The sequence below is a fragment of the Podarcis melisellensis genome (genome assembly GCF_964234715.1).
Source record: "Podarcis melisellensis genome assembly, chromosome: 2".
NCBI classification, from domain to species: Eukaryota; Metazoa; Chordata; class Lepidosauria; order Squamata; family Lacertidae; genus Podarcis; species Podarcis melisellensis.
Genome location: NC_138529.1, coordinates 57,219,984 through 57,291,593, shown reverse-complemented (window position 1 = coordinate 57,291,593; position 71,610 = coordinate 57,219,984). Strand labels below are relative to the sequence as shown.

Below are 71,610 nucleotides of genomic sequence, written 5' to 3'. Positions count from 1 at the left end.
TTGCAGCTGTTGTAGCATACATAAATAAATTCTTTGTTTTTCTTGGCAGGTCTTGTCCTAAAACTCCTAACTAAAATGTTTCTGGTTTTCTTACAAATGTCATTTTGAACATTTTTTTCAATTCATTGCATATCTTCTCCCAATTTTTTTAAACTTCTCTACATTCCCACCACATATGATACAAAGTACCTTCTTTTTCTTTACATTTCCAACATATATTTAAGGTATGTGCTTTCTCTAACGTGCAGACTGATTTATTTCATGTGGAAATTACGATTAAATTTACAAACTGAATTTCCTTTCAGGCAATATAAAATGAAATTCCCAAGTCAAACCAGAAGCTGGACAGTGTTTCTAGCACTAGACCCTATGGAAACAGCAAGTCCAAAGTGTGCCATGTACTAATAATGACATCATCAGTGTGCACCTTATTCTAAGGGACACTAAAGGAAATAGTAAAAAAAAAAAAAAGGAGACTTGGGAATGGCCAAGTAACGAACTGTTTAAAAAAGTCTTTAAGGAACACAACAGTCCTAGTATAGGCTTAGAATAGGCATTCTCAGTCAGGGGACTGAGCTTCCTCAGGCCTTAACATGCCAACAAAATTGTGTGTCCAGAGAAGGAAGTTTGAATAAGAGATCCAGGTCTTGGGAGGCAGATGGCTATGCAAGAAAACTTTTTCTTCTTGATTTTTGCATCATTTCCTCCCAGAATAACACAGCATTGCTATGCTGTTGATTACTGCAGTTCATTCTGGTGGAGAATTTTGCTCATTACATTGCACTGTATTATTACACTGCATTAAAAGTGGGAAATGAGTAAGTCCACGTGTCATTATATTTCGGTCATTTTTATAATCTCCATCTTTGTATGTTAAGCATTTCTTGAAAAGAGCTTAACCAAAATGATTTTGCAAGTAGGCTCTTTTCATTCAGAAAATGGCAACAGTTGCTGTAAACACCCTTTTGTTTCTGTTTCTCAAACCTGCATCTTCAGATGAAATTGCAAGAAAATAATTTTAGTTTTAATTTTAATTTTAATTATACCCCACCCACCTGGCTGGGTTTCCCCAGACATTCTGGGCAGCTCCCAGCAGAATAGTAAAAACATGGTAAATACATGGCATTCCATATTCAAAAGGTGCTCTTTGTTAGGAATGGCACTAACAGAATAAAATTGCCAAAGTATTGGTCTTGGAAAATGTTGTTTCGCCTTCAAAATACTTGTATTTTGCCAAAGGGTTTGTTTGCTAGGCATAGCTTTTCTGCTTGTGGTGCTGAATTGAGAGCAAAATCTTCACAGTACTTATTTAAAATTTCTCTGCTACATATCTATTGTAAGATTAAGGCTACTAGTTAGTAATCTAATGGGTGCGGATGATGCTATCCCCAACTTTGTGACAGTCTTCCAGAATGACCTTGGGTAAATTACCTAATCCAGTGACTGCTCTCATTATTTTGAAGCAAACCATTAATTGACAGTGTGTGTTTTTTCCCCACCCACTAATTATATCACCCTTTGGGCTACCATGAGTGCCTATCCAATAATAATTCTTCAAAGTTTTTCCTCTGTCTTTTATAAGCAAGATATTCAGATTTTCAATCTTTGTGGGTGCAATTAAATTAATTAAAAACTTAAAACACTACACTTCTCCTAGAAGTAGCTTATTCTTCAGTCAGTAAATAAATACCAGTTTAAGCATGACCACAGGAGCTTTATCCTGTTTAAATAAAATAAAATGGGCACAATTCAGTGAAAGTTTTAACACTTTTGAAGTCCCATTGATGTCAGTGTGTAACATAGAAGATACTGCATTCTCCCACTGAAATTAACAGAGTTTAAACATGCTTAAATTGGACTAGAGTGTGACCAAAATGTTTAAAAGCAATCTGAAATATTCCATTAAAACACTGTGCGTTGATCAGCTCTTACAGTTTAGCTGTGGGCATTTCCAGCTTGCAGGTTTGAAACTTCCAAACTTCCAGGTTTGAAAACAGCAATTTGTATTGTTATAGAAAGGCTTATCCGTGTGAAGACAAAAAGTATTATGTAACAACTAGAGTGATTATTACATATCTCATTGGTAAAGTGTCTCTAAAAATCTTAAATTTTGGTTAAACGTTCTTGAGGTTTTTCCTTTTACTGTATTGTATTTTACTGCAGCTGTATCCACCAAAAGAGAAATTACCAAACTAGAAGCAACAAAAGAATGGCTAACACTAACTCTGCTTGCTTTTTTAAAATGTGAATCTTATCATTAAAAATGGTGAGAGACAGAATAAGAACATAAAAAGAGCTGTTCTGGATCAGGCCCCGCCTGAGAAGTGTCACATTGTCAAGAAATTTTGACTTTCTACTCTGACTTTTCATCATGTTGTGTAGCTTAAGGTCTAAGGATCCAGAACCTATGATGAGTGCAATAGCCCATTCTGAAACATTTATAAATGACCCTCTTAACTGTTTATGAGACATTATCTGAGGTAAAGCAGAGTAGGAGAATAAACTTGAAGTAGGAAGAGCTGGCTTGTCTCCCAGATGGAGGTTGATAAAGTGTCTTTTTTGTCAGTGTTTCTTCTCAGTTTTACGGCAGCCTTTAACTGCTTGGTGTTTAGGGGTCTTTTTATCAGAAGATGGGAAAAGGAGTGGATCCAAAGCAAAGTGGCTTTCCCAAACAATATTCCCCAAATGACTTTATGTGAGCAGATACTGTGTTATCTGGCTATCAAGATAACGCCATATATTCCTTTACTTGCCATGACAGCCTGTTGTTCGGATTCCTGGTTCTGGTATGTATAAAGAAATTCCTCAGAACAGCAATAAATTTTCAAAGGGCATCTGGCTCGGCCAACTCCTCTTCCCCCTATTAGTGGACATATTTAGCAAAGTAAATCAGCAATGAAATTAACTCAATCAAACGGACCCTTTGAATCTCAGCAGAGACAGCTTAAGTGGCTACCCAGAGCATTCATTCTACAATGAACCCAGTTCTCAGCTAAAAGATTCTCAGTATTTCACAGAGAAGAACCCAAAATATATATAATAGAGCAGAATGGATAAATATATGCAAGTCATGCAACATGTGTGCTGCAGTACAAACATGTGGAAAACTCACCTGGTTCTGGTCATATTCATAAATTTTGGAACATCTTTGCTTGTTTTGTTTGGATGGTATTCAACATAATAAATACATGAGAGGAGCAACTTCCACTTGAGCGACAGGATTTTCTCCTCCTCTCCTCCCCTTCCCTGTGCTGTCACCAAATCTTCTCTGGGGGGTTGGAAGAAACCCCAGAATAATTTAGGAAGCACAAAGGGGGAGAAGGGAGGCAGTCCTGTTGTGCAAGCAAAAGGCATTCCACTTTGTTTGCTTGTTTGTTAACCAAACCTTTGTGCATTCTTCTTCATATTTAGTGGGGAAAAACAGCTTAATTTATTTAGAATCATGGACTTAGAAGGGGCGCCGTGGGTCATCTGCTGATACATCCCTTGCTGATACAGGAAACCCACTACTTTTCATGACCCTGGGGTCAGAGTCACCTTCTTCAGGAGATGAGGCTGGCGGTTCAGAGAGGGAATTTCCCTAAGGACCACCACCACCCCCCGATGTATCAAACCTACTGGAAGCACTTCTGCAAGAGGAGCTGATGGAGCCAGTACTCCTCCAGTCTGAGGATGTTGCATTGCCCTTCTCTGACACAGAGGACTCCATCTCAGAAGTTCCAATACAGCCAGTGTTTCCACTCTGTCAGAGTAAACTATTCCAGGAGGATGCTGGGCCATTTTAATGAAGAGGCGCCTCTCAGTGAAGGTGGAAGACAAAGTTTCACCTCCTGCATAAGGCTCGGTCTGCAAGTAACTGCTTCTGAAGCAGTAGTGGAGATTTGTCTCTATGCAGTTTTCAGCTTCAGCCCTGCAGAGATGTTCAGTTATTTTACCTCTGCTGATGTTAATATGTACATCACACTACTATTACAGCATCCCTACAACTACTCTATTCCAGACTTTAAAATGGAAAGCATAATGCTGGTGGTCAACAAAAGAGGTTTCAAGTCTGCGTCAAGGCAAATCTTTAAAAATGTAGTATAAACACCAACAATTGGGAAACACTTGCCTGCTCAAATTGGAGAACAGCCTTTACCAAAGGTGTCATGGGCTTTGAAGACACTCAAACTCAGGACACAAGGGGAAAATGTGCTAAGAGGAAGGCATGCTTGGCAAACCCTCACCATGATCAACTCCCGCCCAAACACCAATGTCCCCACTGTGGAAGGACATGAGGATCCAGAACTGGCCTCCACAGTCACTTAGGGACTCATTGTTAAAACCGTATTTATGGAAGACAATCTTACTCGGCTATGAGTGATCTCCAAAGAAGAAGACAACATCCCTGAAAGCTGGCCACCTAGGCTCTGCTGCCTGGTGATCTCCCAGTTTATTTCAAAGTTGGTGCCCTACAACCAAACCAAAATGGCAGCATCAGTTGTAGGGCGGATTGGAGAGCCTTGTAGGATGCATGTAGCTCATTAATCTCACAGTTGGCACCCCAGCAATGAAGGGAATTGAGTTTAGTCTTTACCTGAAATTCTAAAAATGCTTCCAAGTTCTGATGAAAACTTTCAGCAGAAGCCTGCATTTTCACATCAAAAATGTAGGTTATCATCCCTGGGCTTTTTATGCTAAAGCCAAACTCACAAAAGAGCTGTAATATATTGCTAGAGTGCCTGTGTAAATTTTTTTTGGGGGGGGGAACAATTCAAAAAGTGAACTAGAACTAGAGCTCAAACAGATGTTATTCAATTTTGCTTGGAATAAGTATGTTACCCCTTTTAAGCACACTTATGTAAGTTATAAAAGCATGTGGTAGAAGAGTACATAGCCAAAGTGGTATTCCTTCCACCATCCCAGTGGCTCTATAAAGTATACAGCTCTTTCCTTAAAGAAATCTCCTGCCTCTTTACAAACATGGAACTGGAAAGCCTGTAGTCAGTGTTGAAAGCATTAAAGTGAATCTACTTGATGCTGAAAGCCTGCATTTGCCATTCCTTCATCCCCAGCTTCACAACCCAAGCAAATAGTACAAGGGTACAGGCAGTATTTGGTTTTGTTTTCTAATAATTATTGTCTGTAGTCAAGGCTAGATCTCTTCCTTGGATGTGTTCCCCCTTAAAATTCAGGTACCTGGGTGAAAACTATAGAAGGCCTGCCCTTTGGCCCTTTGAATAGCAGTAAGGGTTTTGCCGAAGAGACTTTTCTCAGAAAAAAGATACCTAACATTAATACAAATGAGATGAAATTATTTTACGATGGTCCTATAACAGTAATAGTAGAAAAAAGCACATTGATTTGTGAAGATCTGCTTTGTCCCTCGATGATAAAGTATACAACTATGAAGATCTGCTCTGTGCAGGCACTCAATTTGTTTAAAGTAACATTCCTTCCCAAGGTCTTTCTAACTGCCTGGCTTCCCATATCATATTATGCAATGCTGTTTCTTGTAAATGCAGCCTAAAATTATTGGCCCCGCTCCACAGATGCCCTCGTGCAACGGTGGGCTGCATTGACATGTGTGAATCCATCAAATAGATGGCGTGACTCATCCACTTTGCTGATCCGAAAGTTGAGAGAGGAGGAAAGGAGAACCCGTCTATCCTTCACACTCAGTAAGCATCCTAAAAACAATCATCCCACGGTGAGTGAGCTTCACCCCACTTAGACATGCTTACCATAAGAACAGGGCTGGATTTAGATGAAGAGAGGCCCTAGGCTAAGGTTACCAGATTGTTTCCAATGAATCCGGGGACACTTTTCAACTTCAATGGATTTTGTATGGAGACTGATTTGTAAATCTGGGGACTGTCCCTGGGAAACGGGGACATCCGGTAACCTTACCCTAGGCTACTCCACTTGTGAGGCCCCTCCCCTCCCCATCCCCCACCCTCACATCTAGTAGAAAATGGAAGCGTGTTATAAACAAAATTGAGTGAAGCCAAGGGTGATGACGGGTATTTAAAATTCTACAGTTCATAATTTCTCCTATAAAGGACATAAGATATTATTGTTAAATGCATAAAATTAACACTGAAAAACTTTTGCAATAACTGAACTTTGTAAACCTTTTGTGGCCTGGGCAGGCCTGGAACTAGTCCCCATGTCTGGTTCCTCCCTAAGGAAGCAAGTTCAGCCAGAATTAAGATCGCCGGAAGAAATATCAACAACCTCAGATATGCAGATGACACAACATTGATGGCAGAAAGTGAGGAGGAATTAAAGAACCTTTTAATGAGGGTGAAAGAGGAGAGCGCAAAATATGGTTTGAAGCTCAACATCAAAAAAACGAACATCATAGCCACTGGTCCCATCACTTCCTGGCAAATAGAAGGGGAAGAAATGGAGGCAGCAAGAGTTTTACTTTCTTGGGCTCCATGATCACTGCAGATGGTGACAGCAGTCACGAAATTAAAAGACGCCTGCTTCTTGGGAGAAAAGCAATGACAAACCTAGACAGCATCTTAAAAAGCAGAGACATCACCTTGCCAACAAAGGTCCGTATAGTTAAATATATGGTTTTCCCAGTAGTGATGTATGGAAGTGAGAGCTGGACCATAAAGAAGGCTGATCGCAGAAGAATTGATGCTTTTGAATTATGGCGCTGGAGGAGACTCTTGAGAGTCCCATGGACTGCAAGAAGATCAAACCTATCCATTCTTAAGGAAATCAGCCCTGAGTGCTCACTGGAAGGACAGATCCTGAACCTGAAGCTCCAATACTTTGGCCACCTCATGAGAAGAGAAGACTCCCTGGAAAAGACCCTGATGTTGGGAAAGATGGCGGGCACAAGGAGAAGGGGACGACAGAGGACGAGATGGTTGGATAGTGTTCTTGAAGCTACCAGCATGAGTTTGACTAAACTGCAGGAGGCAGTGGAAGACAGGAGTGCCTGGCGTGCTCTGGTCCATGGGGTCACGAAGAGTTCAGACAAGACTAAACGACTAAACAACAACAACAACAACAATGGAGTTGGCTAAAAGTGATGCCAAAAGTGATACAATTAACGAGCTTTCTCCATTATCTGCACAGTAGGGGGTGTTTAGTCAACAGTGCAAAGGCTGAGCTGAAGCATTCCCTGCTGGTTACATGCTTTCAGCAATAGGGGTCGCTGTTTGGTAGTACCCAATTGGTTAGCTGTCAGATTCTAGAGCTCCCTTTTGGTGGCTCTTACGTAATTCACAAAATACAGAGTCCATTCATAAAACACAGTGTTCATTCATAAAGCAGTAACATAAATCTCCATTGCTACATATTAGGTGTATATTTCAGCGGTTGAACATATAGGTTTATGGCCATGCTGTAGTGTAGTGCTTATGCGACTGTGAATAAAAGGTGGCTTGACTCATTGTCTTGGGGTTTGGGGGGGAAGAGGTGAAAAAACTGATTTCCAATAAGTGCCCCCCCTTTATTTCCACAACAAGTCATTGAGTCTGTACTCTGAGTGGTGACACCAGGAACCTAGAAGGTGCAGGGCTTGTCAGTCCAACCCCTGCACAGTCTCATCAGGGCTGACCTTAAGGCGATTGGAGCAATTGGGCCAAATTGGGCCCTGTGGGCCGCTCCTAAGGGGGCCCCTGAACCAGGGCAATCTAGATGGATTTTATTTATATCTATAAGATTTTGCAGACTTGGGCTGTGAACTGGGGCCCTACAATGAGAGCCAGTGTGGTGTAATGGTTAAGAGTGGTGGACTCGTAATCTGGGGAACCGGGTTCGCGTCTCTGCTCCTCCACATGCAGCTGCTGGGTGACCTTGGGCTAGTCACACTTCTTTTTAGTCTCTCAGCCCCACTCACTTCACAGAGTGTTTGTTGTGGGGGAGGAAGGGAAAGGAGAATGTTAGCCGCTTTGAGACTCCTTCGAATAGTGATAAAGCGGGATATCAAATCCAAACTCTTCTTCTTCTTCTACCAAAAAAAAATATCAAGTTGTGCCCCACTGCTTAAAATTGGGCCCCATTGGCTAGCCCTGAGTCTAAGAGTTGCTGGGCCTGAGTTGCCCTGTCCTTGCATGAAGTCTTGGGTTTACAACTTTGGGAGAGGAGAGACTGCGGCACTGAGGAGTGGGCAGGCTGGCGAGATCCCCTAGATTTAGAGGCCCAAGTTGTCCTGCCCTTACATGAAGTACTGGGTTTGCAATTTTGGGAGAGGGGAGACTGTGGCACTGGGGAGAGGGCAGGCTGGTGAGACCCCCTAGTCTTAGAGGCCCAAGTTGCCCTGCCCTCCCATGAAGTCTTGGGTTTGCAATTTGAGAGAGGGAAGACTGCCCACTGGGGAGCGGGAGGGCTGGGGAGCCCCCCTAGATTTAGAGACCCTAGTCTTCAGCCTGCTTAACCTATACATAAATCCAGCACTGCATAAGAACCATAATCTTAACTCCAAGAGCCTCTATGCCCCCAGTAGATTTCCTGGCGGTCACTGGTAGGGGATATGGTGACTCAGAAACATGATGATGGCAGCTCCCAAGATGCCCTTGAGTCTGACTTATGAGGCAAAGCAGTGGTAAATAGCAACATTCCCTCCAGAGTTTTCTGGGTGTCCTTTACCATGTACTCACCTCTCAGGAACGACTTTTGTTCAAATTGAGTGAAGATCAGCATCAGGTTGGCCAAGGGACAATCTAAGCCAGATGCATTTGAGACTGTCTGGTTTCTTTTTATGACGCTCATTAATAGGTCGGTCGAGAGAGTGAAACCACTGGACTCTCGTGTGGGCTTATGGAGAGACTCTGTACGATAAGGGGACTTACTTTGTTTACCAACTTGCAACTCTTGCATTCCCTTGTCATGATTCTCCTGCACAGTAGAAACGTAAGAGACCTGGCATTGCTAGTTGTACAATGACGGTGCCCTTTATTTTGTAACTTGATGTTTTTGCATTCAAAACAATAAAAAGGATCTTTTTTTAGGGGGAGGGAGTATAGTGAAGATGTACTACACAAGCAAGCCATTCTGGGTAAGCACATCAGAAAAGCCCGGGTATATCAGGAGCAAAGGTCCATCTAGTGTGGCAACCTGTTTCCCATCTAGTGTGGCTAACCTTCAGGAAACTCCCAAGCAGGGAGAAGTGCGGGGAGGGAGAATAATTGCAGCATCAGAAATGCCTAAAGAAGCCAATGGTAGATAAACGTCCAACTGGGGCCTGCAAAAGAATTTTAGCAAAGCTTTTTAACCCATCTTCCTCAGTGGTGTGTTAGTATATCAATAATGCAGAGTGGAAATCAACCTAAGAACAATGTTATTCTATGACAAACCTGGATAGCACACCAAAAAAGAATTTATAAAATTGACAAAACAAGAAACAGACATGCTTTATCAATACCACAAGAACAATCCTTTTTTCTTTTCTTTTCTTTTTTGAAAAATATGTTAAGCAAGAAACATACCAAATTTGTGAAATAAGCATCTGTGAAACAGCATTGCTGGAAAGTATATAGGGCAATTGTGGACAGCCGTCTCCAGGATTAAGTAGGTTCATCAAGTCCACTGTATTCTTAATACAGACAACAATGGGCTAGTTATGAAAAGTTAGCGGTACTCGGAAAAGAAACATCCAAGCAGGATTTCCAAGTCTTCCCATTAAATGAAAGCAACTAATTCTTTAAAGCCCAGATTTCAAAACCAACTTTTAAATGCCCTAAGTAATATCATCACATAAACCTCAATATGTGAGCTGAAAAAGATGACACTATCTAGGTCAAAGAACGTATCTCTTACATAGATGGTTTAATATTGGTTCCAGTTTGTACTCTGATTTAATGGGTGAAATCATTTTGCAGAATCTCATTAGTGGTTTGTACCAGCAAAGATGCCCCATTAGCACAGATGTAAAAAAGCTTTTACAGCCAAAGAGCCTTCTGGGTTGAGCAGGTCCAGAGGCAAAAGTGAGTGAAGCAGCAAGTGTGAAATTTACCTTTGCAAAGAAGGCTAGCTTCTACAGACACTCACATGCCCCTCGCTACGCTTCATTCAGACAACCAGGAGGCACTGGAGTTCAAGGACAAAACACTCAGGATGTGAAGCGGGGTGAGGGAGGAGAGTGGCCTGCCTGAGGAATGCAGGTGTGGTGTGGTTTCAGGGAGTTCCAAAGGCCATAGAAAGAGGGCTGGGGGCCACATTTGGCCCCCAAGGCTGGAGATTCCCCATCTCTGCAGTAGCACAAGGACTTCTGCTTGCACATTCTCTGTTCTGAGAGCTCCCTTACTTTCCAGAGCAGATCTGGGGAAGGCTCAGGAGGCACACAGTGAAAGGAAGTCCTGTTCCACAAGCAGAAGCCCCTGCATTGATGGGATGGCTTTGCAGGATACCACCAAGTGTTTTCACACTGATTTTATTTTGTATTTATTAATTTTTATAACACATATTGATATATATTCATTGTACAATCCAAAATACATATTGGTAAATATCTATTGTAATTAAATGGCAATGGCTTTGGTTCTGTGGCAGATATTGGCCAGGATATTATTTAAATCAATAAATTGTCTTTCGGGCTCCAATCACAGGTTCACCTCTCTTTTTGTTTATCATGAAGGCAACAGCCATAATCTGTTGTTTATCCCCACTGTCTCAGTGTAAACTTCCTCTGCATGGTGAGAACATTGGAGCTGACATTGCAGGATATTGAAGGCACATTAACCCACCCTTTGGCTCAAGCTAAGCAAGTCTGTGTCTGGCAAGCATCTGGATGGGTGACCACATGGGACCCACACATGTATGCCTCCTTGGGTTCCCTGATGGAAGAAAGGCAGAATACAAATGCAATTAAATAATTTAGTTCTATATGAGGAAAGGTTGGGTGAGTTGGCTGTGTTTAGTCTGGAGAAGAGATAATTAAGTGACTATGTGGAGGGCGGCCATATTCAAATATTTGAAGGAGCATCACATGAATAACATTTGGGGTACATTGCTCTAAAGGGTAGGGCCTGAACCATTGAGTTCAAGTTGGAAGTAAAATGACTTAGAAGAAACATTAAGATGGAACAAAATATTCAACACAACCCTGGGAGGGTGGTGGACTCTCCTTCGCTAGGGGTTTTCAATAGACTAGATGGCCACCTCACCAACATCTGTTTATATAGATATATAGATATACTAGATATAGATATAGATGATATAGATATATGCCACCTTCCCACACAATTGTGCCCAAAATGGCTGAAAACAAAGAACAATAAGTACAACAATGGAAAAAAAATATTAGAAACAACTAGAAATAACTGTAATATCAATATGTAAATAAATTCCAAAAAAAAATAAATCCATGCAACATTGTAAAAAATACAAATAAACTAAACTGATTTGACACCTTAAACCCAACAGCATTGCATAGATCAATTGTATCCTTATCAGGAATGTATTGATAGTACATTGCCTACATTGCCCAGTAGTTAAACTAGATTACCTTTGAGATCCCTTCCAGTTCTATGGAGATCCCATCATGGATCTAGCTACCATGGTTGAGATACTGGACTTAGCCATTTCATTTCATCTATAAGCACAGCAATTTTCTTAAAATGCCATGTTCACTGAAGATGCTGTGGATTGGCACAGGGTTCTAAATTTGGCGGGGGGAAACAGCAAAGCTAAACAAGCTGCTAAGGGCAAAACTAAACAAAGAATAATCAGTTGATAAAATACATTCAGCCATGCAAATGATAACTATACATAGGCATACAAATCAGGCATGTGCTTTTTCCTTTACGGTTCTTTGGTACATTATGAACGGGAGACTTTCCTCTAAAGCATCAAGACCTGGGTCTCTGCCAGAGAAGGCAGGATATTAGACTTGATGGACCAGCGGTCTTATCCGGTTTTTGGTTTTTTTAAAAAAATCCCATGTTCCTATGTTTACGTAAGTATGAAGTGGGGTAAACTTGAGTCTTTAAAAGCAAATATTTTAATGCACTCCCTAATCCTGAGGTATACAATATGTAATTATGCTAACACACCTTGAATATTTTTGGCAATTGTAACTCTTCACCAGAAATTGGTACTTTCTTTCAGGAATTCTGTGTCTGACATTCGCCAGCTCGCTGCCAAAAACTGCAACACGGAATGAACTGTGTTCATATCTTGAAGGGAGACCCAAATAATTCTGAAACCATGGAGCAGGCAGTGTGTACAAATGGGAATTAGCCATGCCTACAACCCTAAGAATATAGAAGGAATGTCAAGAAAAATTGAAATATCCAGTCCATCTCTTCCAGATTATATATACGCAACATGCATGGTCTATAATTTTCTATTGCATCCAACTGTACAGTGGTACCTCAGTTTACGAACAGTCCTGTTTAAGAACAATTTGGTTTACAAACTCTGCAAAACCGGAAATAGCGTCCCAGTTTGCAAATTTACCTCAATCTAAGAACGGAATCCGAATGGTGGAAGGGAGGCCTCATTAGGGAAAGCACGCCTCGGTTTAAGAATGGTTTCGGTTTAAGAACGGACTTCCGGAATGGATTAAGTTTGTAAACTGAGGTACCACTATATATCACTTTTGAAAAGGATTTGTGATTTACTTAACTCCTGCAACAGCAAAGATACCAGGGAAAACTTTTTCCCCATTATATCTCCTGGGAATTGAAATAGTAAATGGAATGTCGTTTTGGGGAGGTAAATCCACAAATATCCAATCAGTCCTCTGCCATGCATCTGTTTTAAAATATATAGATAGCTATAGGGGAAGGGTGAGGAACTTGTGGCCCTCAACAGGTTTTGGAATTATACTTCCAATCATCCCTGACTTGTTCATGCTAGCTGGGACAGGTGGGAGTTTGAATCCAGCAACATCTGAAAGGCCATGGACTTCCCCTGCTTTTAAAAAATCCTGAATGTTGCTTGAGGAAAATATTGTCTCGTTCTTTTTACCCATGGGACTTCACACAAATGACATCATAATTTGCACTCAAGTTTCATTTTCCAAATTAAGAACATAATCATAGGAGGGGGATCTCATTCAGTTCATGCTCAGATATTTGGCAGAAATTTTAAATTGTATCCATTGTTTCTCTACAAGACAATACTGGATCTACAGCTGAGATTACCACATCATCAGCGTACAGAGTCGGTTTATGTCTGCCCTTAAATGTCTACCTCCTTTCCAAAAAGGCTGTTTATTTTAAAGAGGAATAGGTAAAGGCCCATTTCTGCAAAAATGATGTTATGCTCCTGAGGGTAATGAAATGTGGAGAAATCAAAAACAGACTAATGGGATAAAGATGCCATAAACTTCTTTTGTTTAGTCAGGAATCACCATTCATATCCAAACTGTCTAGTTTTCATAATGTGCTCAAAAGAAATAAGGTTCAACTAAGTCCCGTACACCAGGGATTCCCAAACTGATCCATGAAGCACCACTAATCCACAAGCATCATTCAGAGTGTCCATGGTGCATCTGTAGGTTTGTGGCTGAAGACAGGTGAGACGGCACCGCCATCACATTAAATACAGGTGGCAACCATTTTAGGCTCATCCAATTGATGTGCAATTGCTTACGCGCAGGTCCTTTTGGACCCAGAAGAAGGCGGAACGGGGTGGAATGGGGGCAGGGCAGGCAGTAATGGGGCAGGTGGAACTTATACCCACTGTACCGACGTGGGGTGGGGGGTGGGAATGGAACCCCTGAGCAAAATGGTCACCACCTGTATTCATACTGATTTTAATTATAATTTTATTTCTCCTATTATGTATTGTATTTTGTTGTATTACAAACTGAGTTAGATTGAATTCAAACTATGTTGCAATTAAATGCAATACTGTATGTATGAAATAAAAGAAGCATTACAAATGCAATTAAAAATAACAAAGTATCTAGCACAATTGCTACCACGGGCAGAAATGGCATTAAGTGGTCTGGAGAGACCCTCAGCAATTTTCAAGTGGTCCATGGAAGGAAGAATTTCCCTACACCAGTGGTTCCCAAATTTGTGGGAGGGGGCACTCCCTTCCTTGGATTCATAAACTCATCCCCAGTGCCCCTTAAAAAGCTTAATTTTAAAAACAGTTTGCACAACCCACTAAGGAAAATGATAACATAATCACATTAAAAACAATTAATTGCACACATACTCAAAATCCAATTAAAACTACAGTGGTACCTTGGTTCTCAAACTTAATCCGTTCTGGAAGTCTGTTCCAAAACCAAAGTGTTCCAAAATCAAGGCGTGCTTTCCAAAAGAAAGTAATGCAAAATGGACTAATCCATTCCAGACTTTTAAAATGAACCCCTAAAACAATAATATAACATGAATTTTACTATCTAACAAGACCATTGATCCATAAAATGAAAGCAATAAACAATGTACTACAGCCACACAATCAATCAATCAATCAATCAATCAATAGCTGAACTGGGTTCCACACAGTCACAAAAACAAATGACAAAAAAAGCCGCAAAAACACAAAATAAATAGCAAAAACAGACAGACCTCAGTGTAACACTAAAATTGGAAGCATAACATTCAAAATGGAGCTTTTTAAGCTTCTGAAAAGAGTTTGCAAACCGGAATACTTACTTCCGGGTTTGCAGTGTTTGGGTTCCAAGTTGTTTGAGAACCAAGGCGTTTGAGAACCAAGGCACCACTGTATTTGGTTTAATTAACTCAACAAAATGGATGAACTTTATCCAGTGATACCAGCTTCTCAAAGCCTGATAGTCATTTACCTCCAGCATCCCCCTGCTGCCCTCTTGCCTCTTAATGCCCCTAGGATAACCCACGGCCCCCCAGAAGGTGGCACCGCCCACTTAGGGAGCCACTGCCCTACACTGTCATATCATGCTGAACTCCCTGAGCCTCCGCCTCCTTCTCTCCCTCCCAAGAACCAGCAGCATTGATGCTCAGTGTTTGGAAGGCAGGTGAGCAAGGCAGTCCTGCCTGTACCACCCTCCTGCCTGCTACTGATGCAGAGGAATCCAGAGGCCTCCCCCCACCCCACCCAAAACTGGAAACCTGAATAAATAAGGCTTGGCGTACAGCACAATGATAAGACCTACAAATATCATTAGGATTAGGGGAGGCAGACAAAGGGATAACTCCTTTATTGCAAAATAGAGTTTATTTATATCTTGTTGGAATGAAAGAACGCAAGATGCCTTCAATCCTTAGGCTTCACTAGGGGAGATATAAAATTAGAAGCTGCCTGATTTATTTGGCGGGAACATATTTATTTTGTTGGAAACCTCTTAAAAGGGTTTGAGTTTAAAGAACAAGATGAATTGTAAAAAGCAGTTTATATGTATGTATGCATACATACATATTTGTGTGTGTGCGCGCGATACAGCAAATATAACTGTATTACACACATAAACTCTGTGTGTGTGTGTGTGTGTGTGAGAGAGAGAGAGAGAGAGAGAGAGAGAGAGAGAGAGAGAGAGAGAGAGAGAAAGCAAAATATAGCAGTAAAAACCATATCATTAAAGCAGCAAGAAACATCAGTATCAATTACAGTAGATGGAAATGCCAGGAACTGGTATTACAAGTCAGAAAAAGTTCAGGTAAAGAGGTATGCTTTCAATTCAGTCTGGTGTAGTGGTAGAGTGTTGGACTGTGACCTGGAAGATGAGGGTTCAAATCCCTATTTAGCCATGCAGGTGAGTGGTTGTCCTTGGGTCAGTCACCAACTGTTAGCCTAACCTACCTGACAGGCTTGTTGTGAAGATAAAATGAAGATGGGGCAGATTCATGCATGCTGCCTTGAGGTCCTTGGAGAGAAATTAAAAGTTAAATAAATCAACTGCATTGTTAGTATTCAAGTTTAAAAGGTATATTAAATATTTATATAAATATTTAATGTTATTGGATATTCAATGTAATAATAATTGTCAGCAGAAGCACCCAGCGATTCCTAAACCCATTATGTGGATGTAACTTCAAACATTTTTGAAAATCACACATGGGTTATGTTCAGGATACTAACATCCTAGTAAGTACACAGCATTCAAGTAATACTAGCGTAAAACAACTGTGCTTTTGTGAATTGTTTTCATGACATTAATGCTTTTTGAAATGTACGGTGGTTGTTTTTACATGGTTATCAAATGTAATCAGACCACTACTACACACAGCATTTGAAAGTAAAGGAACTCTATATCCAAATGCTATGATATGACATTTTATATAGACAGATCAATGTCTACGCTTGACTACTTCAAGCGAATGCCCAAATCCCTCAAATCCTATTCTTTGTCAGAAAGTCAGAAGGAGACAGAGGTCTGAAAAGTTATTCCCAGCACAGCCCCTGGGATTGGTGGTGATGGGAAACTCTCCATTCCTGCTGCTAATAACCACGTATTAATATATCACACATTTCATGTGTTCAAAGTCTTTCACATACATTAGCTCAGTACTTTGAAGAAGGAAACCATTTAGGGAGGTAGACAAAACAGAAAATGCTATAATAATAGTTTGCTTCAAATACTTTACATTTACTGGGTAAATGGACCTTAATTGAGCAACAAACTGAAGCTGTTCCAAATGCGTGTGGTTTAGAACAGCCACAGAAGTGACACTTACCTTATTCCCAAACGGTGCCCAATAATTGGTTTAAGACATAAGAGTCACTGAACCACTCAGGAACAATAATCAGTGCTCTTAAATTCAACCAGGGCGTAGCATTTACTGCCAGCTTCCTCTTTATTTCCAGTTTTGCCCTTGTAGAACCCTCAGTGGGTCGAATGGAGGCAAAACTGGAATTAGTTGGGGCTGCCTGTGACTTGCGCTGTTCTCCTGTCCAATTGGCCTCCCTCCCTCCCCCACTACCAATCCCAGTGGCCACTAGCCACCACTGCTCTGACTGCATGGGGGGGATTCCCCTGTGCTATGCCACACTGTACCTTCTTGGATGAATAACTTTATATCTTGGTATGGTAATGAGTCTGAGAGAGGGGAGAAAACATTTCATTCATTCATTCATTCATTCATTCATTCCTTCATTCAATTTATAAGCCGCTTACTCATTAAAAAAATATCACGGCAGTGTACATGCTATATTTTGATACTCGCTCCTGTAAAAATTACCGTATTTTTCCATCTATAAGACACTCCCAAGTATAAGACGCCCCCTATTTTGGGGGACTCAGATTTAAGAAAATGGGGAGGAGATGTATCCGTGTATAAGACGCCCCCTACTTTTTGACTTTATTTTTTAGGGGAAAAGCCTGGTCTTATACATGGAAAATATGTCTGTTTGGCCCAGCCTTGAAATATGCAAAGTAATGGTTAAAAAGGAAATTGCTAATATTGCCGCAGTACTTTTATTTCCCCTAACCACATCCAACCCCCAGATATCTGGGATTAAGGGGGGAAAGATCCCTAGGCAAAAGGTGTGCAGCCCAAGTAAGCCTTAGTTTACGCAAAGCAAGGTTTAATTTCTAAAGTGAACATATAACTTCTACAATTACTTGAGTTCTCTCAGCTATAAATTCCAAGGTTTTTGGGTGAAGGCTATGATGACTAACCCATATTGTAGTTGCAAAGGCCACATGTCCTAAACTTTAACTAGAGCAAACATGGATATATACGAATGTGCTTGCAGATTTGATTAGGGTATGCTTGTACGCAGAGCTGTGTGTGCTCTGGCCAAAATCCAGAGAAACTTATTCATGCTTCACTCTCATTGAAACCAATGGAACACCTTGTTGGATAGCTTAAGATAATAATTGATTTTAATGGGGTTTGAATATGACTAAGTTTCCCTAGATTTTGGTATCTATGTGCTATGCTGCTGGGGATATAAATAAGTACATTTTAAAGAAATTACAAGTCCACAGCCAGAGGTGGGTCTACTATGAAACCAATGATGCTTAAGCTTCAGGGGCCCTAATCCTGGAGGGGCCTCAGAAGCGACTTTAGTCCACAATGCTTAAAAAAATTAGACCCAGTTTCATCATTCTATGATGCATCATGCATGTACATACCTAACTATCACCACCCCATAACTAGAAAACTGTAAGGCATATGATTTTTTTTTATTTACACCAGCGACTTTGGCATGTGAGATAATACAGTACAATTTTAATCAAAATCTGAGATGTAGTAGTTAATTTTTATTTATTTTTTCAGTGTGGCAATCTGTTATGGAACAGCCCTGTTGAAGAAGATAACAGTGGTTTCCCGGACCTCACTGCTGCTTGCAAAGGGGGGTCCCATAACAGTTCAAGCTTCAGGGGCCCCCAAATGTAGGTCCACTACAGTCCAAAACTGTATATAATAGCAATGTTTAAGTGCAGTGTGTTGTGTTACATTCATATTAAGGGTCAACAGGTCTCCCAAGTTGTTTTCCCCACCCCATGTATATATCAAGTGCTTGTACGCTGAGCACAAAACAACTTTAAAATAAGCAGATCTCAGGATGGAATCCTTAGAATGTAAGGCAGGAATTCTGCTGTTTAAATGGCTGTGCGGTTGCGATCTTGCCTTAGCCTTAGCACCAAGCACACCACACATTCCCCTTTTGGAAATGCACCTTAACAACCAATCATTAGGCTGGTCTTCCCTAGAGCTAATTTACGGAACTTCCCATGCAGCATGACTGAGACAAGAAAAGGCAAATTTTCCATGAGCCATTAAAGGACCTCAGGGGGGGGAATGAGGATTACATCCCTCATTATAGACAAGGAGAGGAGGAGAGCGAGAAAAAAAGGTTATTAAATGGAAGTGAAATACCCTGGTGTGGCATATTGTCTTTATTTTCACACTACCCTTAATTGTATTATCAAACCAAGCACGTGTTAAGCAGGCAGGTTATGAGATACGGTACATAGACTGCTCATCTTCTGGATCGCTCCAATGACTGTGTGGCAAATCTGAATCAGATGTGCTGAAAAAAGTATTTGCTTTAGTATGAAGAGTGTGGGTGGTTGGCCCTTTGCAGTGTAGGAAAACCGAGCTAAGGGGATTAATATTTGTATAGATAGGATTAATCAGTTAATGTATACATTACAGAATTATCTGGTAAACAGCCATTAGAGCCGCTGCCTACAAAAGAGGGTTCAACAGCAATACCAGGACGGCAAGACAGTACCTGTCTAAGATGTGGCATGCCATCCTCTGGAAAACACTGGAAACCTATCCACAGAGCATGCAATGTCCAATAGGATCTTTGGAGACATGACAGTTTGCCTGGCCGAATTGCTATATCTCCAAACGCATATCAATCTAACTGAAAATTAATGGCTGGGGTCTGGCACTGACAACAATGCGGTAACAGAAGGCTAAGAAACCTGCATAGACCCCCATAGTGCATAGTGTATGTAGTATATATAGTATATGTAGGCTTGGTTTAGTAAATGCCTCCGTCCGAAACTTGTTTTACTTCAAGGCAAGGACCAATGTATATGGGGAGGCGGGGAGCAATCTTATTTCTGGAATGGTAAGGTAAAGGGACCCTTGACCATTAGGTCCAGTCGTGACTGACTCTGGGGTTGTGGCGCTCATTGCACTTTACTGGCCGAGGGAGCCGGCGTACAGCTTCCGGGTCATGTGGCCAGCATGACTAAGTCACTTCTGGCGAACCAGAGCAGCACACGGAAATGCCGTTTACCTTCCTGCCGGAGCGGTACCTATTTATCTACTTGCATTTTGATGTGCTTTTGAACTGCTAGGTTGGCAGGAGCAGGGACCGAGCAACGGGAGCTCACCCTGTCGGGGGGATTCAAACCGCCGACCTTCTGATCGGCAAGTCCTAGGTTCTGTGGTTTAACCCACAGCGCCACCCGTGTCCCTGGAGTGGTAAACTTTGCTAAATTTCACACAAATGTCTCCCCACAGGCAGCAGGGCAGTATGGTTCCTCCCGCATCACCTACTGGTTAGCATCCACCTGTCTCAAGAGACAATGGAGTATGCCTCCAGTGGTGAAGTCAAACAGCTGCATTAACAGCACTGAAGTGACCTCTGCAAGACACAAGCCTGGGCAGTGTGTATGGAGGTCCTGGGCTGCCCAGATGACACGACACACACACCCCAGCCTCACTGATATGGTCCAAAGGAAAGCAGAGCAATATGTTTGGCACCAGCTTGGCTACAGGAATTGCCGGAAGGAGGCGTACAAGGTGCCATCCAACTGCCTCAGGAAGTCCACTCCGGATTTGTGTAGGCCAGAGCTCTTCAACCTTTTTGAGTCCCTTGACCAACTACATTATCTCTGCAGCACCCCTGTGGGACTCAAGAGCACAGTTATGTCACCCCTTGCCTACAAAGCTGACAGCCTCTCACCTTTTTTCGAACACGTTCCCTTGTGAAGTATTCCCTCAGCCTCCTCTCCTCTCACCTTGGGAGTCCTCTGAGCAGCTAATGCTGCCATCCCTCGTCTTTGAACTGCCCCCCGCACAAGAGAGATACTCCCAGAGGCACCATTCACCTGTGGAGCTTATAGCCAGGGCTGCTGCAATAAACAGCTGTGCAAGCCTTTGGGAATCAGAGACATGAGAGAGCACCAGAGGAGGGAGGGAAGGGAAGAAGGCCAGTGTTACCCACAGCACCTCATTCAAGGCACTCCAGGGTGTCATGGCACACTGGTTGAAAACCACTGGTGTAGGGTTTATTCCTTAGCCTTTTCTTCTCCTGAAGATGTCCCACAAGACAGAGGAAGGTTAGGATCAGAGTTTTCCTTCTCCTAGATAATCTACCTTCCCAGGTTGACAAACCTCACCTGCCCATCAATTCCCTCTACAGCATGTGCAGAAACCACCTTCTCAATCCGCCAGAGCCTGTCTTGGCATTCAGGGGAAGTCCCTAAATCACCCCTCCCCTAACACCCCATACACCCCGCATCACCTATACAAACTCTGAAATACAGGTGTGAGTTGGCTCTGAATAAACCTGGAATTTTGCAACAGTGGAACTTCCTCGTAAGTGTGCTTACAACTGACATCTTGAAGGGGAACTGAGCTAGACCACAGACCTCACTTGGATGCCTCAACAATCATCTCAATTTAAGTAAAGAGTGAAGGAGAAGAGGTGGGTACATGGGCTGTAATTATTGTTTTCTGCCTAACTTTCTGGGGTGTTTCTCTCCTGGTGGCTTTTATTCTCACCACATTCCTGGGAATCCAACCCACAACAGGAAGTGCCCCCTTCTCCTTTTCCATTTAGAGGATGTCTGTGTATGATCCGTTTGAGTGGAGTTTAAAGAAAGGGGGGCGAATAAAAGAAGACTTCCTAATAACACTCTATTAAGCACTGATTTAGGGACAATCGCCTTTTGCTCTCTTTAATTTCACATCCCCTTTAAAACAGCTGCCACAGTGCAATGGGGACTCCCAGCCAAACAGGAAACACATTGTTAGTTGCCTGCATTAAACCAGTAAAATGCATTAATTTATGAGCTCCCCAATGAGTTTTTATGACCTTCATATCACCTTGTTGTATTGGGTAGGCTCTTGTGCCAAAATGTCTCACACAGTGTGTGTGTGTGTGCGCGCATACACACACACATGCGCCAGCCATCCCATATTAACCCCACCTTTCTAGTCCCTTTCAAAAGCTCAAGCAACCCATAAAATATTAACATTAATATTATCATACCATCTAAGAATCGGCTAACGCCTGGCATGTGAATTCCATTTACTCTTTCCCTGTTGAACAAACGGTGAGTGTGCAGTTGGACTGTTCCTCATTTAATGCTATTTATCTTTATGATCCTTTCCATATTGAATACTCTCATTTTGCTTTATATGCAGAAGAAGAGGGGAGCTCGGGTCGGGTTTTCTCATGGACCTCCATGATGTGCTTGAGAAACTCCAAAAGATGCCCTTTCTTACATGCAAACTGAAAAACTTACTCCCTCCTTGGGATATTAAGTGCCCAGGCACTTGAGTGGTGCTTGAGAAGGAAGGAAGCAGGGACATTGTTAGAAAGTGGTCGTGGGTGTCCAAGCCCTGTGTCCTTTCTGCTTTCGAATCTACTGCCCTTCCTTTTAAAAAAACACAACTTTGTTTAAAACATTTGCTTCTATGTGGCTGATGAAATCCTAGCCACCCTTCTTCTTAATTTCCCAGAGGCAGCTACATATAAGAAACAGCATAAACAAACTATATGCAAATTTGTGAATATGAACTGAATCTTTTCAGTATCTAGCAACATCCTGGCTGGCTGGAAGGAAGAAGTAGTGGCAAATGTGAGTACTGTATGCTGCTTCTACAGTCTTGGAGACTGTGATCAATATTAAATTAATAAATAAAGGGCACAACTTGTTACGCCTATTATTTCTGGATCATACTCTTCTTCTTCTGGATAAACAGGCTCCAAGGAGCAGCCATCTTTTTCCTAACCCATCAATTCTATACACCTGGAATGGAGAATGTACTCATTCTGCTCTCCTTAGTTATACAACGGTATTTTAAAGCTGTCCAGAATTGGAACCTGGCCAATTTTCCCCTCACTGCGGCTGCACTGTAAGGAATTTTCCAGAAGTCCTGCTCATATTCTCCATAGGAAAGCACTGCCCAGTGATTGCATCATAACAGGACTCCCAGCTTAGCTAGGCCTTGGTTTATTTACCCTCTGAATTCCATAACGTATTTTGCGTAACTGTCAGATCCAGACCCAAGTTCCGAGATTGTGTTTCACTGGAGCTGTATTCCACAATCAAAATGCAGAATTACAAAACAGCATGAAGCTGAGGGACATAGGAAGTTGCCTTATATCAAGTCACACCATTGGTCCATCTAGATTAGTATTGTCCACACTGATTGGCAGTGGCTCTCTGTTATTTCAGATGGGAGTCTTCCTCAGCCCTATCAGGAGACAACAAGAATTGATTCTGGGACTTCTTACATGCACAGCTTGTGCTCTACTACTTTCCCCAAATGTGTACCCTTAGCTTTACACTAAATATGCACCAGACTGTGCACTATAAATCTCTTCAAAATCTTCCTTACAAATCTCTGCCACTCTAAAGGTGCAGTTCTCTTTGGAAACAGCTCTCTTGCAAGCTCTAATGTCTAGACCTGATGGAAAGATGCAGTCATTAAGATATACATATAGATTATTTCAGAGACCAGAGTTCTCTGGGAATAGGGATTGTTAACACCACTCTGGGAACTGTAGCTTGGGTGGGGGGTGAATAGGGGTCTCTTAACAAAGCTCAACACTCTCCACAAACTACAATTCCCTGGAGTCTTTGGGGGAAGCCATGACTATTTAGTGTTATGATGCCGCTTTCAATGTGTAGTACAGATGGGGTCTACCTCTCTTGTATCATAGTATCTCTCTACCACCTCTTTCTCGGAATTACTATTCAGTTAATGTACAGTATTACTTATTTCAGATAAAAGCCTTATCTTACTATATTAAAATAAGTAAGAAATCAAAGCCCAATTACACATACAAGCTTAATCCAATCATATTTACTTGGAAGTAACTCATGCATTGGACTGCAAGAAGATCAAACCTATCCATTCTTAAGGAAATCAGCCGTGAGTGCTCACTGGAAAGAAAGATCATGAAGCTGAGGCTCCAATACTTTGGCCACCTCATGAGAAGAGAAGACTCCCTGGGAAAGACCCTGATGTTGGGAAAGATGGAGGGCACAAGGAGAAGGGGACGACAGAGGACGAGATGGTTGGACAGTGTTCTCGAAGCTACCAGCATGAGGAGTTTGACCAAACTGTGGGAGGCAGTGGAAGACAGGAGTGCCTGACGTGCTCTGGTCCATGGGGAAGAGTCAGACATGACTAAACAACTAAACAACAACAACTCGTGCATGTCTTCAATGGGACTTACTCCCAAGTAAATATGCATATTATTGCAGTCTTACTGTACAATCAACACATCAACTCAAAAGCAAGTCCCATTGACATCAATAATGTTTACTCACAGGTAAGTGAACAGAAGATTGCAGCCTTCCGTTTTTAGAAGTAAATTAAACTAGGCCTTCATCCTAAAGATTCAGCATAGCTTAGGCCTGCTTAACTAATTGATTTCAGTGGGTTTATGTGTACCTAACTCTGTGTTGGATTGTGCCTATGATGTGCACTAACTCCTTCTTCTTTAAATGGGCCCACACTCCAGTGATTGGTACAGTCCAGTTTTTCCAATTTTAGTGAAGAGTGGATAGCTTGCACCTAGCATGGCAGCCCCACTAATTTCAACAAGTCTGACTTTAAATCCATATTTTGTTGAACAGAGGGCAAAGAAGAATAGAAGTAACAGCACTAACGCTTGATTCTCCTGAAGCTTGCATGGAAATAAATCCAGTTATGTCACTAGAGCAGGGGTGTCAAACTCAAATTCATCGGGGGCCGCATCAGCAGTTTGGTCACCCTCAAAGGGCCGGTTGTATCTGTAGGACTATGTGTCCACTCTTTATTATCATAAAATTTTAAGCAGAATAATAAGCAGACCCCCCTAATAAGCAGACCCCCCTCCCCCCATACATCATATGTACTTACAGTACAGGTGAGAAGGGTTCAGGCAGCCATTGGATCTGTCACATCGCAGGATGGCATGCGCTCAATATAAAAACAAGTGGAGGTTTCCTGAATGCATGTAAAGTGGAGGTTTCCTGTGTAGAACGGCCGGCGCCGCTAGAGGGCAGACGTTCTCTGGCTTGTAGGCTGCCGTGCATGCGCTGAAGAGGCGGCTTTCTTGTGTCAAAAAAAAAAGCGAGAATAAAAGGTGAAGGCTGGTGGCAGGCGGCGGCTAAACGGGCCACATGACGAGGTCTGGCAGGCCGGATTCGGCCCGCGGGCCTTGTGTTTGACACCTGTGCACTAGAGCCTGTCTCCACATAATGGATTCAGGGTTCTTAAATACAGGTATTTTAGTTTGCAATTAGTCCACTTAGACCACTACAAATTCTATGCTGTTTGGAGGGGGGGCAGGGAATGAGAGAATTCCTGGATGCCAAAATCCAAGTTTGGGAAAATTACTGCTTCGTGAGAGAACCCCAGCAGAGATTTAAAGTCACAAAATATGCAGCAAGTAAAGTGTGGAAATATAGGCTGTTAGACCTTTAAACTATGTCCTTTCAAGTACCGTAAGTTCCCTTCCAGCAGCATAGGAAAAGACCACACGTTTGGTAAGTTAAAAATTGGTTTATTTACAAACTCTTCAAATATCTGGTTTGTGTACTTTTCCATACATCAGTCAGAAAACTTGCACAGGCAGTAAAACTTAGCTTAGTTACAAAGTGGTAAAAATTCCTAGATTATTGGTATAGGAACTCAAGAGTGGCTGGTGAGAGCCAAGCAGTTGAGCTGCAGCAACCAGTTCAAACCTCCTCACACAGTGAGTTTCTCAGGTAGACTAGGGGCAATAGGAATGATTGCCTATTTCCTCCCAAGATGAGGGGAAGTGACATAGCTATGCCTGGTGGGACTGCATACTCTATGGCATTAACCCCTTCGTGTATTAATTAGACTGGAGTATGTTGCTTGCTGGTTACCTCATTTTCTAAACATTTCTGCTGCCATGGCTTTCTGGAGGAATGCAGGCATCATGGTTGACACAACAAATTTGGGGATAAGGGTGTAATTGTTTTAAATCCATTTTTAATTAAGTAGCTAGTGAAGGAAACTAGTCCACCCATAATCCTAAACATGTTTACGCCAAGTCCTAAATTAAGGTTACCAGACGTCCCCGTTTCCCTGAGGACACTTTCCAGATTTACAAATCAGCTCCCATACAAAATCCATTAAAGTTGAAAAGTGTCCCCGAATTCATTGAAAAAAATCTGGTAACCTTATCCTAAATTCATCTCGCAGAGTTCAATGGCACTACTTCCTAGCAAGTATCTTGAAGACTGTAGTGCACATTATGAACTGTGTGTATTATGAACTATGTATTTTGATTGTAACCTGCCCTGGGGCGTAAGGTGAAAGGCAGGAAAATCATCATCATCATCATCATCATCTGCACTTAAAATGGTTTGGCACAAAAACTGCATTGTGCACACCTGTTCTTAAGAATCAGATTTGTGATGAATCCAGGTTCTCAACTGCAGCAACTTTTCTAAACCACTGCCCCCCACACCACCCTGTTTTCCAAACAGGCCCCTAGCTCCTCTGCATCCCCCAGTTCAGGAGGGTCAGTCTTGACTTGACTGAAGTTGCCTTGCCTTAAATCTCACGAGACCAGGGTATGTGATTTATGTACAAAACCTAGAATCTGGTGGTTCTTTGTATCATCATCTCCAAAAGAGGGGAGTGGAAGACTCTTAGGCTTAAAGCCATTTTGTCAAGGCAGGCTAAGCTCCCCCCACCAACCCCCTGCCAACTTTACCAATCATTCTTAAGCTGCCTCCATAAAGTAAAAGGGAAACAAGGTATAGTTTTCTTCACCACTGTCCCCTTCAACCCAAGAAATAGGGGAGGTTGGGCCAAGTCTATGCAGAAGGAAGCTCTAATGTGTGCGATGGGTTATCCTCCCTAGCAAAGAGTTTCGGGTTGCTGCCTTGGCCACAATGGGATGATGGAGAGAGCTTGCTTGCTCTTGCTTCAATGAGGAAACAGCAAGCTAGCAACACTTCTTACGCACCCCCACCAATCCACCACGCCGACCCCCGCCGGCCTATTAGTCCTTTCTTCGGCTGTGTGTTGCTGTATCCTGTTATTCAGCGATTTAATAAAAGGCCTTGCTAACTTGAGAAACTGGAGGATTAGGCCTAGCAAGAGAAGGGAGTCCTGCTCCTGTAAATCCCCAGGCAAAGACCTTGTTATCCACTGCCAGGGTGAGGGTCTCCATAATAATCATCCCCTAGAAGGCAAGGAAAGAAAAAGGAAAAAGGAAATGTTAATGTTGTCTGTCGCTGGCAGTGGCGAGTGAGGAACGAGCAGGCGGCTGGGGGTGGGGGCTGCAAGGGGTGGAAGGGGGCAATTTGAGAGAAGGAAACGAAGGCAGCCAATTTGTAGGCCCTGTGCCTCATCAGGGCCGCTCGGGGCCTCCGCGTTTTGCTCCTGATTGGGGAAAGGGGAATAGGCGAGGGGGGATCAAGGAGACTCGCTGGAGGGGGGGGGGCGAATAACAAGCGATAAAGGAGGTCGCCTTTGCAAGAAGGAGGTCTTCTCTGCCAAAGCGTGGCGAGGCAGAGTCCCCAGCCAAAGGTGGGCCAAGAAACCTGCCCTCCTCTTTCCAGGATCTCCTAGCTTTCGCTCTCTCCATATATATGTATATATATAAAGGCAGGGGGAGCTTTCTCCGTTGCCGCCTCCTGCCTCCTCGGCAACTGGCACCAGCCCTCTGCTAGGGCAGACACGCACCGGAAAGGGTGATCCCCTTCGGGAAGAGGGGGGTGGATTGGAAGGATCACGTTCTTCGAGGCCGCCGGCACTGCAGGAAGCGGGATCCGGGGTCGGAGAGAGAAACCGAGGGCGCGGGGCAAGGTACATACACGGCGGAAGGCTCAGCTCTCGTCTGGAGGGGTCTCTCTCTCTCCCCCACCCTCCCCCCCACTCCTCGACCGTGTGCGGGGCCCTGGGTGACTGACGTCAGAAGGAGCCGGCGGGATCGCCGGGAGAAAACCTGCCAACCCCCCGGCGCCGGCTGCTCACAGCTCCCTGCTGGGCCCGGGGACCAGAGCAGGCGAGGGGCGGGAGGCGGAGGGCTGCTGCTGCTGCTGGGCCGGAGCGCCCTGAAGGGAAGGGAGGAAGGGCCTCCCTCCGACGGCTTCCCGCGAAAGGCTTGGAGAGCGGAGTCGACATGGACCCTGGCAGGACGCTTAGAGCGCGCTGAGGAGGAGGAGGAGGAGGCCGCCCCCGCCGCCGCTGCTATCCTAATTTTAGCAGCCCGTTCTCTGCTGGGATAACATACGAGGCGCTCCAGAAGACCGGGGCGCGAGCAAGGGTAAGCGCCTCGCTACTCGGGTCGCGGGGCGGGCCGGTGTCGCCGGTTTGCGGATTCCACAGAGCTCCTGGTCTCGTAGTCTGTTGTAGTCCAAGGGGAGCTCGAAGCCTTCCCTCAATCGTTTTGGGAGACTCGGGGAAGGCTTCCCCTTTGCCCCCGCCCCAAACCCCACGTTGTTTATATACCCCCTTGGTTCTCCTCCACCACCACTCTAGAGGGCAGTCCTTAAATCTGGAAAGGGGGCGGAATCTGGAGTTCCTAACCCCACATCCAAGGGGATTTCTCTTGCGAATGAAAAAGCGAGGTTATCTGCTGGCCCGCAGAACGATCCGTCCGGCGAATCGCCTTGACCGATCGCCCGTCGGGTTTTGTCAGCCTGGAGGGATCCTGTCGCTCGCCGGGCAACCCCGGCCGGGCCCCGCCCTCTCTCTCCTTGGCTGCCTCGGCCTTTTCCCCCGTCGAAGTCGCCGCCGTCCCCGCGGCTTTCCTAATTGCAGCCTGGGCTTAGCCTTGAAGTTGCAAGTCCTTGACTTCTTTATACCTTGTATAAATTCTCGAGGGCTCCTGCGCTTCGTCAAATCTGACAAATATACCCGAAAATATAATTCCAAGGGGGTTACCTCATTTTGCATACTGCGAAGATGGAAATCAAACCAGAACTTCTTGCCAAGGGGAGACAGTTCTCGGGGCTGTCTAGTGTCAAGGCTGCAGGGGACAATTTCGTCTCCTGCGCGTTGTGGATCAGCATGACAAGAAACACGTCGGAACGTCGCTAATAAATGTTATATTTTTATGGAATTCGATTTTCTTTTTATAGCTGCAGCTACTTGATCCTGAAGTATTATTATAATATATATATGCAGTTGAAAAGGCTAACCTAATATTTCACAGGTGTATTTTTCTAGAGGTCATGTGACAAGAGCTTAAGGTCCAAATGATTTTTTCAGAGCGCTGATTTATCCGCCAGAACTCGAATAATTTGCCAAAAGTCTAGGAGGACTTTAGGAAGAACAAATAAAACTAAGAATGCATTACTCCAAAGAGAAATCAAGTAGGAAACCCGATGCCTTAAAAAGACGATTTTTCCTTTCTTTTTTTACATAGACCGAAATAACTGTTGGTTCTAGTTATTAAACTTCAAACAAACGGTTTAATAAAATAAATAGGAATTCAAACTGTCCACATTCAAAACCTAAATGGAAGCTATTTTATTAAACTGGAAATATCCATTTAAATAAAAATATATACACGATCAAAACTGTCCTGACTTAAATCCTAAATGAGATTTGTGTTATTGATAATGAAGCATGTACCTTCATTTCCCGTCCATGTACAGTAATTGCTGCCCTAGTTAAACGCTGAATATAATCCTCAGTTCCTCTTAGTAGAAATTAGTTCCGTGGCTTTCTTTGCACTCCTTGCACAGCTTAAGGCAGACTACTTTGCACAGCTTAAGGCAGAGTTTATGTAAGTTTCCAAGTATTAAAACATAGAAGAGGCTACATTATTTAAACAGAACTGACATCCAAGTATGTTTGTTCAGGACTTGAGTTTTACCTGAAAGTAAGTTCTATTTCTATCAAGGCTGGTTACTTTAAAAAAAAATAATTCAAAATCTGGGTGCCAGTCCCATAATCATTTTAAATCCAAACAAAACGGGGGTTTAAAATGGATTGTAGATTAGAGTAAAATAAAAATAAATAAAACAATCAGCCAAGCATTTGTCAACAGTTGTTGCCTTTGTTGTGAATAAAGCAGTAGCACCAAAAGAGAGAGAGAAGCTACCTGATGTACACTTCTGTATATGTGTGTACACACATCTGTGTCAAGGTTCTGAATCGGTTCCTGTCTAATTTGAGGTTAGACTAATATCTTTGGTTTCTTTGCATGTTATCCAATTCTTGTTACTATTACAGTGAGGGGAGCGGGGAGTAGATAGGTGTTGGTTGTGTGGTTTTCATTTTAATCTACACAGACACACACTCCTGAGATATGGTCCTAAACATACTCTGGGAGATATATCCCATGGAACTTACTTATGAGTAAACATATTAAGATTGAGTGGCAAACTACTTATGTTTAATAGTTCCATTCTGGATAATACAGTACTATGTGGACGGGTGAAATGTTATTTTATTTGGCTTTTGAAAAATTTAATTGCTTGCTAAGATAAGAAAGCGCCCAGCTGCAAATTCCCATAGTTTCCTAATCTTGTGTTTTCGTACTCGCGTTGCCCCCACCACCCCGCCCCATTCGGAAAACCTCGATCAAGTACGAAGAGCCCCGGGGAGAATCGGAAAAACGGGATATTCAGCTTCTGTAGTTTTGAATGTGGGGTTGGCAACCTGTCCAAGTCAGTAGGAAATCCACTCTTGGCTCTAGATTGCGCCAATGCAACCCGACTCTGTATGTTTACTCGGAAGTAATCGCACCGTGCTCAGAGGGACACAGAATAAGTGGGACATAGGACTGCATCCGCTCGCTTTATAAAATCTCCCTTTCCAGTGTGCGGGAAAGCAGCTTTTTGCTAAAATACAGCTTTCCAAGAGTGACCGTCAAACACTTGCCGCTGCCATTTGATTTTCTGTTTGGAGGGGAGCTATATTAACATACTTTGGGACAGAAGAGCCGACTTACCAATAAATCCCAGGCGTGATCCGCCAAACCTAATTCCTCCATTGATTTCCATTAAAGGTAGCTAAGCACGTGCCTAAACAGTGAAATCAGCGGGACCTAAGTGTCCCCTACTTGCAAGGGGTGGCTTGGGTATAGGCCCTTAAGAAAAGGCATTCAGCTGAAGTATTGGATGTGGGTTTTTCCATTAAAAATAATAATCGTGGTTTTGGTATAAATCTTATCTGTTTCACCCTTCCAGCATGCATGCATAGATATACACACATACAAGCATCCCCATGCGATTCATTTACGCTGTGTTTTGTTGTCTACACAGATTGTATTATGGAACTGGGTCTGCCCAAGAGTATCCCTCCCTATGTGGATTTAGGTAAGACAGTGTCTATTCGCTAGAGAAATTCGGAATAGCAGGGAAGCGGGGGAGGGGAGAGGAGAGGAGAGGAGAGGGGGGTCTTCCTGGGCATTAGGCTCCGCGTCGCTTTTAATACTCTAGTAAAGTCCATTGAGCCCTTTTTTAGTTGGGCGGATTTCTATAGGCACTAATTGAGGCGCGTTTCTTTTTATTTACTCTTGCCTCGCTATCTCTAACTCTGCGTGTGCTGCTGATTAACTCGGCTCTCTCTCCCCCCCCCCCAAAAAAAAGACTTTAAGGGAATATTTGACTCTCACCCCCCATCAAGTTGCTACTAGTGTTAAGATAAAGCGGGATGGTTTTTTTTCCCCAAATACAACTGCAAAGGCATCACCAGCCTTATCTGAGCTATTTCTTTGCGACGTTGTTTGCTCTCTGGACCCCATGACTGCAGGGAAGATAATGCATGGAGCTGGCACACGCTGATAAGAACTTGGAAGTATAAAGTCCCGTGGCTTTCTGACTTCCAGATCAACATGTTCAAGGTGGGGATGTTGTTTGGGTGCTGCGATCCTGCAAGTACTTGATCTCAAGGGGGAGGGGGAATCCAGCGGGGTTTTCATCAGGTCCAATGTGTGCAGGATCGCCTTCTACGAGGCTCCCTTTCCATAGAGTTTCGACTCGGGGAGAGTCAGTAAAAACAGTTTTATAATGATGATTAGATTTTATTTAAAAAAAACCAAACTCCTATAAAACTTTCTAGAGTGAATATACATACGGATCCGCAGCTCAACTCAGAACCCGAAAGGATTTTAGTCGATGCCGTGGTTAGCTCCGCTTAGCTGACTTGTGGATTGCACTTGTCTGGGTTCTGTTTTTCTTAATGGGGGTTTTATCGGGCGCGGACGAAGTTCTTGAAACATTTATAATTACCATTATTAAATATTGGTCGTTGACCGTTCTCCTCAGCAGAGTCACCGGGTTGTCAATTTAGCTGTGTTTAAAGGCATCTTGGGTTTGTTGGTTCTCCACAAAGGGTAATTATTTGTCTGATTTTTTTTTGTCGTTTGAAACAGGAAACATTCCTGGCTGGGTTTGCTCTGAGCACATTAAAAAGCCCCGTGCGTTATTAGAATACTCCAGCCTTTCAGGAAATGTCCCGTTTGGGGGGGGGGAGTGTTTCTCTCTCTCTCCCTCCCTCCCTCCCTCACCAAGCAAAATACTGCCAACAATTAAGAGGCTTGCTCGAATGAAACAAGGACAAGGGGGGTGGGTTGGAATACATGTTGGAAACACAACCCCGAGTGGCTCCGATTGCAGCTTCTTTTCAGCTTGGGAAGGCTCCCTAACGAATGAGAGAGGCTAGTGGTTCCTGCGCTTTTGATTGCACTGGATCAGAGGCATATTTTTTAATTCCGCCCTACAGAAGAAGAAGGGGGAAAAGCTCACCAAGTTCAGATGAAGAGATGCCCTGAGTAATATGAGCAGCCTGGTTAAAAAACTCCCCTGCCCTTTTCCTCCATCAATTAATCTGAAAAGCATGTTCCCAGAGGGGGCGAGCTAAGGAACGATATTATAGTTCTTTATCCTGCCCCTCCGGACGCTTCCGAAACTTCCCTTCTCTCCTGCTCTGAAGATAGTCAGAGCTTTTAAAGAAGAGAGCAACCCGCAGCTCGTGGACTCCAGGGCCCGCCTAAGATCAATAGATCTGCTCTGGTGTAAGTGTCCAGCGCTGCCTAACAGGGAAATTAGATGCGCGTTTTATTTCCCCCTGGAAAGCGAATCCTATTCCGTGCAGTGGGTCTTCAACACGCACAGGACCGGCCTGCAGCCGAAGTCGGAATGCAGCGCGTTCTACTGCAACGAAGCATCTCGATTTTGCAGCAATAAAGTCCCAGGCCTGCCAAGGAATTAGTGGTCGCCTCGAAGTGCGACCTAGAGCCGGGATTCGGAGCGCGTCGACTCAGAAGCCACTGAGTTGGGCGGGGTCCCTGCTACGTGCCTTCAGCCTCACGGTGTCCCAAATGGGATTCAATGTAGTTGTCCCGAAACTGAAGTGGCAGGCTGTCACTCGTGTATTTCAGCCCCAAGAGCTGCTTCTTTTAGTAGAAAGTGGAACTGTGGGACCTCTTTCCTTTTAAACGAATAGCAAGACAGACCACTATTGTCTACAGCAAGGATGAGGAAACCGGTGGGACCTCCAGATGTCGCAGGAGTACAGCTGTCACCCTCCCCCTGGCTGTCTGGACCCATCCACATCTGGAGGGCCAGAGGTTCCCCGTGGCTGGCCCGGCAGCGGCTCAGACAGGGGCCTTTCACAGCCCTTTGCCTGGCGATGGCGGGACTTGAACCTGGGACTGCATGCAAAGCAGATGCTCTTTTTATCTGATACTTCTTCCCACACGCGCTTTGCAATCCTCTCCTTTTCTCTTCCTCCTGGAAACGTCCAGGATCAGGACGCAAGAGAGCCCCAGCATCCTAACAAGAGGCGGAGGCCCCCCGAGAGAGGCTCAGCCATTGCGCTCTGGCGGCCTGGGGGCCCCGCAGTCACCCAGGCGCGCCTTAGGCAGGCAGGCAGGCCGGCTGTCCCGGTGCCAAGCGGAAACCCAGCTCGCTTTGCTGCAGAGGGAGGGGGAGGGGGGAGAGAAGGGCTTTTCTTTCTTCCCAGCTTTGGGAAGCACGTTCAAGCGGCGGGTGGAGGGGAGCGGGAGAGATCAGCGGCGGTTCCGGCAGCCAGTTGCTGCTCTTCGAAAAAGCCTTGGGGTGTCATTTGTATCTGTCAGGGAAAATTAAGCTTTCTGTTTTTTAGCCCGCGTTTTTGTCAGCTCTCCCAACGTTTAGTTGAGGGCCGCTGCCTTATTATTAAAGTCCCATCATCTGTTTGGACAGTAATATATTAAAGACGTTGCATCTGCGCAGCGCGCGATGCCTCATCCTATTACAGTCAGAGCTCCACACGAGTCCACACACACACACGCACTCTCTCAAATTCGTGCAGGTAGATCTTTGATCTGGTGCTCCCACACTGGGTCCCAGGGCTCGCGGAAGAGTGCATTTGCCACGTCTGAAGAGAGAGGGTGGGGGCTGAGACGGAGAAAGTAGGTGGTCCTCGCCCATTTATTTAACTAATCTGGGCTTTCTAGCTTGAATTTATCCACTTCTGAAGCTTAAAGCTGGAATGCCACTTGAATAAATAGCTCGCCCAGAGGCAAGTTTTGCAGACCAAGCTCCCGAGCAAATTCTTTTGTGTGGTTGTATGTCCCCCTTGCATTTTTTTTAAAAGGAGGGGAGTGGGATCCCGTCATGGGGCTAAAGGAGGGATTTTGCCCGAAGACAAGGATGACTGTGACTCAAATAGCAAGGCAAAGCTAGAAGGTGGGGGGTCATGCACAGCCCCCCCACCTTTCATGGATTGCGATAACGCAGTGGTGGTAGTTGTGAGGGAGTTGCTGAACTCCACACAGCGGAGTGGATGTTGCTTGTTGGGCTGTGCGTGTCAGGATGCGCTTTGATCAGCGAGGAGATTAGTTTTTCTCTTCTTGTGCACCCCCCAAGAGAGGGGGAAGTCCCTCAGTGCTTGGAGGGAGGAGGGCCTGTGGCTTATTGTTGTAGCCCCTGTAACTTTCCATTTCCTCCTTCTGGGCGACCCCCGCATGCCTGGGTTGGTCCTCGGACCTCTGGGACGCCTCTCCAAGCGCTTGGGCGCCGGTGTTGACCTGGCAGTGGTTTGTGTAAAGGGCCAGAAGTTGACCTCCAGTCCTGAGAGCCGCCATGCTCGAGGAAAACGACCAGCCTGCTTGTTCTCCCAACACACCCTTAACAAAAGCAGCCTCGCGCTTAAGTGCGTAAGCGTCGTCTAGCCATGTCAAGTGCCCACGAAGAGAGGGAGAGACTGTTTCTGGGGTCCTGAATCCCCCCCCCAAAAAAGTGCCTCCTTCTTCTTGAATGCTCCCCCTTTCCCTTCTTGCTGCGATCGCTTCCCAAGCCCAAAGCGCGTTGCCCTCCGCTTTGCATTGGCACCTCCGTCGTCGGGGGTGTTTTTATGTTGGCAAACGGCTCAGGGAGCTGTTTTATTGTCCCGTGTAAAATAAAAGGCTCTATAAAACCTGCCTCGCTCTGGATGGCTGCCACGGTGGTGGACGCTAGGGGCACCTGGAGCGGGGCAGGCGCCTTCTGCTCCTTCTCCGCCCTGGCTAGGATAGACCAGCCGGCGAAGGATCCGCCTGCGGGGCCCAAAGGCCACAGGTCCGCTTCCAAGGACGGGGCCGGTGTGATTCCCGCTCGCCCCCCATGCCATCCTCCGGGTCACCACAAGCACACCACCACCGCAGAGACGGGGTGGCAGGGCTGCAGGCCCAGTGCTGTTGGTGGAGGGCTGGGGCAGCTGAGCGGGCAGATCCGACGGCAGCGCGACCCGATCGCGCTTCTATAACGCTTTGGGCAAGTGGGAGAAAGAGGCCTGGAGGAGCCGCGCCCCTGGTACTCCATTAGCCTCGCCACCTCGGGGAGGCGCGCAGGGACTCGCGGCTTTAAGAAGAAGCAGGCTGCTTGCAAATCCTAAGAGCCGCCGCTCCGCCGCAAGGGTTCCCCTTCCCTAGGCTTCGATTTCAGCCTATATCTACGTCCCCATCCTTAGTAAACTCTATGCACCATCTTTATATTCAAGGCCACAATACGGTACATCTAGAGATTGTATGTAATGTGAAGGAGATTATGCGTTGAAATATTTTAGTTGATATTTTAGAATGTAAAATGCTATTTTATTTATTGATTGGTTTTACCTTGTGGGCTTATAGCCGAATAAAGTATTATCTATCCATCCATCTATCTATATCTATCTATCTATCTATCTATCTATCTATCTATCATCTCTATTATCTATCTATCTTCCCCCAATAAAGGCGTTGGGCATTGGTTCAGTTGTCTTTCGTGGGACTCGCGCCCTGATCCGACTGAAACAAATGGTTTGGAAATATAGTAAGTCGCCGTGGAACTGGTTTTCGAGGATCAGCTATACCTCGCAGCACTTATGAGGTCGGGAATCGGAGAGCTGCCCCTGGTTGGCGTGGCTCTGCAGTCCTCTCCAAGGCTAGCTGGGAATGAAGTCCCGCTTCACCCTCCCACGGGGACGGACTTCCAGATTTAAAAGGGCGCAAGATTTGGACCGACTTGGCGGGGGAATGAAGGCAGATTATGATCCACAAATAATGGGCGTCTGGAGCTGTCGCGGTGCTCGCATACGTGTCTTTGTCTCCTGGGTTTGGTGGCGCGAGATGCGAACTTCTCCCCGCCCCGCCCCCCCCACGCGGGACAGATTAAGTTTCAGTGCGCGCAATGGAGAGTCTCGTGGCAATCCGTGGGGTTAGTCTCCTGCCTTTCGGGCTTCGGTGAGACGTGGCTGGCGCTCATCCTCCCCTGGGACGCAGTTTGAACTGTGTGCTTTGCATGTGTGCGAGGAACTGCATTTAAACCAGGAGGAGGTCTTCGTTGGCGATTTAAGGCTTTAATAATTGTCTGATATTAGCTTTTGTCTGCTTTTTGTGAATTCAATACGTACCAGTCGCGTCCCATCCTACACCGTTAGTGTGCGCACCATTGAATGTTCTCCACCTCCCTCCTGGTTTCATTATTTGGGTTCCACAGCTCTGAGCAGACAAACCAGTTAATCCGAATTCGTTGTGTACAAAGTGAATTGATCCCATGCACATTTACCTCGGAGTGAGCGCCGTTGAATTCAGTGAGACTTACTTCTGCCTGAAGAGACCTAAGATTGCGCTACTGGTAGATTTCAAAGTCGAGGGTACAACCATTTAACCTCAAGCCAGCAGTGTGCTGTTTTATACTAATTTATGTAACTCTCAAATTAAAAAATAATAATGCAGAAGCAGAAAGTATTCCAAAACAGAATATAGTACTACTGATGCGAAGCTTAGAATAGTCCCCCCCCCCCCAGTTATAGATGAGAGAACGATAAATGAACAAAAAATGAGGGAGACCAAGAAAGGGACACAGCCATGTTGATGCCTTTCTTACAAGGTATATCCTTCCGGGGTTGGACTAGGTGACACTTGGGTTCCTTCCAACTCTACGGTTCTATGACCCTGAGATCAGGATAGACGCACAGTCCTAAGAAAATGTTTTAGGGAGTAGCCCCAGCGGGCTTACTTCGAAGTCAACATGTACAAGAGTGGTCTGTTAGGGGCCTGTCTAATACTCTCTTGGGAAAAATAGAGGACTCACTAGCGAGTCGTGCCCCATATTTTAAGATTATGAGCGCAATCGGAGAATAATTTACAACAGGTTTTTTTCAGATTAGGTCATGGGCGTAGCCAGGATTTTTGTTGGCGGGGCGGGACTTGGTATGGGGGGGCAGGGCTTTCATTAGGGGGCAGAACCGACGTGATTGGTCAGTTAGTTAAGTTGTTTTACTTGATCTAGGGGGCAATTGCCCCCCTGCCCCACCCTTTGCTGCACCCATGGATTATGTAAACGCACAGGTAAACTAAAGACTGCTGTCCTTAAGGAGTAAATTAAGGAGTAGCTCAATACATTTAGGAGGGCTTACTCCTATGCAACTATCCACAACTTTCTTCTCTTCCTTTTGCGCAGTTGTCTTCCTGCCGGCAAAATGGAGATTGTAAGATCCTTGGGGCAGGAACCCTTTATTTAGGTATTTATTTTGTTTGTCGCTCTGTAAAATCATTAAAAATAACAGCCAAGCAAGTCTTAGTTTAGAAGTAAAAGGCGTGCCTCAATAGTGAACAGAATGATGTAGGCCAACTCAAGTGCAGTTTGAAGCTTTATTCTGCCTTTCAATTTTTTAGTATCTCCCTCCTCCCGCTCCTTCCAGCCATTTTCCGAGCTGCACCTTCTTGTGCAGATAGAACTTATCTCTCCTGGCGAGATAGAAATGGCTATTGTTCTTGTTTGTTGTCTGGAAAAGGAGAATGGGCACATCATTCAACGGCACCCGCAGTCTCATTGTCTTCTTGATAAAACAGTTACATATTTTCCTTAGAAATCTTGGGGCATATTTTGCTTTGGCAAGCAGCGCACATACAGCTGGTGAGTCTGAAATGAGGGGGCTCAAGTTGCATAAATAATAATAATAAAAATGTTTCTCCCTAATTTCCTAACTCTCTGCTTCCTCCACGGGAGAGAGCACAGTCCCAAGGCAACCAACGTCCAAAAGTCTTCCTACGAGTTTTTTTTTTTTTTTGTTAGAACTCGCCATCCACGCGTACGTGTTTGTGTGCAATGAATTATACCGTATTAAGGATGCAATCCCGCTGAGAGAAAGTCCCATTAAACTCAGGGGGACTTACCTCTGAGTAGACATACATAGGCTTACCTTGTAATCCATTAACCAACTGTCCTCATTTGGAGACATATGCAACCAGAGCCTGTGCATTTTTTAAAAAAATGCGCGGATGTTAAGTCGCACTGAACCCAATGAAATTTACTCCCCAGTAACTGTCCATAAAGCATAACAATTTGGACAAGTTCTGTCGAGAGTTACGCATTCCCCCCCCCCCTTTCTCCTTTCTTGGCTGGAAGCGTTTCTTACGGAACCCAGTTGGTCTTGGCAATGTCTTGGGCAACCCAACGCAACGCAATACTCCTGCCGGAAAGGGAAACGCCCGACCAGGGCACAGGATTGCTTGCCGGAGTGAACCAGCTCAAGGACCATTTAAAACCACCTGATTAACTTGCACGTGTGAATTCGTCAATCGATTGTATCAGCCAGCGATTACTCTCAGCCCTGTTCCGGGCGCTTAGATTGTATCCAAACCAAAATCTCACCCTTGAGGTTCATGCAGCCATCCAACGCCTTTGCCCTACTGAAAACACGATGGACTGACTGGGAATATCAGTCAGTTAAAATATTGTTTGCTAAACGTCTGAGGAAATGAGGAGTTTTTATTGTTTTTAAAAACACAAAATAATATCCATGTCGTCCTAGGAGCGTTTGTGGAGCTTGTGCATCAGAAGACTGCCTAATATATAAACTAGTAGTTCATTATAATAGGCTTTTCCTTGGAATTTGAGAGGAAACGGTGTCACTTACTCTTTAACGATTTTCAATAATTTATCGGCGAAACATGAGTCTGTTTAGCGCTAATAAACCTGCAGAAAATCGAGGGGGGGTAGGCGGAATTCCACATTTTGCTGCCAGGTGGCTTTTAAGTGAGATCTAAGGGTTACTGTCCTGTGCATAATACCCTGTTTAGTAATCAGCTCTATATTATAACTTAACTGGTTTATGGATCGGGCTGTACAAGGTGGGCGGGGAGACTTTCTTTAAAAAGGAATCATCAAGTTTAAAAACACACACACATTGTGGGCTGCTAGTTTGAACATTAGAAAACAACTGAGAAATTAGCCGTCGCAAAACGACCAAGCGGCGGAGGGAAATCGCCCAGTCTGAACATTCATGGGATCCGAGTTAGACTTTATTGTAAAAACCCACAAATACATAGGCATACGGATCCAGAGCGCATAGGAGCTCCTGGACGTACAGATCCAGCTCAACAACTCTAGGTATTTTTCTTGTGCACAGATAGGGGGCGGGGGTCAGGCCTATTTGCAACCTTCCACAATTTTGGCTCAGAACAGCTCCAAGCAGCGCCATCCGGAAACCCCAAACCGCGTTTCACACGTACCACTTTTAAGCCACCGCGTCCCACCATTGGCAGTTGAACTATACAAATACCTTTGCACCGTGTTTTTAATTGATTGATGGCCAGGTAGGAAGCTTGATTTACAATCGCATTTCAGCCTTCTCGTGAGTGTGTTGTGATGAACTTTATGTCCGCAGCACATTTTTGTTCCCAGGGGAATGCAGGCATTTGGGAATAGCTTCTTGCGAAGTTTAAACCTCCCTGTAGGAACGAGGCTTGTAGTAAAAAACGGTGCAGTCCCGTTGTCGCAAGACCAACAGACTGCGTCCCAACCACACATTCCCTTGCATTTTCAGCCAAAGCAAACATGCTTGCAGCTTCGAAATTTAGGCTTAGATCCGGATTTATAGCCAGGTTTTAATTGGAGGAACTCCTTCTAGCCTGATCCCAGACTCCGGAAAGAAAACAAGTCGTGTAGAAGTTTACTGCGCAACTTTCTACATTTCACTGATAAAGCAAGTCCCATTGTGTTCAGAGGGACTTGCTCCCTAATAAATGCGTTTAAGGCAGCAGATTTGGGCCGCAATCCCTATACACTTTTTCCTGGGAGTAAGTCGCTTACCGAGCTCAATGGGACACTTCTGAGGAGGCGTGTATAATATGTCAGGCCCGGGGTCCTGGTTCTGGATAGCATTGTTGCAGATGGGCCGTTGCAACCATTCTGACACCGGGACCCTCAACACATTGAAAGAAAACAGGTTTGTCGTCGTGGATTTACTTACTTCCACTTAAGCGCCTTGGCACTTTTCGTGAAAGGAAAGTTACCTGCCGGGAAAAAGGCCTTCAGATGTGTGGTCGCCGTGGGAAGCAAAGGGTTAATCGGTTCAGGGTAATTTCGGTCTTCAGTAGGAAGGTTGCTGGAATTCCTTGAACGCAAACAAACCTCAGACCTTTCAGGAAAGCGAGAGCTGGGCTGCACTGACCTTTTAAAGCGCGGCTCTGGCCCACAATCTGGTTCAATTCGGACTGGTTTGTTCGGTTTATGCCGCCTTGGTTGGAACTGCACAAGCCGAGTACTCCGGCTTAAGGGTTTCGCTGGTCGGTTCCCCTGTGCAGGCCGCCCTTGCTGCTGTTTCCCCTAGTCACCAAATCTGGATTTAATAATCACGAGAGAGATAAGTGAGAACTACACTGCGGCTGTTAACGCACAACCCTGCTTGCATCCCTGAATCAAATCCCATTTGCCTCTGGGAGGAAGACCCGCGCCGATTCCAACAGAATCTGCTTCCGCCCGATCAGAGTAAGGAACCCGTGTTGCCGTCAGGCCAGAGGTCTAGGGGCTCTAGAGGTCTAGGATCCCACACGGCAGAATCAGTAGCAGGGCCCCCAAATGTAGCCTGACTGGCCTATCAAGTCAGGGAAGTAAAACACTCTGCCATCTGGAAAAAAAAACAGAACCCCAAAGCCGTTTAGGCTGCAATCCTGTACACTTCCCATTGAGTTCGGTGGAGTTTACTTCTGAAAAGTCATGTATGGAGTTTCGCTGTCAATCCAGAGCCTGAAATTGCCTCGCTGCGCCATTGAGCTGAGCCAACGCAAAGATCCACGGTGTTCAATGACACGACTTCGTGTTGGACTTGACTGCTCTATCTAGATAGCCCACACAAGTGATTTAGGATTGCGTCCCAAGTCTTTCAGCGCGATCCTAAATCCACTGAGTGGGCATAGGATGAATGTGGGGAATGGCTGTTTTGCGTGCAGAAAAACCCAGGTTCAATTCTCAACATCTCCAGGTAGGGCTGCGGGAAGCCCCCGTCTGACATCCTGGAGAGCAGCTGCCAACTGGTGTAGATAATACTGAACCAGATAGGTCTCACCGTATCCTGTGTTCTTGTTAGTCTTGAAGGGAGAAAGTGCTACTGAAATACAAGCAGGTGGACCTTCTCCCCCCAGCCTCTCACCGCCCGCCAGGTTGGTTTGCTCCAAGGCCCCCTCCTGCCGTCTTCATTCACCCTCTATACTATAGTACACCCTCAATGATGTGCAGGTTCTCATCTCCGACACCTGCCTTCCCATCTGTGTCCATCTTTCTCCTTTCTCCTCCTGGCTCACTCCCAACCTCTTGCCTCCTGTGTTCGGCCTTCCCAAGCCTCTTCGACCCCTTTTGCTGGATATAGGCCCTGCATCCCTCGCCCCACCATATCCTCCTAAAATTGACTCTCTGTTCCCGAACAAGCCAACAACAACAAAAAGGCTTCCAACGAAGCTTTTAAGGGTTGCCATCTGTCCTCTATCTCCAGGACATGTCCTGTTTTTCATGGGTATGTAAAATGAGAGTCGTCATTGCGAACCATAGTTAAGAGTAGAAGTCAGCAAATGCGTCCTCTTTTTTGCTCTCCAAAATACGTGCATTGGAATGGCTCTTAGTTTATTTTTTAAAAAATGTTTTCGGATGTTTTGATTGCTTTATGGTTTCTGTCTTTGCCGCCCGGGGGCATCTTTAGGAGGGAGGGTGGAATATAAATTTAATAAATAAATCTATAATAACGTAAGAAAAAAAAACTCCGGTTTGGCACACTTTCCCATAAGACGTCCAACGCATTTATAGGAGAATTTCCCCGTGGAAAATCGACCCAGCCCCCTCAAGACGTCCTGACATAGGACGATCAGTGGACGCTATCGAGGTCGCCAAGTTGAGAGCCCGCTGGACCGGGATTAGTTCCAGCCTGTGACGTCATGCGCATGCATTAAAGGAGCTTGGTGACATCACCCTTCAGCTGCAGCTTCCAAATGATAGACACGCGGGGCAGAAAGAGCGTCTAATTAAATAAGACTTAAAAAATAACCTACTAGGATAAAAGAAGAAAACCCACTTTGAACATAAGTTTAGCATGAATTGCGCGGCAAGATTAATTTAGCACAAACGTGCAATCTCTATATTTTACTGGCGAAATATTTGGAAGAGTAGGTTAGATGTTTCTTGTGGACTCAAATAAGAGCAACAACAACAACACAGGTCTCTGTAAGGCCTTTATTTCTGAGATCCTACGTCCACGCACGTTGTTGTTGTTGTTTAGTGGTTTAGTCGTGTCCGACTCTTCGTGACCCCATGGACCAGAGCACGCCAGGCACGCCTGTCTTCCACTGCCTCCCGCAGTTTGGTCAGACTCATGTTTGTAGCTTCGAAGACACTATCCAACCATCTCGTCCTCTGTCGTCCCCTTCTCCTTGTGCCCTCCATCTTTCCCAACATCAGGGTCTTTTCCAGGGAGTCTTCTCTTCTCATGAGGTGGCCAAAGTATTGGAGCCTCAGCTTCACGATCTGTCCTTCCAGTGAGCACTCAGGGCTGATTTCCTTAAGAATGGATAGGTTTGTTCTTCTTGCATGGTCGCAATTCCAGATTGAAACGTATATCCTGCGTGAGTGTGCGTCTTTTGATGCTTCTGCTTTAAAAGGGAAAAAAGACAAAGCTATCAGAACCGTTTAACTAATGAAATCTTGTTCATCTGCCATCCTCTCCGTCCATTCCTTCATTTGAACCGGCGCTCTTCCGTCATACCAACTAGTATGAGTGGGGAAAAATATTACAAGGGATAGGGTCCACTACTTCATTGGACCCCCTTACTTTATACAGATGAAATGGCATGGGAGAATACAGGTTATGGGCTGTATCCAACAAAGAGTAGAGACATTAAAGTCAATGGAGGCAAATTAGTGGTGCTCATCCATAGTGAACTGGTTGGCTACAACAAATTTCCTTCTAGTGGGTTTATAAATTCGTAAAAGAGACTGCCACTTGAGGAAATCCTGTAATCCTATTCATGCTGACCTGGAAGAAAAATCCCAAGGAAACCAATGGGAATTGCTTCCCAAATATGCCTAGGAATGCGTGTGAAACAAAGGCAGGACGTTCAAGCGCGCTTCCTCGCAAGCCCCATCGAAAGCTGCGGACAGCCTCCAAAGCAAGGCAGATACATTTGGGATCGGCGGTCATGTTTTTAATAACGTGCGCCGCCTTTTAGGACAACAACCCTGTAAGGTGGGCCAATATCTCCATTTTCCCTATTGGCTAGAGATTAACAAGAGTCGCTTGGTGAGATTCGAACCCGCCACCTCCTGGTTCCCAGCTCCGCCGCACCAAACTGCTCTTGGCTGGCGAGAGAGGCGAGACGGGTTGAGATCGACCGCGGTGACAATCGCAGGCTGCCTCGGTAGTTTTTCCACTCGGCTAAGGCTGCTAACCAACCGACGGCGGTTGTTTGGTTGTTTGGCTTGGAAGATCTCTCCAAGCCACAAACCCCGGAGGCTCCGCTGGGAGATTTCGTTGAAAGCCACGGGTGGGTCTCTCCCCTCTCTCTCTCTCTGCAATGGAAAAGGCTGGTGTAAGTTTTGACAGCTCAAAGAGGAGGGAAGCAGGAGCTCCGCTGGCACCAACCGGCTGCCTCCGGATGCCCCTCCGCGCTCGGAAAAGATGACAGGCCGACACGGATCTATTTGAAAGGCGCCAGGAGGGGAGAACGAGCGCCGAGCACCGGCCGGGGACCCTTTGGGTTGCAGAGTCGCACCAGCCACTTGGCAGAGCCCAGCGCTGGGTGCCACTCTTTTAAGGGACCGAGGGTTTAATTCAGACCCCTCTGCAAGAGCTGACGCACCCAGTTAAAAATATCACTTTTACGCACTCGGAGATTCAATCCCATTGCCCCCGTTACAGCTGATCTGTGCCGATGGACGTCTGTGTGGGGCGGGCCCACATCAAGGCAGCCCTCTTCCCACGTCCCCAAATATGCAACTGCATCCATCATTTGCTTGCAGTTTGGGGTTTTCAGACGCCACCAGGCCTTGTAGCTCACGCATCCAATTCCCTTCAGTGAAAAGAAATTGATTTCCAGAAGGGGATAATTGGGGATGAGGGGTTGCTTCTTTTGGAAACAAACCCCCTTAGTCCATGAGCACGTTTTTCTGGCCAGGAAACTCAGGCTCGATCGTGAACATCGCTCCTTGAGAGTAAGCAACGTTGCATAGAATCAGTAGTGTTCCAAATAAATGTCTCCCCCCCCCCCAAGGAGGGCTGAGGTGTTAAGCAGATGCTATTTCGAAAGGAGCAAAGAGTTTCATATCAAAGGGTCAGGCTGCAAAATGGGTCAGGGAGGAAGAAAGAGGGCGAACAGGATAGTTAGAAGTCAACGGATCTTCCTCTTGGCGTTCGAACATCCTGCAGAACTTCGCATTCAAAGAGATGAACTGTAGGGGCTGTACTTTTTCTGGTGGGACCAGCGCCCAGCCACTTTACAAGACTGCAGTTCTCCAGGCCTCTTAGGACAGGCTATGATTTTGAAGCTGGTTTTAAATTGGCTGCAGGAGTGTCAACACTTAAAGGCAATTATGCCAGAAGACCCTGAGCTGTTGCATCTTTGGCACAGGAGGTCGTGGTTTCAAAGAATTCTCTCTTAGTTAGTTCCTCTTTGGTGGCTGCTTTGGCTACTGACTAGGCCCTATTAAATAAAAGAGTCCATTCGGTCCCTGTAACTACTGATTGTAATACTTAATACAGGGACTGGCGATTCTGATTTTAATTGTATTTTATATTCTCTCTGACACGGGCTGTTGTATTTAAAAATGTTGTGACCTGCCCCGAGGTTCCCATGTGATAAGGGATGGCATATCAATCCTATTAATAGATATGGTAAAAAGAAGTGACCTTAAGCAGACAAAAGTTCTGATTCCATGAGGACTGTCAGCCTTTCAGTAAGCCACCCAGAGTGGCTGGGGAAACCCAGCCAGATGGGCGGGGTATAAATAATAAAAGGATGATAATGAAATCATTGTAGGAAGCTTACAGGAAGGGGAAGGGGTGGAGCTCAGCAGCAGAGCAGGTGCTTTGCATGCAGAACTTCAGTCCCCAGCATCTCCAGGTATGGCTGAGAAAAGAATCCCATCTGAAACCCTGGAGAGCAACTCCAATCAGCATAGACAGCGCTAAGCTAGATGGACCAGTGGACTGACTTGATGAAAGGCGGCTTCCTATGTTCCTAGGAAGACTTACCTCTTCCATTGTTTACTTATTTAATTATTCATTCATTGCATTTATATTCCACCTCTCCTCTAAAGACCCTGCGAGGTACAAGACAGTAACTGGCCCAAGGTCAACCAGTGAGTTTTGTGGCCAAGTGGGGATTTGAACCCCAGAGTCTGGCACTCTAAGCACTGCACTATGCTGCTGCGCACGTTGTGGTATATTGCAATTTCAAAGTCCTCAGTTCTTTCCTGTGAAGATTTAAAATGCCCTAGAGATTTACATTTTCCTCTATGTTTTCTTGATTCTGTTATCTCTCTATGCTAGGAAATCTGTTCCACTGGCACGGCTCCCCACCCCATACTGAAGTTGTCTTTCATTGAGTCACATCACTGGATAATCAAGCTCCTTGGGAGTGTGGAACTTGGTGCCCTCCCAAACTTGTTGGGCTGCAACTTCTATCATATTTAACCATTGGTCATGCTGGCTGGGGCTTATGGGAACTGGAGACCAACATCCAGATGGCCACTGGTTCTCCACCTCTTACCTACTCTGTCCCCTAACAGATCCACATGGCCTCAAAAACAGTGTGCCACAGACTTATTTCGTCCAGATACAGTGGTACCTCGGGTTACAGACGCTTCAGGTTACAGACTCCGCTAACCCAGAAATAGTACCTTGGGTTAAGAACTTTGCTTCAGGATGAGAACAGAAATCGTGCAGCGGCAGCAGGAGGCCCCATTAGCTAAAGTGGTGCTTCAGGTCAAGAATAGTTTCAAGTTAAGAACGGACCTCCAGAACGAATTAAGTACGTAACCCGAGGTTCCACTGTACTTGGGTTGGAAATGCTGGAGACTAAACCTAGGAATATATGCTCTACCACTGACCCCTCCTCAGTGCCTATATTAGGATCTCCTTACCCTAAAAGGTCACAAACTTTCAAATTCAACAGAACTCTTTGTTGGGCTGTATGTCAAGCAAAAAAGGGGGGGTTGAGGAACATATCATGGTTAGAGAGCCCCAAGTTGTGTGTTTCAAACACAAATTATGAACAGGGCCTTTTGCAAAATACCCTGCAACTTCTTATTTTCTCTTTTCCTCTGTTTCATTTATTCCTTTTTGCTTAACATCCAGCCCAAATAAGAGTTATGCTGAAGTCAAACTCTTTCTCATGGCTTTCTGATGACATGGTTGAAAGGTAACATAGGAATCACAGTTACTTTTTGCAAAAGTTGCAAAAAGAGAGAGATAAAGCTTCCTTGTCCTTTGCACCTGCCCAAACGCCATCTTCTGGGCCTGTCACAGGCCCTGTCTCCCTTTGCCACAGCAGCTTCCCATATCAGGCTTTCTAACACAGACTGCAGCCTCCCTCCCTCCCTCCCTCCCAGTCCACTCAGCTGATCATTGAAGAAGAGATAAGGGCAATTCAGTCCCTTTGTGTTAACTTTCAGTGAAACAATGCAGAGGGTGTTCCTCAAGAAAATAAACTTCGAAGTCTCAGGTTGCTTTCTCTGGAGCATTTTCCGTGAAGTCCGTCGAAGTTGATTTTGCAGCAAATGAGCTGCGACCCTCTGATTTAGATTGGAGACTTGTCATTTCCCCACCACAACATGCCATTTTTCTTTTAAAAAAAAAGGTTGATTCAATCATATTTCTACCGGCAAGTAAATTAAGAGAAAACATGGATTTTAACTGATTGATGCATTGTACAGTGATAAACACAGTCACTGGAAAAGTATCCCCTTAGGTTTCAGATGAATGCTCTTTACAATTTGATTGCCAATACCAGGGGACAGACTGTGGCTGAGGCGTCAAGAATCTGCTTTGCAGGCAAGAGGTCCCAGCTTCAGTCCCTGGCATCTCCAGGTACGACAGAGGAAAGAGCCAGCGTAGTGTAATGGTTTTAGTGCTGGACTAGGACCTGGGAGACCAGGGTTCAAATCCCCGCTCAGCCATGAAGCTCGCTGGGTGACCTTGAGCCAGTCACTCACTTTCAGCCTAACCTACCTCACAGGGTCACTGTGAGGACAAAATGGGGAGAAGTATGGGACTTGGGTGGTGTTGTGGGTTAAACCACAGAGCCGATCAGAAGATTGGTGCTTCGAATCCCTGCGACGGGGTGAGCTCCCGTTGCTCGGTCCCTGCTCCTGCCAACCTAGCAGTTCAAAAGCACGTCAAAGTGCAAGTAGATAAATAGGTACCACTCTGACGGGAAGGTAAACAGTGTTTCCATGTGCTGCTCTGGGTCACCAGAAGTGGCTTAGTCATGCTGGCCACATAACCCGGAAGCTGTACGCCGGCCCCCTCGGCCAATAAAGCGAGATGAGCACCGCAACCCCAGAGTCGGCCACGACTGAACCTAATGGCCAGGGGTACCTTTACACTTTACTTTTATGTATGCCATATTGAGTTCCTTGGAGGAAAGGCGGGATATTAAAGAAGTAAAACTCCCACCTGAAACCCAATGTAGAGCCTGAAATCCAGGAGAGCTGCAGCCGTCCGTGCAGGCAATACTGATTTAGGCAGACCAGTGGTGTGAAGGCAGCTGCCTGTGTTTCTGTAACTTCCGTTTCCCAGCTGGTCCAACCAGCTCATGGGTAGTTGTCTCAATGGCACTTTGCCATAACCATGGAAGATCAGAAAGCGAGGGGATCCGCATCCTTTGGAACCAAGCAGTGCCTCGACCATCCCTTTGTAAAACTAATATAAAATTTAAATTAAAAAGGGAATAAATGAGGGCTAGGGAGATTAGAACGCATTGTTCTTTTTTTTATGCTGGGTTTCATTTCCGAAACGAAATGAGCCTGCCTTGGAGGTTAACCCTTAACTTGGGGGGGGGGATGCGTGCGAAGCCAAAGATGCACCGAACATGGTTAGGGACCCCGTTGTGGCTTCACACCGGAGACAAGATAGCGCGCTAATTATGACACAGGATTGTGTGCCGAATTCAATGCATGCCCTCGAAGAAACGAGTTCGTTTTCCAGGTGCCACAGCGCTCTTGGTCTGTTGGCTGCTGCCGATTGATAAGCCTCATATGGGAGAAACCCAGCTGTGTTTTCTATTAGCTTCCGACGTGAATCAGGGGAGGAAGGGGGTTTCGAGACCTAGTTTGTTTGGGGAAATCGATGTTCTTGATTTAGGGTGCATCCTTTCTGAGGGAAATTGGATTTAGTGAAAGAAAGGGCAGGTTGCATTTGTGCAGCCGAAATCTCCAGGCTTGGTTTCACACCTTTCTCGCCCATGCGTTGCTGCTGGAGGGGCGATAAGAGGGGATTAACTCAAGGAGACGAAATTGCCGTGGACTTTGGGAGTTTCGGTTAAGCAAACTGACTTCTGGAGCGCTTGTCTTTTATTTTCTTTTGGAAAACTCCACTCCCAATCCACACACACACCCCCACAAAACAAACTGGGCTCCTTGTATCTGAAATCAGCCCAGGCAAATATTTTGTCTCTTTAAAACACAGTCCAGAGGTCGTAGTTTTGGGACTGGACCCCGGGGGAGGAAGAGACGCAGATAATAAAAGAATAAATACCCCAGTGGGGTGTTTCTGAAAGCTCCATCCCAGAGCTCCGTTGCGCTTTGTCAACAGAAACCGTCATAACGATGGCAGAGACTGCGGGTCACTGGCGGTGCATTTGTTTAACAGATCACCCGCACCATTGCACCACTTAGGGAAGGGCCTGGCTCAGGGGCAGAGCATCTGCTTGGCATTGCAACAGGTCCCCGGTTCAATCCCAGGTGGGGCTGGGAATGTCCTGTTCCTGGAACCCTCGAGACGCTGCTGGACTCATGGTCTGACTCAGTAAACGGCAGCACCCTATGTTCATGAAAAATAGTTTCCAAGTGGAGCCACGGAGGAGCTCAAATTTTGAGTTCCTCCACAGCCCATGATGCAGCTGGAGTTAAACTGCTGGGTCCTGTTGGCCTCAGGAACGGATGTCAAGAGAAAACACTCCGTATAGCTCAGGTTCTTACAGCATGGTGCTGATAACGCCAAGGTTGCGAGTTCGATCCCTGTATGGGACAGCTGCATATTCCTGCACTGCAGGGGGTTGGACTAGATGATCCTCAGGGTTCCTTCCAACTCTACAGTTCTATGCTTCTATGGATGATTTATCCCCACCCGCCACTTCTGCTTGGTGGATCCGGCTTGCCTCTGGTGACACAACCCCCGGGCAAGTCTCTTCTTGACACTCGAACCGCCTTTGGCACCTGATTCCGGAGTGATCCTGGTGTAGGCCACAGAGTTTATTCAGAGGGACTTGTAGAGCGCAGGAGTTTCCCTGGGCGATCGACGCAAGGTTGTCCCGGCCACCCTGGAAGTTTTTTGCCCCTGTGATTTGAAGCGCCTTTCTAAGCTGTGGGTTTAGGATCCGAGCCTAAAGCAGCTGAAAAACGCAGGGATGTTGGATTAAGGCTGGAATCCTAGGCGCACTTACTTACAAGTAGCTTCTAAGGAAACCGGCGCTTTCGGAGCAAGTGGGTGGGTCGGTGGTTTCAAGAGAAGTGAGAGTGAAACGCTGAAGGGCCATTTTAACCGGGGAGGGGTTCGGCGGCCCTGAGTCAGCGTTAGAGCTGTGCGCTCTGGGGTTGTCTGGGAAAAGTCTGTTCAAGACAGTTCTCCAGTCTTCCTTTCGCACATTGGCTGGGGAGGGTGCGATTAAAGAAGAAGAGAGTCCAGTACAGGAATTTAGGAGTTTCCTAAACAGAAACTGACCTCCTGGGGCTCTTTCCCCTTTTTAGAAAACTCCCTCCAGTGACATTTCCCCGCAACATGGAGCATGAAGGTTAACCACAGATTTCTTCTTCTCTCTGAAAGTATTTTGGGCCGAATCGAACCTGTTTTGAACCTGGGAGCTGGGAAACGAAGACACCCTTTAGCTCAAGGGGGGAGGGAACCCAGGAATCTTCGGGTATTGTTGAACTATAGTTCCCAACAACCCTAGCCGGCATGAGAATGGCATGGGGTGATGGGGGCTGTTCCCCACTCCTGCTTTAGATAGTTGCCCATGATTCTCTGTAACCCACACAGCCCTTTAAAACACACACACATACACACACAGAGGTTTGTATCTGATTTCAGTCTGTTGGGGAGACCATCCTTTCAGCATAGGCACTCGGCTTAGACCAGGGATGAAGGGAACCTGTGACCCTCCAGATGTTGCGAAACTCCAACTCCCATCAGCATCCCAGGTAGACAATGGTCAGGCGTGATGGGAATTGTAAGTCAAGCTGCATCCGGAGGACCACAGTTTCATCAGCCCTGCCAAGCAAGCAAGATCTTGCAAGGCGTGGCCTTCTCGACCCAAACCACCTCTATTTGGAACAAGGCCTCCTGATTGCTTTCAAGTGGAATAGTTTCCAAGGAATTGTGCTTAGGCTTTCTGAAGCACTCCCGGTGTTCCTTTTTCCAGGGTTACAGGAGGGATTTGGGATGCTCCACAATGGGGCGGGGAGGAGGCTTCCTTAAACAGGACACAGGGAAAGGTCCGGCTTCGGAGCTGATCTCTTTGTGATGCGATTTCTTTCTTTAACATCCGCACTCGGCATTCCTATCCAAAATAAATGAATATTCTGTCCGCAACAGACAAGTTGTAAAGAAGAAGAATGCTAAATAACATTATAGCCTGCGTTTATTGTTTAGCGTGGGTGAAAGACAAGACAGACTGATAGGGGATGGGGGAAGATTCTGATCCTGAGCACTCTCCAGTGTATAGACGCAGAATCTATCCCCAGGCCCACATACCTCAATCCCAGGTTTGTGCAAGAGCCCTTCCTAGGTGAAGGTGGAATTTAATATGCACCAAAACCAAGAGTTATATACAGTGGTACCTCGGGTTACAGACGCTTCAGGTTACAGACTCCGCTAACCCAGAAATATTACCTCGGATTAAGAACTTTGCTTCAGGTTGAGAACAAAAATCGTGCTTCGGAGGCGCAGCAGCAGGAGACCCCATTAGCTAAAGTGGTGCTTCAGGTTAAGAACAGTTTCAGGTTAAGAACGGACCTCCGGAACGAATTAAGTTCTTAACCCGAGGTAGCACTGTATATAGCCAACTAAAGGACTTATAAATGTAAGGTAGATTCTATGAGAGTTATCGACTGGTTTATTGCTATACCTTTAGTAATGGTGCATGTGCGAATGATATTATAATTAGGTAGACATCAAACCACAACCGATCTACCGAGCCGGCCACCTGGAGAGAAACATTTCAACATTGGTTGCCAGAGGATCTGAAAGTGGCGTTGTCTCTTTTATTATTGAGTGGAAGAAGGGAGAGCCAGGCTTTATATTCTGCCCTTGAGCCCAGTTTGGAGAAGAGATTTCAAGGAGTAGGAATAGGAAGAGCCTCTCCCCGATTTGAAATATTCGGTGGGCTTGCAGTCGGATCCAGAAGTTGGCCTCTCGGGCTGAGATGTGTGTGTGTGAATTCAGGGTGGTCGACAGATCTGTAAACAACTCATTAGGGAGTCACCAAAATGTATACACGCGCGCGCACGTGGCGGCTACGACCTTCCCATCATCATCCAGCCTGCCCCAAAAGTGGCACTGGGCTCCAAAATGGGGCGAGATTAGGATGCCAGTTTGAAGGCAACCGAGAGGCGAGTTTTAAACCACAGGAGCAAAAGGGATTAATATTCCAAACTGTAATCGACAACCAGTTTCCCAAGTAGTCCTCCCGAAGTTGCATGGAATGAGAGCCTCGCACGTTGCGGCAATCCCTAATGGGCCTCCCGGTTGACTTGAAGAACGAGAATTTCAGTGCGAGTGGGCTGCGATCCAAATGCCACGGGAAGGTCGGGAGACATTCCCACGGAATGCAAAGGCTGCATCCTCCAGCGGTACTGTTTTCGCCTCGCGAGGGAAAACTCCCCAAAGGCTCTACTTTTTAAAGAGATCAAAGGGTCTCAGAAATGAGTCCATCACTCAGTTCAGCAACACTGGGGGCACCGCAATTTACCGAGGCAGGTGATGGTAGGATCCCGCCAGAAAAGCCTCTCTTTGAACCCAAATAAATCCGCATTAAGGAAATCTCCGGCTGGCCTTCAAGAATAACAATTGGGCAGATTCTTATTCAGCCTCACGGCAATGCGGGCTGGGGGCGAGGCTGGGGCATGGATTCTTATACCTTCAGCCCAAAGGCTCCAGAAATGGCCAGGGGGGGAAGGCGTTGCCTTTCTTGCCGCATGAAAACAAATTATTTCCCGACTCCGCTCCCCGGTCGCCAATTTACAGGCAGCTAGGCAAGTTCTTTCACTGATATATTTAAAGATAATATGTAACAAACTGAGAACTTTCTTATGTTCCACGTTTCCACGCCATCATTACAGTGGTACCTCGGGTTACATACGCTTCAGGTTACAGACTCCGCTAACCCAGAAATAGTACCTCGGGTTAAGAACTTTGCTTCAGGATGAGAACAGAAATCGTGCTCCTGTGGCGCGGCAGCAGCAGGAGGCCCCATTAGCTGAAGTGGTGCTTCAGGTTAAGAACAGTTTCAGGTTAAGAACGGACCTCCGGAACGAATTCAGTACGTAACCAGAGGTACCACTGTATATCAGTCCCAGAGAGAGTGTTTGGCTGGGGTGCTTTATCTTGCAAATTGGTGGGGTTCTTAATGAATACTTTAATTTGCTTTTTATTTAAAATCTGTTGAGCAACACTGTAGTTGGATTTTTCGATGGTGATTTATATCCAGGGGTGAAATATGTTCTCTGTCGCTCTTAAATTTATGGAGGGGCGCGGAGGGACCTCCGAACCCGTAGAAGAAGTTAGAACATCATGCCACCACCCTATCCGAAACCAGAGCAACTCGGCTGAATTCGTTCTCGTGCTCCCCCCCTCCCTTTGACCTTACACCACGAGCCCTAAGCAATAGCACACCCGTTTTGCACAACGCCATTTAATCCGAAAGAACTACACACCCCCGGCTGGTTCTTGCGGCTTATGTCCTGTGCCTAAAAGTCGTTTAGGCTTGAGCAATCCTATCGGCACAGAAAGTTCTATTGGGAAGGTGAGACATGATAATCCCGAGCAAATCCACACGTGAGCATCGAAATGGTGTTGGGAGCTCATCCCATGCCCCCACTTTTTTATCAGCAATCCTGTTCCGGTTTGCTCAGCAGCAAACCCTTTTGTCTTCAGAAGGGCTCACTCCCAGGTTTGGGGAAGGAAGTCTTAAGGATCAATTTGGACTGTCCCGTCCCCGCCGCCGCCTCCCCAAAAAAGCCGCACAAGCCGATCCTATGGCCCGTTTACTGGCGGCTCAGCCTCTTGGTCTCCAACCAGCCTCGTTTACAGGTAAATTGGGACAGGAGTTCTTAGGAAGGAACTAATCCCCTTTGAAGTGGAGCATGCGCACTGGCAACCAAATAGTGGGCGCCGTATGCTGCCACTGAAGTGGGGTGGGAGGCTTCGTGGATTCCAGTAGGATGTGGTTAAAAGCTATGGCCGTTCCCTAGAGGAGACTGGCGGGGGTGGGGTGGGGGCGATCTACCTTTTCCCAGCCCCTCTCCTCCTCCTCCTCCTCCTCCTCCCCCCTCTCCGGTGATGTCAATGCCAGAAGGTCCCCTTTGGCTGGAATGGGACCTTGGCTCGCGCCATAAATACTGGCAGGAGGCAGGCGCTGATCGAGAGGCAAGAGGAGCCACCTGATTGGCTCCAGGCTGCTCCGGGGCCTCGGTTCTTTTAAAGCCAAGTGAGGGGAGGCGAGGCAAGAGAGCGAGAGCAGCGCCAAGCCACCCGGGAGAGAGAGGCGAGAGCGCTCCTTCCCCGGCGCGGTCTCTTTAAGAAATGCGCCCCGCCGCCAGCCCCCGAGAGCGCTCGCCTGGGCCGCCGGCTCGCAGGCAGCTCCCTTGAGGCCGGCCCAGCGTGGAAGGGAAGGCATCTCAGCGCGAGGAGGGACGGGGAGGTCTCGAACCTCGGCGAGGGAGGAGCTACGAGGCAGCTTACAGACCCACGGGCGCGGGCAGCGCACTCGGAGCTCCCTCGCTCGCCAGCGGCCACCTCGCGCCACTGCGCTCTGCTGCTGCTGCTGCTGCTGCTGCGCTCGGCCCCCCTGCTCTCCATCGAAGGGGCTGGCTGGCGCGGGGGGCTGCTGCCACTGCCCCGCATATGCAGCCAGAGCCCGTCGAGGCTTGGCGCCGCCTGTCCCGCAGCGAGCCAAGCCCAGCCCGGAGCCGAGTGGATTTAACCCGTCAAAATCAGAGCAAAACCCCAAAGCAGACTTCTCCTTTTGCAACCGCTGTGGAATAACCCTCGCCCTGTCTTGGGAAAGCAGCGCGCGCGCCTCCGCGAAGGCACAGGCGGGCACCACTGAGTCTTCTTCTTGCTATGGATTCCTTTAAAGGTGGGATGAATTTGGAAAGGGTTCCCGACGGCTTGAGAGCTCCCCAGGCGCCCCACGACATGGCTTCCAGCTTCCATTTGCAGAGATCGTCCGAGGCCAGGGAAGCGATCGAGAATTCCGCCAGCGAATCGTCCGACACCGAAGTCCCAGGTAAGGGCTGACGTCCTGCGAGTGGCGTCGTTCTTGGGGCTGTTTGCGTCACGTAAGAAAAGAGGGCAAATGTCTGCTTTCCTTACTAAAGGAAGATACACCGGAGGACTTACGTCTTTTAACCAAATAGGTGAATGCAGAATGCAGAAAGGGAAAGAGGCGCAGAGGGATTAAAACTTTCTAACACATAGTCGTATATTGCTCTCCACATCCAAGCGAAATATTGGCGTTGCACACGCACATAAATTTATGTGCTATAAATTTATTTGAGAGCTGCCATTCCGACTGCGGTTTTTGTAGAATGTTTCTGAAAGCATGTCAGCTCTGATGGGTTTATTTTCCATCCTGGAAACCGTACAACATGTAAAAATATCTCCCTCTGTCAAAATGGGGGAGCACCCATCAAAAATCAGGAGGGGTGAAGGGTGGGAGTACACGAGAGAAAGACTGAGAAATCCAGACATTCAGAATCTATATTGTTCCATAGGCTGCCCATCACGTAAAACTTGGATTATGTTACAATATATATTCGTAAAGGGAAAAATCATTTTTAGAAGATGCCAAAATAAGGGGACGGGTGTGTGGTGTTCTCTCTCTCTCTCTCTCTGTGTGTGTGTGTGTAGATGCTTATACTGAAACTTACTCGCAGGTAAACGTTCGTAGTATAATCGCAGCCTTAAAGTTAATGCTTAAAGTTATTTTAAGGAGACTTTCGGATTTCTTTTTCTTCCCCCTCCAAACTGTCTGCCTGTTTCAATTTTGGCGGATGTCCCGCATATAATAAAGCCCCTCCGCTGAAAAGGTTATCTTTTATTTCAACACAAAACAGAGTCACAGACACCCAGGCCGTGTCCCTCAAGTCGGTACATACGGCCCTATTCCTTGCCTTGCCATTTAATTTCCAGAGCTCTGTGGTTAAGATCCCTGGAAACCTAAACCACGATTAGAGGCCTCGATGACAGATTGTAACCTGGAAGTGAATGGGGAGGGTTGGAATCTTAAATGAGCACAGGAAGAGGTTATGGCCGGGATACTGCGTGCACCCTTGGAAGGGAGATCTACTGAAACCTTTGGGACTTGCAGCCCAATTTTATACAAATCTACTTGCGATCAAGGTTCATTGTGCCACACTTCTTTCTGCGTAAGTGTGCACAGGATCGCAGCCTCGTTTTTCAGGTCAATACATATATTGGCTTCACTTAAATTTAAGTATCTTTTTATAACTCTCGAACAACCTCCCCCCCCCCCGTGCGTTTTCCTTTGCATACAGTTGTGACTTTCGACATACGGATCTGTAAAACACACGCGCAGCTATCTACACAATATAGATGATACCGAGACTGCATATACACTGCATAAGCTCCGTAGACAAAGGAAAATGGATCAAGAGAAGCAGGACAACTTAAAACAAACCTAATTTGTGTAACAAAAGCAGTAAAAAAAACCAGGGCTGGGAATGGTCGTTATTGCCTCTAGATTTCCCCACGGAAATCGATGATTCTGGGCGCTTTGACGAGGTCTTAAAATAACAGGGCGCTTCGGTTTTAGCAGCTCCATCGCAAAGGAGGCGCCTTAAATCCAAGTCACGGAATAAAGAAAGAAACCCCCTTCCCCCTTTTTCTTTTCCAAAGGCAGTTTGAAAGCGGCCGGGCCTAGGCTGAAAGGCCGATGTGTCTTGGTGCGGGGAGAGGGAGCTGCGGGAAAGAGGCGCGGGGGAACCTTTCCCAGTGGTCGTTGTCCCCCTAAACTGTGGCTCATAAATCCCAAAGCGGTTCAGCGAGCAGGGCCCGCGCTAGTCCACGCCAAGACACAAAGTACCTCTCACTTCTTCTAAGTGGAAAAATGTGCTAAGACCAATTAAGCCTAATGTGTGTTATGATTTGAAACTGTATCAGAGGCCCGTTGGAGAAGGCAGACCCCCCTTTTTTTTCCTGTAATGAAACGGGCAAAAGGGATAAATCAAAGGCCAAGATCTCAATCGCCTTGATGGATGGCGCTTCCAAAGATTTATATGTATATAATTTATATGTATATAGTGTGTGTGTGTGTGTGTGTGTGTGTGTGTGTGTGTGTGTGTGTGTCAGAGGCAGCTCTCCTGCCCTCTCCCAATTCGAGGAGGCATCCCAAAGTAAAATCTTCTCCCTGTGCTGCTAGCCAGGCGGACCCTCTTTCCAGGGATGGCGAGCTGGAGGAGCCCAGCCGGGGCTGGAGTGGGTGGGATCTGGGTAGCGATGGGTTTCTGGCTTGGACACCACCAAGGAAACTTTTAACGAGGCGAGCGCGTTCCAGGCCTTGTTTGCTTTGCAAACCGCTTACTGGAAAGAGGGCTATCACAGGCTGCAATAAGGTCATTTACCACTTTGGGGTTTGAACCGTGTAACCGTTTGAACTCGCCTATTTGCTTTCAGAGCTCCCAGATGGACGCAGGAGTCATTTTAAGCACAGCCAGAGCGGGGGATAGGCATGAATCGGTGACTTAAAGGGAATTGAGGGGTGTTGTTTTTTTGCAGGAGTAGAGCTCGTTTATTTAGGATTTTCACATCCTCACTGCCCGATACATACAACGACGTTTCAAGGAAATACATTTCAAGGAAATTAATTCAGTACTAAGCCTTGGATTTAGGATAAACATTCCAGATGCGAATTAAAGAGCATTCACTCTTGTTCGCGTGAGTCCTTGAGGTGTATGCGTGCGTCTGTTTGTATGCGTGTTGTGCGTGCCTTACACACACTGCTAGGAGCACACGGAATTCTTCTCGCTCTATAGATTGGCACATAGTTCCCGATCCAAACAAAGTGGGGGGGGGGATTCTGATGCCCCCCACACCCACTGATTAAACTGTATGCTTTAATTTCACCTTTGAAATCAATGGGAGGAAAGTGCTTGCTGTTTGATGGATCCCGTGCTATGGTTTGGTTTGTTAATTACATAAACACTGATGTGTTGTACATATATTTACGCACGGATTCAATTACAATTTGTGCGTTTCAATACATAGAGAAATTAGAACGTGACGATCCTAAGTCAATGCCATAGCACTGGGACTTCAAATAATGTTACAGATAGGTAGCCGTGTTGGTCTGCCATAGTCAAAACAAAACAAAATCCTTCCAGTAGCACCTTAAAGACCAACTAAGTTAGTTCTTGGTATGAGCTTTCGTGTGCATGCACACTTCTTCAGATACACTGAAGAAGTATTTCAGTGTATCTGAAGAAGTATCTGAAGAAGTATTTCAGTGTATCTGAAGAAGTGTGCATGCACACGAAAGCTCATACCAAGAACTAACTTAGTTGGTCTTTAAGGTGCTACTGGAAGGATTTTTTTTTTATTTTGAGGATGTTACTTTTTTAAAAAGCGTTGTCGAGTAAAATGGGTGGTTCTCATAATATTTGCTTCGTTTGCATAGTCGATTACGTGTGGAGTACACATAATCCCACCTGAAAAGATTTGCATATGGACTCCTGTTGCATACTACGATAGACACGCGCAACGCATCATCATCGGTTAACACACGTGTCTATGGCTATTGATAAAATACTTCGTAAAATATGAGTTTAAAAAACCGGTTTGCAAGCCCGTAAAATTGGAGTAGCTCTGCAATAATGAACGAATATATCGATGCAGAAAAACAGACCGCTGGTAACCCAACCCTAAACATTTATAATCGGAAGAAAGTGCCGCTGGGTTCAGTGGTTAATATTTGCTGCCACGGATTGCAAGCTGAATAGCTTTAGTTAAGACGAAATGATTAGTGCTCTCAAAGCATCACCTCAGAAGGCAACCCCTTGGGAGCAAGTCCCAATTGGACTCTGGGATTTTCTCTTGAGTAAACAAGTAGAGGATCGTGCTCCATGATAGAAAAAGTTTGCCGGTCTGAAATATGTTTCTTCTACATTAATATGTCGGCACCGTAGTTCCGGTGAACCACGAAATTCACTAAAATCAAATTGCCCTGTCTAGGTATTTCCTCTTATATTGCTTTTAAAGAAGTAAGAAGCCATAGATTTCGCCGCCGCCCTCGCCTCATTGTAGAATGCATTGCTATAAAATGAACGTTGTATAATTTAAGTAGATATACTAATATTATTCAGCAGGAATAAAAATATGGAGACATCGAACCAGCAAAAGGCAATATATTTAATCACTGCCCAGGCAGCACGATCCTGTGCGTATTTATTCGGAAGCGAGTCAATTGAAGGCGAGGATACTTGTACTCCAGGGCGCATACCTATGACATCTTGAAAGTCCTATGGATGTCAGGCAGAGTTCAGAATATGATTAATTTTTGCCCGTTGAAGTCAATGGCGCTCTTACCCTCGAAGTCTTCCTTCATTGACTTCAGAGGGTCGTAGAGTGAAGCCCCGGTCTTGATGTAATGTGCCAATAGAAGCTTGTACCAGTTGTACATGCTGTACTGTAACTAACTAGCAGGTCTTATGTTTTGCCTTAAATTGTGTGTGCACTTCGAAACTGAAAATAATTCATATAATTTCCATTTTTGAAAGGTGTAGGTGGGATCAAATGTATTTTGTTTTTGCTGTTGTTGTTTTCCTTTATTTAAGGAACCATAAAAAATAAAGCTCTAAATTTTACCTAACTGAAAAATCATTTGACTGTCAGAATCCAAATTCCCAAAGTAGAAATTTAATCCAGTTGTGTGAAAGGCTTCGTTTTCGGGTTAAGTAAATTCAAACTTTCCCCTTGTGGGGAGTATATTTTGTGTCCTGTTGCCTGCTAGGAAAATATCCAAAAACAACAACAAAATCGATGTGAATTCTTCATTGCTTTTAGAGACTTTTAAAAAGTGCCTAAAGAAATGGCTTGCAAAGGTTTCCCACGCCTTTTAAAGAAATGTTTTTCCCACCTTGACTCTCTTAAAGTCCATTATGAAAACAAAAACAAAAACAAAATCTGTTGTCATTTGCGTCAAAGGAAGACTAGGTCAGGATCCGGGCTTGATTGGCCTTTGCTTTTGTAATGGAAAATCCTTGGTTCTGGGTTGTGTTTGATGAGGCTTTCTAAAACAGACGCGATGGTTCCAGTCCAGGAGCTCTCGCTGCTGTGCTGTGCAAAGATGCATTTGAGGAAGATTTGGGCTACAAATCCAGACTTCATTCAGATTCCCTTCCGAAGGAGAGTTTGGTGGCGCTGACTTAGGCTAGGGAGTTAGGAGAAGCAGTTTGGACATTTTTATTCCCCCCCCCAACCTTTCTAATTGTAATTCTTTATTTCGCCTCCTTATGCCCGGCCCTTTGCCTTTGCAGAAAAGGAGCGAAGCGGCGTGCAGAAAAGCGACGACGGGAACGTGGATGACCCGGCGAAGAAGAAGAAGCAGAGGCGGCAAAGGACGCACTTCACCAGCCAGCAGCTGCAGGAGCTGGAGGCCACTTTCCAGAGGAACCGATACCCGGACATGAGCATGAGGGAGGAGATCGCGGTGTGGACCAACCTCACGGAGCCCCGAGTCAGGGTGAGCCACGCTCCGCGCTCTCCTCGGGCGCCCGCCTCCCAGGGTTAACCAACCCGGCCACTTCCCAGGCCTGCCGGAAGACAACCCCGAGGCAGCCCGTAAGAGCCCGTCGCCAACTCCCCTGGGCCCTCCCGCCCCTTGGCCGGGCGCGGATGGAGCCCAGGTCGAGAAAGAGCTTTTCTCGGAAGTAAGCCCCCCCCCCCCATGTGCGCGTCCCAGGGGACGGACTTCCAAGTAAGTTTGTTCCAGAGGTAGCGCGGCCTTCTCCTCCCGGATAGGTGCGCCTGTGCGGAGAGGAGCGCAGCCTCGAGCCTTATTTAGACACCGGTCTACCAAATAGAGGAGTCCCAGGTGAAATCCGAGGAGAGGGAGCCACTGGGGCAGGAGGCGGTTAAGAGGAAGCGCCCGTTGTTGGAAGATGAGGAAGAGAACCGGGGGATCTGGCGCTGATGGGACTGTCCAAGGGTGCTTTGTTTTTACAGATCCTAAGCCATCTCTGGTCGATATCACCTAATGCTAGGAAGATCTACAGAAAGAGAAGGGAAGTCCTATAGCTTGTAATTAGAATTAGCTCCTTAGTAGCGAAAAAAGAGAAAGTATTTCAGGAATGGAGGAATCACCTTTACGTACTAAAGGCAGCAAAATGCATAATTCCATGCAGGTAAACAAGGCTGAGCTGGGCCTGACCTGCTCTGTGCTTGCCATCTCCTTAACCAAGGTAATTTTTGCAGCCCTATATTCCCACTTGCTGGGAAGGAAGTCCCACCGAGGACAGGGAGACTTGCTTCAGAATAAACGTGCACAGAGTTGGGTTGCATGGAGGAGAAAGTCCCCGTCGAATGTCGTGTAGGGGCCGCGCAACTCACTCCTTAGACGTGCGCCTCGCTGCTTACTCCCAAGCAACGGGCTCGCACGAAAGCGGCCTCAGCTTTACTCGGGAGTAAGAAACCAAACGGGATTTACTTCTGAGTGGACTCGGCTAAGCTCCAGCTCCAAGCCTGCTTTAGGAAATCCGAGGAAGCACCCTATACGCCAAGGGTTGTGGGGGTCGGGGAGGCTGCGATTTGGGGAGCAAAACCCAGTCCCAGTGAAAACGTGCGTGGCGCACAGTAAACGAGGTGAGGGATCGGGTCCCAATTGGCGCCTGACGACCAAATAATCCACGCGCAACAAACTTTGCGCGTCGGGCTCCCGGTGGAGGGGAAATCCCGGGGCGAGTTCAGGCCGCGACCACAGGGCTGGAGTCAGTTCCCTGGAGGCGCATCAGAGGCGATTTCCCGCAGAAAATCAGGATTCGCAGAGTGCAGGATCCAAGCAGCCCCGAGGCCTCCCGGGCCCAGGGGTGGAGAAGGCGGCAGTGGAAAGGCGCCCTTCCTGGCACGTCGTTGGCCCTTTAAAGCCACTAGAGAGACAGGCCTCCAGAAACGCGGGCGAGGCTTTATTTAAAACAAAATCCCTGCTCCATTGCACTGCTGAAGGCGCAATCCTACGAACGTTAAGAAGCAAGCTCAACCGAGTAAGCATGCCCAGGATTGGGCCGTAAACAAATAATAATCTTGAAATCATTGAGACCGCCCCAGATCATTGTCCTTTTCCATAGCATGGGAAAAGCGGATCTTGGCCAGGAGAGCTGTTCTCTCCTGCATTAATTAAATGCAGCCATTTAATACCAAGCAGGAAATCTATTTTCTCTTCGGGCGATTGCTGGGGGAGAGAGAGAGGGAGCCCAGGCATCCGGGTAGAAAGTCTTTATGAATGCGCTCTTTTTCATGGGGCCAGGAAAGGATCTTTCAAAACAAAACAAAAACAATTGTGCCGTCTGATCTAGAAGTGAGGAACTTGTGGGTTTCTTTTTCTTCCCAGGGGAGTCTTGGCCCCGGCCGCTTTCATTGGGTGGTGCTTCGCTTGCGCGGCGTTTCCTTGGCGCATTTCCTTAGATGGTAGACTGCAGCTAACTTGGTCAATGAGACCGGGAGACACGTCCAGACGGTCCAGGACAGAACCCTGCACTTCAGCTCTAAGTTTAAGCATATTTAAACAAACCGGAGGCGGGAAAGAATAGGAGACACCTTCTGAAATGCCTCGTTTCTTTAGCCCTCTGTATAGCGCCGGCCCACATTCTGGCGTCTACGCATTCTACGTAGGGGAGCGACCACACCGCTCCTTTAACTAATGTAGGAGAAGGCAAGGGCAGCGCTCGTTTGCACGTGCTGGGCATTGTGAATGGCGCTGGCTGGACAGAACGTGGCATTTGCGCGCTGTACTTAAATTACTGCAGAACGCGGAGATTTTAAATAAATGAAGAGGCTTGTCCTGGAGTGCCCTGGAGGAGAACACTGGACGTGATCCAGCCCAAAATAAGCACTTCAGAAAGGTGCATCACTGTGAGTTCAGGTTCACCTGAGCTCACTGAGACTTAATTCCAAGCAACGATGCCCTGCTTTGGCCTGGAAGGTCACATTGAATTCAGCGGCCTAGACCTGCTTAACTCTCCCCAGGAAACATAATCCGCGAGGGTGAATTACATAGCGCTCAGTCGGACTTCTCAGTTAAACATAGTTAGGGTTTGTTGCTGGATCGTGCCCACTGCGTGAAAGTAAATCCCGGTGAAATAAAATGCCATTTGATACGCTGCGCTGAGGGTGCTCTGTGTGTGTTAGAGAGAGCTGTGCAAAATCCCTAAAACCAGCAGGGAACCATATATAAAAGGCCCCATTTCCTGTGCGGTTTGTTTTGTTTCGCTTTGTTTTGGCCACCCCTTCCTTATATTCGTGTACATATTGTTTGAACGCCAACAGTTTGAACGCCAATTCACAAAATTGGTTTTTTTAAGCGGATGGCTCCGTCTCCCTGACTGTGCCCGACCCGCTTTCGGCGAGAGTTCATTTCAAGCGCGTGGCCCTAAAACGCTAAGTCCTTCTGGAATTAAAGAAACTACAAATTCAGTGTTCGGGATCGGAGTAACAATCCCATTGGTGCTGACTTTATATGGACTGGGCCTTGTGGGTGTGGGAATGTTGAGGGTGGCAGGAGAGGATATATTGATTATTAATATCTTTCCTAACTTGTAGCTCTAACACACCCCAAAGCACAGTTTCGCTTCAAGAGATTTCGTTGAAATCAAAGGATCCGCGACTTCCAAGTCTGTGCGTAGGTCGGAATCTCTAGCGCAGCACGGACGGGATCCGCCGAGTAAACTCGGCTACCAGGGCCAGTTGCATTGGGCTCCCAAGTCAACAAATCATTATAGTCCTAAATCAGTACAGAGATGTTCTCTTACGCCTCTCTTGCCTACAACTGAAGAGGCTGTTTCTGTTTGTTTGTTTGTTTGTTTGTTTGTTTGTTTGTTTGTTTGTTTGTTTGTTTTAAAAGTTTTTCCTGCCCCAACCGGTAGGAAAAAATATCTTGCCGTAGGGAGAGGATTAGTATTTCATTAGACTTTCTCTTTGCTTGTTTTTAACTTTGGATTTTTAGTTTATTGGACTTTTTTGGAGGTTCTCTCTCCGCCCTCTTTTCTTTCTCTGTTTCTCCTCTTCCACCCCCCATTTATGAGCCCAGGATACTTCCTTACACTGTAGGGAGAATGAATCCTCCTAGCGCTAGAGCTGCGGGTGCGTTTAATCCCCGCTGAGGATAGTTTGCGACATAACTACAGTGGGCGGAAGCGAATGTCAAGACGCCCATTCAGTTCAATGGTTATGCGTTGCATCCTCTTAAAACCGCGTCATCATGGGCTCCAGCTGGCGACCACCCCAAAGGGGCTTGTATACCGCAGTGGGGCAGGAGAAGCGATCGGGGAGTATATGCCTAAACTCAGCTCGGGAAAACGTTAAGGGAACTGCATTCTTCGATGGAGGTCAGCTTGGAGTACTGGGGTTTATGAAACCGCGGTGAAGCCGGATCCGATGCACTTTTACTCGGGGGTAAATCACACCAAGTCCAGAGTGACTCTCAAGTCACGCCTGCATGGGATCTCAGCCACCTCCTCCTCAGTCTGCTTAAATCGCCCTGTTAGGCTGATATTCTGTCCCCAAGTGGCACTTGCAAAGGAAGCCCCGCTAATTTATTTTCAAATAAATAAACAAACGGGCGCTTAACCGGCTTAGGGATCGGGCTATTAGAACTGAGGTTTGATATTTATTTCAGAAAATGCAATTAGGCAAGCTCTGTCTCCTCAAAAGTGAATCCCGGCTTAATCCCCGGGAACTGGGCGCGAAATGGCAGCCCTTCTTGTGACAAGCTAAAAAAAAGGGCTATGGGTCGTTTTTGCATTGATTGAAATTTAAGCAGCAACCCCGTCAGCTCAGTGACTTGAGAGGAAGTATCCCTGAGGTCAATGGGACGTGTGTCTGAAAAAAAGCATGAGCAGGATGGGGAATATGCTGCATTTTTGCAGGAATGCGTTTAGTCTAGTTTTGGCGCGATCCAGCCGAAGTGGATCACCTAAGGATCACTGGAAGGCGAGGGACACCTTCCTATATTCTTGCCAAGGCGTGTCACTCCCCACGGGCTCAATTTCCCCCTAAGCGAGATGTAAGACTGTAGCCTCAAACTCTAGGACCTTCATCCGGCTGGAATCGCCCCGTCCTTACTTCTGTCCAAATCTAAAAGAAAGGCCGTTTTCGGAAATCCCACTTTGGCCTTCGTAAATCACTGAGACCTGAACAAAACAAACCAATAAAAACGTCGCTTGCAGATGCCGCTTTTAACCTTTCAGGGGCAGCCAGAAAAATCAGGTTTCCTCCCAAGTAAATTTTGTGATTGCGCTTATACTTGTAAACAGCTCAGAAGCCACTTTGGCAAGTAAGAGGTAGATAAATCAATAAATAAACAATAATAGACGTGTGGGCAAGCTGAACATTTGGTGAGGAAAAATTTCGGGGAATTCATTCCCATTCATTGCAACTCTTCTCCTCCTTCAGCCTTCTGTAGATAATACATATATATTTAGAAGCAGCCTTATAACTCAGTTTTGCCAATCCACCCTTAATTTGCTAAGAGGACCTTCCTTTAAAACGTCTAGAAGCCATCATTAAAACTATTAGCCTCATTTTCAGGAAATTCCTGTCTGGAAGCACCTTCTGAAAAATGAATTACAGGTTTTGAGTGTGTCGCCTTTCTTCGTTTCCTCTTTTATATTTACACCGGATCCTTCCTCCTCCCTGGTCCTTTTCCCCTCACAAATCCCCTGGCCCTTTTCCCCTCCTGTTAATGTAGCATTCGAGTTTGTTGCCCCTAAACTCAGACACTGGTGAGCATCAGCTACATGCATAATTTTGAAGTAGGTGGCTGAGGCTGAAATGACACAGCAACCATTCCACTTTTTGGAAGGACCTTGCTTAAGGAAAACTGGTTTCTGTTAGGAGGAAGAGCTCACTTTCTAAGAGGCCAGGTGGATGTGATGTCGTCTCACATCTGCTTGCTTTCCCTGACTCTCCTTAGCCGGGACCTGTACAAAGACCACACAGCCCACCAGTAACACAGGCAGTTCTGGAGGCCGATATTTTCCACCAAGGGAGGGGAAGATATTTTAACCTGTAGCAGAAACCACGTGGAAGACATACCTCCCCATTAGATCTGCCGTCTCTTAACAGGACGCTAAACCAGATCCGGCTGTGTCCTGCTTCAGGTTATGAGTTGGGTGTCTTTTCCTGTTCTCTGAGCCCTGGATTTTTATGAAAGGGAACTCAAAGCATTTCCCAAAGATGCACTTTCCACAAATCTGCATCAGATCCCTCCCCCCTCCTCTTTCACCGTTTTTTACATTAAACCCCAGGAGCAACCAGCCTCCTTTTGCTCTCCAGCAGCAAAGCTGTAAATTCTGAATATTAAACGCAAAGGCAGATGCTGCATCCATGGAAAGGCGAAGGATGTAGGGGGTGGTTGGCTCTGTGTTTACCTTAAACCTACCTGCCCAGTCCCACTTTTTATGATCTGTAAGGAGGGTGTTTTTGGTGTGCTTTTTGTTAAAAGCGTTAGCATTGGACAAAGCAGACCAGCCGCCATAGCCAGGGCCTGATCACAACAAGAGTATGGTCAAGGGTAGTTAATTCTCTGCAGAGAAAGGAAGCGAGGGTTTGAAATTTTGGAGATCATCGAGAGAAGAGAGATCGGATGCCCGTCCAAAGCAGCAGTCTGCAGGAAGGGATTTATGCAAGGACAAAAACAGCTTACATGTCTTATTGCATGGAACCTCAAAGACATCATGCTTGGGAGAGGGGGGGCAGATACAGAATTCCTTTCTGAGGAAGTGTTTTCTTCCTAAGACAACTTTCTCCAGGGCTTTTTTAAGGAGAGCAGGAAAACTTGATAAGGGAAATCTATAATCTGTCATAAGTTCAGACTGGGCACAAATAGATGGACAATGTATTTTCTTCAGTATCCCCAGAAAGGCACCTAGACCGAGGTTTTGGAAATTGGCATATTTATTTATATTTAGTTCATTTGCTGATTAATCAATTAAAAGCCCTCTTAAAGCCAACGTTATTTAACTGGCTCACAGCCATAGTTTTAAGGATAATTGCTCCCCAGAGACAGGAACTGGACCCTAGCTGAGACCCAGAAACAAATTGTACTCCACTGGCTTCTTGGTTCTACTCAATTGACTTCAACTCCAGCTGTTCCTTTGGGAGGGCTGGGGGTGGAGGCGGAGGGAGGCTGAATGGCCTCTCTGGCATAATAGATTATCCACAAACAGCTTTCCCAGTGGAGTGGAGCAGCATGAATATGAGAAATATTGCAAGTGACAGCTCAGCTTTTAAAAAAATCCAGACCAGCAATCATGCTAGCTTGCAGCAAAAAAATGGTCAAAAGTACCATGGCCCTTTTAAAGCAGGGACAGGGAACTCCTAAGGCCCTCAGATGTTGTTGGGTGCCACCAGCCCCAGCCAGCATAGCCAATGGTCAGGGATGATGGGAACTGTAATTCAGCAATATCTGGAGGGCCACAGGTCCCCACACCTGTTTTAAAGGCTGACATTGTTGTGCAATCTTTTAAAGGCAATAGCTTACTTTTATCAAATGCATAAGTTGGGCTGAGAAACTGGTAGGTGTCTATATAAAACGGAGGTGTCTATATACAGTCCCCATAGGTGTCTATATACAGTGGAGAATTTAAAAAAAAACAGTTTAATGTGCTGATCCTGCGTGTTTTTAACATTCCGGTCACCCTCTGCCATCCATTTTTTAAATTTCTAAACAGTGTTTTGACACTATCATATCATAAAACATCAAGGCAACATACACATGAAAGACTGTTAAAAATAAATAAACTTCATGTTTCCATATCCACTTCAATAAACTTAAGAGGTGGTCCCAAACCTATTTTTAGTGCCAGGGTTATATTGCTAGATCAGGTGAGCAATGCATTTGGGTGCAATAAGATAGTAGAATAACTCATAGATTTCTTTCATATTTGGAGGATTAAAGGAGAAAGAAATAGCAGAAATCTATTGAACATTGATGGCTCTTCTTTTAGAGAAAGAAAAGCTATTTTGAACATGCTCGAAGTGTTTCTCCCTTTACTTTGGTTGTCCCTTTTTTCCTTTCTAAATAGCTCAGAAGCAACTATTACTTTAAACCATGTTGCACCCTTGCAAAGCATTTGGCAGAATACTTCTACGGTAGTTTTCAGAAAATATCCATCCTGCTACATTTTAGCAAGGCCTCCAGAAATTCCACCAAGTGATTCCATAATGTGGCATGAAGATGCCACAACGGAGAGATAGTATATTAGCTGTTAACTAAATGGCATCTTTAGTCGAGCTTCAGTTGAGCGGAGACGCTTTCCAGAAGCATCGGTCTGGCCAGTAGGCAACTAGCTCCGGCGTTGCCAGGGTCGTATCCTCCAGATATTGTCTACCCCCGTCAGCCCCAGCCAGCATCAGCAAAGGCCAGGGATGATGGGAAGTGGACGCCCACGGCATCTTGAAGCGCACCCATCAGCTGGCCATCCCTGGAATCTGATGCTACCCTTCTTGGGTCCTTCAGTTTCATCTGTTGAGCGCTTCCCATTAAAAAGGCTCCGACCGCGTAGCGGCGGGGGCCACAGGGAGACGTACTTTAGGACAGCAGGGCTGGCAGCCAACTCTGAAGCCCTCTATGCTATTATTATTCTTATGATTAATTATTTTCTGTACCGCTTAATGGTGGCATGTAATAAGGGGGGGGGGGCGCAGGGGAAATAAGGCCATTGAAATCAGAATCGTAAGAGCTGGAAGGGATCCCAGGGCATAGCTGTCAACTTTTCCCTTTTCTTGCGAGGAATCCTATTCGGAATAAGGGAATTTCCCTTTAAAAAAGGGAAACGTTGACAGCTATGTCCCAGGGTCATCTAGTGCAACCATAGGAGCCAACTTCTAGGGGCCTTTTGCCCCCCATAAAATATTTGAGGGAGCCCCTCCTGTTGATGAGTATTGCAATTCAAATGGCGTGTGCGCGCCACTTCATGTGATCATAGAATCAGAGAGCTGGTTGTGAGCATTAAACGCCTGTTTGCAGATGGTAAACTCAGGGACCAATGCAGGACTATGCAACTGTTGCAACCTTGGCATTATCAGCCCCACGCTCTGACCAACTGAGCTATCCAGGCTCAATGATCAATTATGCGGGGTGTGACTTGCCTTCCTCCCCCCCCCCCCGCCAATATTTTATTCAAGTTGGCACCCCTGAGTCCAACTCCTGGCACGCTGGAATATTTTGCCCTACCCCACGACCTTGAGATGACGATTCTCCTGCCCTGGCGAGTGTGGGTGGGTGGGTGCCTGGGGGAAAGGCGTGCCTGGCTTCGGCCGTCGGGGGAGTTCGGCCGCCCCCTGCTAAGCCCTGCTCTGTCCGCCCCTTGCAGGTGTGGTTCAAGAACCGTCGCGCCAAGTGGCGGAAGCGGGAGCGCAACCAGCAGATGGACCTGTGCAAGAGCGGCTACGTGCCGCAGTTCAGCGGCCTGATGCAGCCCTACGAGGAGGTGTACGCGGGCTACCCGTCCAACTACTGGCACGCCAAGAGCCTGGCGCCGGCGCCGCTCTCCTCCAAGAGCTTCACCTTCTTCAACTCCATGAGCCCGCTCTCGTCGGCGCAGTCCATGTTCTCGGCGCCCAGCACGCTGCCCTCCATGAGCATGCCGTCCTCCATGGGCCACTCGGCCGTGCCGGGCGTGCCCAACGCCGGCCTCAACAACCTGAGCGGCTCGTCGCTCAACACGGCCATGTCGTCGCCCGCCTGCCCCTACGGCCCGCCGGGCTCGCCCTACAGCGTCTACCGGGACACTTGCAACTCCAGCTTGGCCAGCCTGAGGCTCAAGTCCAAGCAGCACTCGAACTTCGGCTACAGCGGCCTGCAGAGCCCCGGCTCCACCCTCAACGCCTGCCAGTACAACAGCTGACGGGCCGGCGCCTCCGCACAGGGACCGCGGCGGCGGCGGCTGCGCCAAGGGAGCCCCGCAGGAGGAAGGGCGCGGCGGGGCGGCGACGGGAAAGGAGAGAGAGAAGGAGAGAGAGGCGGGGGTTCAGACGACGCCCCAGCCCGGCCCTGAAACACGGGGATGAGTTGCAATGTATTTCGTTCTCCTCTGGATGATGCGGGTTTTGTATGCGTGTTTACTTGAACTTGCACAGGACTTCCTCTTCTAAGCGTCCACTTTATTCGAGGAAATACGGCGGGGAGGAGAGGGGGCGGGGCGGGGGGAAAGAAACCGCGCCAGCGAAGAAATGCGCGGGTCGTGGGCGGGGCTTTTTGTGGTAGAGGGTGGGAGGGGGAAGAGGCGTGGTTTCCGGGGTGGGGTTTTGCTTGCTTTTCCGGCCGCTTCAGGAGAAGGGGCGGAGACTCTGGCGAGAGGGGGCGGGGCTTCGGGTCAATGGAAAGATGGGAACTCTCAAGCGGAGCAAATGTCATCCTGACAAGGGTCAACCACTTCAGGGAGGGTCTGTTTATCTTTTCGCCTTTCCCTGCGCTTGGCCGTCGGGTGGGCGGCGTTGCTTTCCACGTGCATGAGTGACTCTCGATGGGGATTTGTTTCTTTAGCTGAAAGCGGTGGAGAGCCGGCCATGCCGAGCACTAAGCGGCTGGAAAGGTTCCTACCTCTCTCTCGTTTATTCCCTCCCAAGACGGCAGTATCTCCCCCCCCCCCAAAAAAAAACATCCCTCTTTAAATCGCCTCCCTTTAAAAAGGAACTTTGCAGAACCCCACCCCAGACCTTCCCCTTTGCAAAGTCTTACCCCTGATAATCAAATTATCGTTCATCCTTATTTAAATGGCTCTTTTTTTAATTAAGAAAGAATTCTCCTAGAGAATCTAGGGACAGAAATGTTTAAAATACGGAAAAGGACTATCCTGAAACGTCGATACTGCATCTTAAAAGGAAAGGAGTATAGTAATCTCGTGGTTGGGGGAAATGTTTGAAAAAAGTGACTTTGCTTTTCCAGCTCTGAACAAAAAGCAAGGAGCCCAAACAAGAAATCTTAAAAAGGTGTTATGATGTAAATGTAGATAATACTTAAAATGACTATGAAAATGATAAATATGATCTTTAACTATTAATACGCATTAAAAACGCATATGAAGTTTTCCTGCAGACATATTTGTTGCTTCTTTCTGTCAGTACTTATTACCTGTAGATGACAAAGAAACGTAATATAAAATGCACAAGGTACTTCTTTCCCAGTGTATTCCCACCTGTGGTAACCGTTACGCTGGATGTTTCAATAATGCTGTTGTGGAGGATGCAGTATATATATTGTTTTATAAGTTATGTTTTTGTGATTTTTTTTTCAAAATTAAGAGCATGGGAATAATAATAAAAAAAAACCTCTTCAAATGCTTTCGGTCTTCCTTTCTAGCTATATTAATGTCTAGATCCACTAATCTAAAGAAAATATCCCAGAGGATATTTTGAATATTACATTTAATACTGCAGTCTGGTAGTGGTGGGCTTTTCCTCCTTTGTCTTCTTATATAATGAGCCCCAAAATGTAAACATGCTATGAGACCAAGTGAAAGAGTGGCCTGTGCATAAATTGATCAAGTATCAGTATAACTTTGATACTGAACATTGCAATTGAGTCCCGTGGAATTTACCGTGGGATTTGCCTCAAAGCCATTGAATTAGTCCCCTATATTTAGTGCAAAGATTCCAGTGATATTGTTTCCAAGATTGTGATCTCAGTGCTACAATATTAAATACAGTACACTTA

General features: G+C 46.1%; 1 protein-coding gene across 3 annotated transcripts; it reads left to right on the top strand.

The window, feature by feature from the left end:
• The first annotated feature begins 27,508 nt into the window (after positions 1-27,508).
• PITX1 (paired like homeodomain 1) lies at positions 27,509-71,234 on the top strand. Of its 3 annotated transcripts, XM_081894445.1 has the most exons (5): positions 27,509-27,828; positions 30,779-30,832; positions 54,802-54,951; positions 60,218-60,423; positions 69,269-71,234. In XM_081894445.1, the coding sequence occupies exons 2-5, from the start codon at positions 30,787-30,789 to the stop codon at positions 69,800-69,802; spliced, it is 936 nt and encodes a 311-aa protein (XP_081750571.1). In that variant the 5' UTR covers positions 27,509-27,828; positions 30,779-30,786; the 3' UTR covers positions 69,803-71,234. The 3 variants fall into 3 exon arrangements, with proteins under 3 accessions (XP_081750571.1, XP_081750573.1, XP_081750572.1); XM_081894447.1 differs by lacking the exon at positions 30,779-30,832 and having other exon boundaries at positions 27,510-27,828; XM_081894446.1 differs by lacking the exons at positions 27,509-27,828; positions 30,779-30,832 and having other exon boundaries at positions 54,234-54,951.
• Positions 71,235-71,610: the final 376 nt, after the last annotated feature.

What these genes read in the sequence shown, in the direction of transcription:
- PITX1 (XM_081894445.1), top strand. Translation starts at nt 30,787, where the DNA reads ATGGAACTGGGTCTGCCCAAGAGTATCCCTCCCTATGTGGATTTAG. An exon ending in CCCTCCCTATGTGGATTTAG is followed by an intron (nt 30,833 to 54,801) that starts GTAAGACAGTGT and finishes ATTCCTTTAAAG; the next exon opens with GTGGGATGAATTTGGAAAGG. An exon ending in TCACGGAGCCCCGAGTCAGG is followed by an intron (nt 60,424 to 69,268) that starts GTGAGCCACGCT and finishes CGCCCCTTGCAG; the next exon opens with GTGTGGTTCAAGAACCGTCG.